This window comes from Homalodisca vitripennis, chromosome 8, assembly GCF_021130785.1.
Source record: "Homalodisca vitripennis isolate AUS2020 chromosome 8, UT_GWSS_2.1, whole genome shotgun sequence".
Lineage (NCBI taxonomy): Eukaryota > Metazoa > Arthropoda > Insecta > Hemiptera > Cicadellidae > Homalodisca > Homalodisca vitripennis.
Genome location: NC_060214.1, coordinates 116,163,093 through 116,224,040, shown reverse-complemented (window position 1 = coordinate 116,224,040; position 60,948 = coordinate 116,163,093). Strand labels below are relative to the sequence as shown.

The 60,948-nt window shown below is 33.5% G+C and overlaps 2 protein-coding genes and 1 non-coding gene across 3 annotated transcripts; 2 read left to right on the top strand and 1 right to left on the bottom strand.

Annotated features, from left to right (window-relative positions):
* The first annotated feature begins 3,465 nt into the window (after positions 1-3,465).
* Positions 3,466-26,708, top strand: LOC124367964 (RING finger protein 10-like). The gene is made up of 14 exons (XM_046825199.1): positions 3,466-3,590; positions 7,337-7,539; positions 9,592-9,682; positions 10,935-11,119; positions 14,182-14,380; positions 15,582-15,716; positions 15,837-15,932; positions 17,164-17,255; positions 17,770-17,897; positions 19,741-19,992; positions 23,325-23,514; positions 24,256-24,367; positions 25,579-25,771; positions 25,916-26,708. The coding sequence occupies exons 1-14, from the start codon at positions 3,531-3,533 to the stop codon at positions 25,999-26,001; spliced, it is 2,022 nt and encodes a 673-aa protein (XP_046681155.1). The 5' UTR covers positions 3,466-3,530; the 3' UTR covers positions 26,002-26,708.
* Positions 12,566-12,694, top strand: LOC124368401. Its single transcript, XR_006922943.1, has one exon. It is a non-coding gene; the product is annotated as a small nucleolar RNA SNORA36 family (small nucleolar RNA).
* A 10,773-nt stretch (positions 26,709-37,481) lies between the features above and the next one.
* On the bottom strand, positions 37,482-49,232 carry LOC124368338. The gene is made up of 4 exons (XM_046825613.1): positions 49,190-49,232; positions 42,066-42,382; positions 40,828-40,929; positions 37,482-37,575 (listed from the first exon to the last, which is right to left on the bottom strand). Exons 1-4 carry the CDS (start codon positions 49,230-49,232, stop codon positions 37,510-37,512), a joined length of 528 nt encoding a protein of 175 aa, XP_046681569.1. The 3' UTR covers positions 37,482-37,509.
* Between the last annotated feature and the right edge of the window lie 11,716 nt (positions 49,233-60,948).

Genomic DNA, 60,948 nt, shown 5'->3' with positions numbered 1-60,948 from the left:
CTGGTCTCGTACAGTCAACTTCATTGAACCAATATATAGTAAAATAATGAATATATATAATTATAGTTAATTAAAATGACAGAACGTGTGTAAGTTGAGGCGCCGCGTATTTTTACTGAGCGCGACCGGCAGAGCGAATTAATTTAGGTTAGAAGGACCGTTAGCGCCTGGAAACAATGCGAGCGGGAGAGGGTTAAGCACTGAAATATATATTCAAGTTATACACAGTCAAAATCTGGTTTTCAGCAAAAAGAGGCCTGTGAAATGGCTCTTGGGTAGGGTACGATAAGCGGACCCGGTTTTTTATATCGAAATTGGCAAACGATATTACTTAATCATAACTACCGATATAATCAATCGATACTGATTAATTATTTTGAACAAATAACTTTTAAATAATTTATATCAACAGCTGTAAACACTTTCAAATAATACATGTAAGGTAATATTTCAATTTTACATATAATAATTTGATTATTAAAAATGGCAGTCAATTTTAGAAAACTACACGACATTGCTTTGGAAGATAAGACATGTTTTACGTGGCTTCAACATGTTGGACTCATACAGAAAAATCCATCATGTGAAATTTGTGGGAAAGAAACAACTGTAACTGTGAAAGGAGCAAATATGGTCGTCTTCAGGTTTCCTAATTTTGCTTATATTAATTTGTTTCATCACTGTAAATATTAAATCCATATTTTAATTTAAAACATATGATTGTTATTGAGGACTATAGATACTTTTATATCGATTGATAGTCTAGAATTTGAGATGCGAATATTAGGTATTGATGATTACATTCTTCGAGTATAAAAAACCGGGTCCGCTTATCGTCAAACTGAATTATGTTTTAGGCCTTTAAAATTGTATTGTAGTTAAGCTGTACTTTTTATATATATATTTATATATATGAAAGAAATGTTATTATTTCTGATTATATAAAACAACTAAATTTTAAGTCATAGTTGTTTGATTTCAACTAAAATAGTACATGATGTTCGGTATATTCATATACCAAATTAAGAATGTTAAATAAAAGTCCTCTCAAGTGCCTTTTATGCAACTATGTGTTTGTTCTGACTTTTATTTGCAGAAACACTATTATTTAAATTCCACCTCTAATTATAGTTTTCATCTCCTCACTACAAGCTATTATTATTATCTTGTAAACATTTAAAAAAATTTAAAATGTTTGTATTAACATTTTTAAATACACTTTGAAACAATAATTGCATGTTTATTGCCATTAGTCTTGCCGATGTCACTAACCTACTTGGTACATAAATGAAATAAAAACAGCGGACAATGATTAATTATGAATATCTATAGGTCAAATGTGGTACTTAATAGTATCAATATTTATAATCAATAATCATGATTCAATTGTGATGGAGGCTACATATTATACTGCAGCTATAAATTGTTTGATAACGCATCTTATAGGGGGAATGGAGGAGTGCTAAATTTTTTAACCTTGGTAACATTGATCAATACTTGAGATTTGTATTTTACTGATAAGAATATTAGGCCTATTACCAGTGGCAGACATTTATACATCAAAAGCCAATGAGTTAATGGATAAATCTGGTACTTTGGTATTATCTGGAGGCCACTTATCTAGATATTGTGGCCAACTTGTTATAACGCGATGTAAGTACTGTAGGTCTAGATTAGGTTATCAAAATATGTTACAGTGCAATCTCGTTAAGTCTGACTAGCCGGAATTGCATCCGATCCGGCATAACAAAACTCTGGGTTACTGGAGAGTGTTGGAAAAAAATAAAGAATAACATATACAAAAATACAATATTTGTTTATTGGGGAAAAACACTAAAAATACACATCACTATAAAGTTTAATACAGTATATACAATTTAATTTTTCCTAAAGAATTTTCTTGTAAAAGCTAAGTTGTATTTGGATGCAAATAAATAAATTTTTTAAAAACTTCGTTTAAAAGACTTGACATGAGTCTTTTGGCAATAAGGGAACACACGAAGGACTCACGAGTCTTGAGCCAGTTCTATTATTAATGGAATTTGATGTGACTGATTTCGTTGAGTCTAAAATAAAAGTTTTTATATTATTATTTTCTTTTTAGTTTTGTTGTTAATTTAGAAGTACAAAATTTATACACTTTCTATATTAGCTAACTTCATGAAAAGGTAAAAAAAATTGGTAGAAAACGATAAGCGGATCCAGTTTTTTATATTGATATTGACAAACGATGTTACGTAATTATAACTAGTGATATAATGAACTGATACTAATTTTTGAATAACAATTAACTTGTACCAACTTTAAACACTTTTTCATACAATAAACATGTTGTCTTTTATGGGCACTAACACAGCCGAAAGCTGTTGAGGACCGTGAAACAAAGTTTTAAAAGTGGCATATCAGACGACCGGCTTAATGTAGTATTTGTACAAAAGAGAAGTACAGTTTTCTAGAGATAATGCTTCCAACAACTTCTTGAAAGCGGTTAATCATTGCTATTCAGGAGAAAACATAAATAGTTACACATATTTAAGTATTTTCTCTTATAAATGTCTGTGTTATTATTTCGTCATTATTTATATTTTTCTATTTCCAGTTCTAATTGTTTGTTTGATTGTTATAGCTCATTTATTATTTATAAGATTATATTACTATGTGTATTATATTAACTATTTTAATTTCAACTATGATTGTGGTTATGACTATGATAATAGACTCGTATTCGATACATGAATATTAAGGATCGATGAATATGCTAATCAATATAAAACCTGGGTCTGCTTATCGTACTCTGCCCTAAAAAACATAACATGCATGAAAGTAATTTTATTAAGCTTATCTCATTGTTTTGTGTAACTGAAAATGGTAAAATTTTCAAATTTTGCAATTTTCTTTTTAATCATAACAATCTTCTTTTCATACCCCATAACATTAAGTATATATTTTTGTGCTAAATAGAATTCTTTTTTACAATTTAGCTATTTTGAATTTTTAAAACAACATTAGTTTTTCATGTGAATAGGCTAGGTCTAATTTTATTAATATTTTTTTCACATGTCAAATAATAGTTACAATGTATGCTGCAAAATAAATATTTTTATTTTTATTTAAACTTAAGGAGTTGGTTTCATTATCCATTTTAACAAGAAAAACTGTGATATAATATCTCTTTATACATAGAGTGTGTATAAGTGATGTTTTATGAGATTTATAAGTGCACCCTGTAAAACCGACAAAGTCAAAGCACATTTTAGAATCTCTTATAGATCCTTTCAGGGTTAATTTTCAAACACAATTTTTGTATTTCCAATTACATTTTACAATCAGCAGTGCATACTGCATTTCTGGTTAAATCTGTAAATTATACTCAAATTAAGTTTTTAACCTTCAAATAGGTCTTAAGAAGTGATATTTTGCAGATGTCTCCAAACAGTTCAGCAAGACATCGCGGCGCAGGGGAACCAGCCAACAGCAATGGGTACCGATCAGACCAGAATCGAAAACCAGCTCCCCAAAAAGGAAAGACAATGGATAAGAGACCTCGACCTCGCGGTCAGCTTTATGGAGGTGGAAAGGAGAGTGCCCAGGTGATTAAATCCAACTTATAATTTGCTAGTTATAGATCTATAAATGCTTATTAAAAAGTGGGCCAATCTGCATATCAAATCGCAGATTCTTAATTCTTTTACAATGGGCAAAGTGAATTAAATTAGAACATTTTATTTAGTAGATAGTTTTAGCACTTTCTGAAAACAAAGTGAATAAGAATTTACAATGGTTAACTAGTGTATTCTAAGCCCATCTGGATTGCAATAGGATATTCTAAGAGGTTAGAACTAACCCCTAGTATTTTCCTTGTGCGTGGTATGTATTGTAAGTAAAAGTGCACGTGTACGGTGCTTCATTTGTTGTTGCTCTTCTCATAGTTTTATGTTCTTCAATGTCAATATGCTCATTTTCTTCTTGATTTTCAATATCTAACTTTCATTAAAATGTTCCATCACATTATGGAGTACCGAGCTAGAAATAATTACTATTAGTACGTTGTCTAATGCTACTCAAACACAGTTTCCAAGTTTTGAAAATTGTCTTTTCATCTGTCAAAATACACGTTCAATGTTCTTTTTTTATATACCAAGTTAAAATATCTCATATTCTTGTATCGGTTGAGAATAATGAGTCATCACCCAAGGACAAATCCCATAGCCCGAATCCCCCAATATACAATAAGCATCGTCTTAATGTGATAAAATACCTTTTACCTCACTCCTCTTCCAAATACTTGCATTGTGTAGAACCTTTGACTCTTCCACAGGAACACTTGTAATCCTTTGTGATCCATCGCGTGTATATTGTACATTTATGCCAGGACAACCCTTCCGGTTTATATACTTATCTTAACCCTTTTAACCCCGGCCATTCAATCAAGTGATGTGCCAGAAATCCCAAGCCATTTTCAGACAAAATGTAAGGGTTTTGTAAAAAATTCATAACTCAGTTATTTATTAAGATATTTAGGTAATTCTTTTTTTGTTTTACTTCTTTATACATGTAGCTTACAGAAATATACAAATAAAATTATTATTTTGAAAGAAAACTTTTTTACATACATATATATATATATATATATATATATATAAAATAAATAAAAATGAAAACATTTCAAGTTTGATCATGGAAACCATATAGATAAAAAAATATTTGACACAAAAATACCCATTTACTTTATGATATATTTAATCCTTAATAAAAGGAAACAAAAATTATAGGCCTACCTTATTTACAAGTGGAGTAACATCAATTTTTGTAAAGCCGTGTACATTTTTCTTTTTTCCATTTCTGGGCAAGGCAATGTAACAAGACTTTTGAAATTCACAGTACTTAAAATAAACATAAAACCAAAGTTATTTCTGACAAAATAACTAAAAATGTTCATAATCTAAATTTAAAAAGTTTTAAAACAATATTTACATTACTACAAAATGTTTTAGCACTTGTGGTCACCAAAACAATTGGGGTCACTAATCACATCCACACCATTTGCAACTAGGTTACTAATTAGTGTATTTTCACTTACGGGAGACTTTGAACGATGTCTTTTACTCATTTTGAAATCAAACAAATAATAAACTAAACTTTAACTGCCGTACTTTACACTGCTTTAACCTAAAACTGTTAAGAAAACGGAATATTCACAACCACGTGATATACAGCTGTCTGCAACAAGCTTGAGCAGTCAGTCGAGACGAACTGCAATTGCTCAGTCACAGACTGACAAAATACGAAGTCAAACCATTACAAACTAATATATTTCGATGCAAAATATCTTTGTGTACAAGTCTGTGAAATTTCAAAGCATTTGGTGAAATAGGTGGCCAGTAAAGTAATAAAAAGTGCACGTCCGCACTATACGGACGTCGGGAGTTGACGCCATTTTTACGACGTCCGTATAGTACGGACGTCGGGGTTAAAAGGGTTAAACATAGAAAACTCACAGTTCTAATTATTTCAATGTGAGTACAGTGTAAGTCTCCCACAACTTTAGGCAAACAAAAATGGGTTTGCCATAAAAGAGCAGTTTCGTTCATCTCATCTAAACTGGACGGAAACTCGTCTATTATTTTATTCAGTACATAATGTACAGTTTTGGTCACAGTGTTATAGTGAACACCAGCGTCATTAGCAACTCCAATTTGGAACACTGGAAAAGAATTATGCTTTGTTAATTTACCATTAGTAGTTATTTGGATAAGCATATTTGAGCAAGATAAAGGAGTTGTACAGTATTTGTTGTACCATTAAGGGGGATGTTACAAACTAATAAGCATTAGGATGCATATAAATACATAAATTGGGACATATACATACAGTGAAAGTTGGTTTAGTCTTACCTGGGTCAGCGAAATAACATAGTAGAATTACCACGTTCTGTCATGATGACATTGCCACTACTCGAGTCTCCATTCCATCTTCCGGCAAAAACTTTTATCAGCCAAAAAATCAATATTATGGTCATCAAAACTCGGTAATTGTTTGAAATTGCTAATTATCTTATGTTCGGAGTACGTTTTCCTTTTGTGAACTGCCATGAAAATCACCATCTTAGCGATTAAAGTATTAAGCTAGCATCTTTTTCACAGGCTAGATGAAAATTAAGAATATTCTCTCTAGTTCAAAACTAACGTTTATTCACCTGTTCTGCTTAGTAAATACTAGCCGTCCGGAAATCATAATAATTTACTAGGGGTAGTATTTTCTAACATTTTTATTCACCTAAAACCTAGAGTATACTGGGAAACCGGTTAGTTTTAGCAAATACTAGCTTTTATTTACTTCACCCACTTTTAAAAAAATTACAAATTTTAACTGAAACTACTGAAACAGTAAAGTTGCATTACTTATTTTTTTTTTTTTTTTTTTTTTTTAACTAACCATGCTTTAACTTTTTGAAGATTTTATTGTATCTTTATATATTGTTGTGATAATGACAACAGTAAGCTCTAAACTTTGGTGTAAATAAGGGGTAGTCTCCACTTATCTTTCTAATATAAAATATATTTCTATAAAAATTGGTACATTTTCTATTTTAATATGTTCTAATAATTTCACACTTTTCTTACAAAACTAATTTAGTAAAAACACTGTTTATGGTTGAAAATTTGTCCACAGAGAGTAGTATATCACTTTTGTGTTCAGTCGTTATGCTCAAGTTTCATTTAAAGGTATATTTCTGTTTATAAAAAATTATTTTGTATTGGACAATTAACTAAACTACATTACTTATTTATTGTAAAATATAAATAATACATTTAAAAGAATACAATGAATTATCTTTAAACAAATATATATTCAACTATAGTCCTAGGTCTGCCAAAGAATTGCATCACTTTTGTTGTAGATAAGCAATAAAAGATTTTTTTAAATGACACCAGATAGCTCTGCTCTACTTTTTCCATTAATTAGAGCTGACAACTTTGATTGAAAAGTTATTTGAACTTCAGTGTAATCAGTAAAAAAATTACTTGTGTTTTCTTATCTTAATAAATTTAAAAGTAAGCATTCATTAAATCTATTATGTTATGAGACATAATGATTAACAGTTTTAACATACACTTGTAACAAAACTTTGAATCTGTCAACCTCAGGTGTCAGGTGAACTGGAGCTAAACTCAACAATCCCTTTTTTAACCTTAAAATAAAATTTCATAATTTAAAATTTTCTTTAACTGAAAAATTGTGTACTTATGTGAAAAATGACTCATCTACTGTTGTGACCTAATTTAAATTGTTTTATATCCTCAGTTCTTTATTTTTTGAACATTTTGTGTTGCAGGTAGAAGAATGTGAGGCAGAATTGGGTTCTTTGTACTCGACTGGCAGCAAGAAACAGAATCTGAATCACTTGTTGAACTTTCACTACGCTCCGAGAGGGGAGACGGCCCGGCCCAGTCCCCGGCCGAGCCACCAGTATGGAGTCCGTTGGCTCATGTCCACACAAAAGCACAAGTACAACAAGGAACATTTCTTGCAAGCCAAGTAAGTACAACCAATATTCTTTGCCATACTGCTTCAAACAACAAATTATCATGTTCATTTAACCCTACAATTGGCACAAACTTGCTTTAGTGGGTACCTGTTAATGTATATTTCTAAAGCTTACATTATAAATTACTTTTCTCACAAAAGAACAGAAAAACATGTTTTGTTAATTTATTATTTTTTACTTTCATTATAATTTTTAACCCTTATAGCACTTAAGGTAATTAGGCTTGGGCTTTACTATTACCATGGGCTGTAGATTTATTTTCAGTTTATTGGGAGAAGAAATAACGGCCAGATTTTGTTAAAGCTGCCAGTAGTGGTTACACCGTTTTACATGTAGTAAAAGCGCTGTATAAGTAGGTTGGCCGTACAAATGTACCTGCATTTCGTGCCGTATATTGTTAGATGAGACGTCGATAAAAGAATAGCATTGGTTATTAATGAATTTTTCTCGTTAACACAGAATCTAATTTGATTCCCGAAAGTCATAAATCAATATATTTGGAATTTTGACACGTTTGCGACACTTTTGTGTAATGCTTTGTACACAATAAACCAATATAAGACAATACTGATATTCCTGTATGCCGTGCTTTAAGGTATATCGTCCTTACCAATATGTACATTTAATCCCATTATGTTGTTTTCAGAGATGTGTAGTTTATCGGGTTTTAACATGATATAATGTAATTTAATAAAAATTCGGGTGTCCTGACGGAAGAAATTAATCAATGCCAGCTGTTACTTTAGAAAATAATTTTTTATATTTTCAGTGCATGGGTTCGAATAAAAAACTTTTACTTACAACACAATGAACGTAAAATTAAATATAAATAATACATTGTTATGATGTAAATTTAGTATTTACCTAATATGCTACATTACATAACTAAATATTGGTTCAGTATAATTATGGAAGCTACATTCGAAAGTGTTAAAAACCAATCATTTGAGAAGGTGGGGTTTTCCTCTTTTCATGCATTTCAATGTAATCGTGATTGAATTATGTTTTAAACTTTAAAAGTTAAAGTAATATTAAAATATGTTAATGTACTGCATATGCATGTTGACACTTAGACAACGGCCTAATGCACTGTTTGTGTGATGCGTGCCACTTGTAGAATTAAATGGTTAGGGATTTAGGTGCACAATTATAATAAGACAACATTGAAACTACCAAAAGGGGAAAAATATCACTCAATGCAGCCTTCATATTTTGCCGACTTATATTAACAGAACATTCAATTGCGGTAGTTAAATTACAAAAACTCAATGAATGCAACACTCTTGTAAGAATACATTTTTGCTTTTCCATGATACAAGTATCAATTTAAATATAAGTGGTGGAGCTTCCAGATATGGAAGTATCTCTAGATAGGCTTGCACCTACTTCCCGTGAAGAAATTTGGATTTCAAACTTTTAGTTCAAAACTAAATGTAGACATCAGTCTAAATATTTATGTGGGCCTGAATCACAACCACTATGACTGAAAGAGATCTGTATAACACTGAACAAGGGGTGTACAGAAAGTATTAAATAATTTTATATTAAAAAAGCTTTATCGATCACGACCAAACTTAATCCCCTTCAAAACACTCTCCTTTGGACAGGTGTTGTACTTCGAGAATAAATTTACAAAGTCCGCCTTCAGGTTCACCATTAGCTTCATTGTCTCATTCGGTTTTAAATCTGGTTCCTTTGAGCAGAGATTTCAATTTTGGAAACAGCCAGTAATCAAGACTGGTGGTCATGGCTTCGTACAAGTCTTGCACAAAACACTGCTCCGTATGATCTATGGTGAGCAATTTCAGGATGAATTTTGTAACAATTTGTTTTTGATATGTGAACGTCCAAATCTTCCTCCTGTTACACACTCCTAAGTAATGATTGTCCATATTTTAAATTGTGTGCAGTATAAAAATTGTATTTCAGACGATTACTGGTATATTTATAGTTTTTTTAATACATTGAATTGAATTTTCAAGTTAAGTTACGTTATGTTGCCAAATGGAGAACTGTTAAATTGTCATGTTTGTTTGTTTCAGCTGCCAATTCGTTGTGAGAGCAAATGCTGATTACACTCCATATTTGGCAGACCCAGACCATTTGGTCGATTGGGATTTTATTGAACAAATTGTAAGTGAACCCTTATGGGATTCCAATCCTTTTTTTTTCAGAAAAGTTTTATACCTTCCATGATAGCCTAACCTATTTTTTAGAATCCCATTTTGTTTGAAAAATGTAATTAATTTTATTATAACTTCCATTGTATTTTATGATAGCCTAACCTATTTTTTAGAATCCCATTTTGTTTGAAAAATGTAATTAATTTTATTATAACTTCCATTGTATTTTATGATAGCTTCCATAATGTAACCTATTCTTTAGAATCATATTAAGTTTCAGTTTGTTAATTTTTTAGCAGTGTTTGTAGAAAGGGATGGATATTTCCCCTTTTGTCATTGTTTCTGCTGTCAGATGTGTATGAAAAAAATTATGGAAATGAAATATATTCTGGATACATTTTATAATTTTCTATTACTATTTCTATCAAGTAGAATGTATAGGATATGATTTGTAGTTTTAAAAAGATATCATTTTCCTTGAACCTCTTCAAATTCCTCTGAAATAGCATGGTAGTCGTAGGTTTTTTCTCTCAAAAGATAAACAAAGTTAAAAGGTTCAAATTAAAGTCTCTGTTTCTCTCTTCATCTTTTTTACTGTACCAAACCGACCTTGTGTACCGAAAAAATCGTGGTCTCGTACCGAAAGTTTGTGCACCACAGACCTCTGACCCACAGTGCTAGACTTCATTGTGCGCCATGGTAGCACTGAGTTTGTAATTGTTTGTTCTCTTTATTTTTCCAAATTGTATTGTACTTCCCTAACAGAAAAGAAAATTATTAGTTATACACAACGTTATGTGTATACTATTATGTACATATTATATATCTAATATTTTCAATCAGGAATGAAAATCAGCGTTAATTGAGGACTATTATTTGATAAATGTTGTAAGTCAACATTGGGGTCTGTTTTTTGTAATTGTTGTTAAAACATAATTTTATGTAAAAGGTAGCATTTTAAACAAGAATACCTTTATTCATTATTCAAAATGCTTAAAACCGAATACAAATGGAGATACATTGTCAGTTGGTCGATGTGTATATACATATAGTTTAAAGTTACATATACAGTTACATATAAATTTAAATAATGTAGGTAAATACATGTAGTAATAAAACCATATTTCTAGTTTATAGAAATGCTCATTGATTTAATTCCATTAAATTTATATTTAAAATGATTTAACTTTACACTAACATTAGAACACTTTCGTGTACCATCGTATTTTCTAATAAAAATGACAGATTTGAAATGTTAACAGAGAGTACCAAGTGTAGAGCCAGTCCACTGCCCGATCTGCTTGAGCACTCCGGTAGCTGCCAAGATGACCAGGTGCGGCCACATCTACTGCTACCCCTGCATCCTACACTATCTGGCCCTGTCCGACAAGACCTGGCACAAGTGTCCCATCTGCTTCGAGGCCATACACAAGCAGCATCTCAAGAGGTAAGTCCAGACTGTCTCAGATTTAAAATGCAGACTGTCAACAGTTTTTAGTCTCATCTTTTTCTCCATGTGTTCTTTCGCTAGCTTCTCATCTTTTTCTCCAACCTTCCATTGTCTTCATGCATGTTGCTATACTTTTGTAACTTACAAGATCATTACGAAGTTTGTGAAATCGCTACTTTCCGTCAAGAGAGTTCACTGAATCCAGTATTTGCTGTCTATTCTGTTGATGTTGTCTGGAATGAGTTCATTCTGACCAAGGGCTGAGTTAGATTTTGAAATTTCATTGTTTGTATGTATCAATAATTTTGTTTCGTGTAATGGTCTATATTATAATACTGCATTGCAAGGAATAAAAATAACCTGGCAATCTTTACATGTAAAAATGGCAAAGATTTTGTTAAGCTTTAAATTACAAAAATATTTTATGTGCACATTGTTAGTTGAAATATGAGATCTAAACATTAGCAGTTGAAGATGTGATCTCCACATAGAGTTGGAATTTGTGGTATGTGCACATTATCAGTTGAAGTATGTGATCTACACGTTATGAATTAAAATTCGTGATCTGCACATTATCAGTTAAAATGTGTGATCTGCACATTATGAGTTGAAATTTGTGATCTGCACATTATGAGTTGAAATGTGTGATCTGCACATTATGAGTTGAAATGTGTGATCTACACATTATGAGTTGAAATGTGTGATCTGCACATTATGAGTTGAAATTTGTGATCTGCACATTATCAGTTGAAATGTGTGATCTGCACATTATCAGTTGAAATTTGTGATCTGCACATTATGAGTTGAAATGTGTGATCTGCACATTATGAGTTGAAATGTGTGATCTGCACATTATGAGTTGAAATTTGTGATCTGCACATTATGAGTTGAAATGTGTGATCTGCACATTATGAGTTGAAATGTGTGATCTACACATTATCAGTTGAAATGTGTGATCTGCACATTATGAGTTGAAATTTGTGATCTGCACATTATCAGTTGAAATGTGTGATCTGCACATTATCAGTTGAAATTTGTGATCTGCACATTATGAGTTGAAATTTGTGATCTGCACATTATGAGTTGAAATGTGTGATCTGCACATTATGAGTTGAAATGTGTGATCTACACATTATCAGTTGAAATGTGTGATCTGCACATTATCAGTTGAAATTTGTGATCTGCACATTATCAGTTGAAATGTGTGATCTGCACATTATCAGTTGAAATTTGTGATCTGCACATTATCAGTTGAAATGTGTGATCTGCACATTATCAGTTGAAATGTGTGATCTACACATTATGAGTTGCAGACCTTGTGTATAATTCGTAGTATGTAGTTGTACTAAGTTTTTAATGTAATTTTTGTATAACCTTTTAATGTAATTATTTTCTCTTAATGATTCATAAAAGTATGTTTTCTGATACTGCATGTTTATATTAAGCCAAAGTGTTGAGTATGTACAGATGTGTTCATCTGTGCAATAATTAAACTTTGGCATATTAAAATCATGGATTCATTAATGAATAGCCGCATACATGTGGTGCTTCATTGAAGTACATGATACAATAAATAGCATCAAGTAGAATAGCAACTGTTGTTTGTGTACCAGTTTGTCTTGGATTGTTGGAGCGAACTTGTAACCTGAAGTGAATAACTACAATGTGTCCAAATTTTTACTCAACCCTCTTGAGTTTTATTTTAAAGTAAAGTTCAAATTGGTGACACAGAAAGAGTAAATAGGTATTTATCTCTGAAGTGTTTATCTGGGTTCAAAGTTTACAAACACTTCAGAGTTTGATCTGCAGTGGATCATGTTTTCTTTTAACATTTCAATATTAACTGTTATTTTTTACTAACCTTATGTAATAAGCATTTGTTTGGTCAAGTGCTTTTAGTTATTGGAGATTTTTTATCCATTTCTATTTGTGCATCTTTACTACAGAGCCACATTTTGTGAAAAAATATTTAAGTTGTTTTAAAATTTTACTATATTCTAACAATTTATTTGTTTACTTCCCTTGTTTTAGAAATATTTATATAAATCTTTTAATCATTATCAAAATGAAAGTATTAAGTGCATCTCGAAATGTGTTATGCCTTTTTTTGTACGTCTATACGTAAATAAAGGAAGTTGTGAATTTCTTACAAATTTGAGTGGCGACCAAATTGGATTGAAATATTTATTTTTAATAATATTTATAATAATTTAACTTGTAAATGAGATATTTATAAGCTCAATCTTTATACAGATTTTCAACTTGTTTAAGCTTTTTGTGGAATATTTATCGTTCTACAATCCGTGTTATATCATAGCATGTAGGCTCAACAAAAACTTATATTTGACCTTTTTTCAAAACTGGGTATTCTATTAAAACATAGATTTCAAAGAAGTTGTTATATCATTAAGGCATTAACAAAATATCCAAAGTGTTGAGTATGTGCAGTTGTAATAAACTGTACAATAATTAAGCTTTGGAACATAAGCATCATCAGTTTTTTATAAAAACTAATTGACTTGATTAGTTTTTAAAAAGTGGTGAAACATGAACAATATACAGTATTTTTTAAGTTTCCTTTGCTACCACTAATTTTACTGTAACATAGTTCATTAAATATCCACTAGGTTGCATAGAAGCGTGCATCAAGTCCACATGGTGTTGTTTATCTCTGAATAAAAGTGGACTGGGTGTTTTTGAAAATTAAGTAGCTTTCTGTTATTATTTTTAGACATTATGTTGTACACCTCTGGATAAAATAAAAAAATAAGTATATAATAATCATTAATTTTTTTAATGGACATAATATACAATTGGCAGTTATATAGTATACTATCGGTAATTCTGTACTCTTATTGGGTACTTTACTCTTAAAATTTGGCTTGTCTTTTTATACTTCGTTGATTTTTAGATACATTTCTATCTGTACTGTACGTATATAAATCTGTACTGAAATTAACAGTAAGAAATGGAATTCCATAACTAAGCGTAAACAGGGTTCTATTTTCAAAGGGAAATTATTGCTGCACGTATATTTTTATGAATATGTCATGTTGCAGTGTGAAAGTGGATGGCAAGAGAGGTTACAGTGTGGGGCAGTTGATCACGTTCCAGCTGATGGTGCGCGAGAGAGGTTCATTGATGGTGTGTCCAGTCTCACAGCTGGAGGTGCGCACTCAACACAAACCAGTGCTGGCTGTCAGTGAGACTCAACTGGACACAGCGTTCGCCAAGCTGCTGATTGCTGACAGAGCTGAGGTACAAATATGTGAAAATGTGATATTTTTCCATATAAAGAGCCCTTTAGAAAGTGGAGTGGAGGTAGAGGGGTGATTTAGTGGTGTTTGGTCCGGAAGTGTCCATATCAAATCAACATATGGACACTTGTGATTCAAATCAACATAGGGGATAAACATGACCACCTCAGAATTTGATGAAATGTGGTATAAAGGTAGTTCTCAGATGGATAAGAAAAATTGCCAATTCTCCTCCCCACTTTTTCAAACGGTTTTAAACTTACAGAGATGTAAAGTTTCCCAAAATGCACAAAAAACCGGAACCAACATACAAGTTGTAACAAAAAGGTTGGGCTGGCTGTGTATTTTCAAATTCTGTATTTGATTCTAAGCTAAGAATGAAGAACAACTGTTTTCCAATTTCTACTTTGTGTATTCGCTAGCCCCCATTTTGTATTTTTAATTTTAAAATTAATATCTCTAAATCTAGTACAGCTAAAGAAACCAAATTTGGCATATAGATTTGAATAGGTAAGAGGAAAATGAAAAAAAAAATTATTAACAAAACGGCAACTGTTGAAAAGTTTTGAAGTCAAATAACAACAAAAAAACCAGTAGTTATAAAAAATGTACTAGACTCAAACTTTTTGGACAATTTTATTACAATTGGTAACTGTATTTGTTTCAACGGAATCCGTCAATGCATAAGAGAGTATGATCACTTTTAAGGTACGCTTACACAAGTTGTGAGCAGCAAACCTTTTGTTTTTTGATAGGTATCAGCTGTTTTACATAGGTTATACAAATTTTAAAAGATACCTACTAACCATTTTGTAATTTTTATAATAATTCCTACGGTACTTTTTTTGTTGAAATCCATCAATGCAATGAAATCCATAAATGAGCATAATCACTTTAAAGATACGCTTGCACAAGCCGGTAGCACCAAATGTGTTAGTTGAAAGTTATCAGTTGTTTGTTGCTCCTGGCTTTTACAAGAGTATCTTTAAAGTGGTTGAGCTCGCTTATGCATTGACGGATTTCATTAAAATAAGTACCGTTGGAATTTTAATAACATAGTCAAAATAGTTGGTACCTCGTAAATTTGTTATAACTGGTTAAAAAAAACTATGTGGGCTCCAGGAAAATTTTAGAGCTCTTGTTCAATTATCCTATGGACATAAGTTTGCAACTAAAACTAGTATCTTGTTATGTTTTTTCAGGTACTTGCAATGATAGAACAGGAAGTGAAGGAGCTGAAAGTGGAGAAAAGTGAAAACGAAGGCTGCCCAGAGCTGTGTTTTGTTGAACAAGCCTTGGAGTTGTGCGAAGAACGAAGGTTGAATATCGATCAGAAGGTGATAACCTCACAATCATTTACGAAATTTCCTTGGTTTAAAAAGTGATAGTACATAACTTTTCTAATAATAATTTCAAAATTTTGTACCAGACCACTGAATGAGGCAATATTGTTACAGATTAAAGAAATTGTGGAGGAAAAGCCTATGGAAGAGGTGACGGAAAATGAAGAAGCTACCAATGCAAATGTATTGTCTTCCTCACCTGATGAAAGCGTGAGTACATACTACACACCTTTACGTTTATTAATTTTGTGTAGTGTTTTTTATGCAACTGTATTTATATGACTGTCTCCATTATACATTACAATGACCTTGCGCTTTTTTGAAAATTTGATAAATAAACTACAGTTTTTAATTGTGTTATCAAATTAATGGGATGTGTTATTCTCATGTTTCCATACATAGTACCCTCATCGCTGCTTTGTGCTTACAAGTTTTTTTTTACATATAGTTGGTTATTGTTGATTGTTAACAATGATCATTCACCGTTTCCTTTGCAACAAAAACTATTGCATGGTCTCATGTGTTGTAACCATGATTTAGGTAGCAGCTGATCACCAGTATGTAAATTAATGAACACTAAAACATGTTTTTCTTGTATTTAGTGTATGAAAAACAGTTATAGTTAACCGAATTACCAACAAATTATTGTAGTCTTGTTAATGATATTAATTTATCTTGTGGTTCATATTTTTCTATATTAATGTTGTGCGTCTGCTTAATTAGGTGTTCAATGGTAAATAAACTGACAGTCTTATGTTTGCTTACAGCATAAATTTGTTTACTGTTATAAATATCCCTTCTATAAAATAATGCGTGTGTTTATATCTTATTTTTGTGTCATTCATATATCTAGGTTTGGTTTAAAATATTATAAAATGTTAAAAAATATATATAAGTTAAAAAATATTGTACAAGCAATTTTAATAATTGTCCTTGTTTTTTGTAAATAAAATTTATATATTCTGAAAGCCCGTTTTAAGACTATCCACTAAAGGTAGAAAGTAAGGGATGAACACAAAGATGAGGTAAGGGAGTAGTAAGGGGAGTGTGGACACCCTGCAACACTGTCCTAAACGGAATTACTCAAGACTTTTTTTTGTTATACAATATCCAGTGGTGTAAGAGTATCAAAATTGGGTTTGATTATGAATTTTTCTTCAAATTTTGGGTATAGAACTGAAATTGGGTAAGACTCAAATTTTGAGAATTGGGGATCAATTTCTTTAAGATTCAGAATCAGATTCAAAATGTCTGGATTTGATCATTACTATTTGACTTATACTATGTGGAGAGGAAGCAACAAGTTGTGTGGTGTTGATCAAGTTGTACATTCATGTGAGGAAATATCATTGTGAAATAAACATGGATAGTCATGTAAAATTGAATATTTAATTTTTTCGCTTGCATTTTTGTATTTGCTATTTCCTTCATTATGTTTCAGGCTATTGTGTATGAGTCGGCTTTCGACAATATTCCTGTGGACAACATCAACTCAGAGGACAAGGGTGAAACTGTCTCGACCAACAACAACAGGTCAGGTTATTGTGGGTGTGGTTAGATCTGTGGATAGTGCGAAATTCCTTGTATTTCAACATGGGTTTGGGGGAATAGAATTTGTCCTACACCATCTAAAAGCTACACAAAGTAGATAATTAGAGTATTTTCTATAATATTGCTTTTAGAGCAATAAACGTATGAGTACAAATTCACCATTGACATTGATCTTGAAAGAGTCACAGAGGATTTGTTAAACCTTTTCTAGATTGTTGAGCCTTATAATTTATTCCATGAATAAATACATTTTTTTTACCAGAAAATCTTTTAACGTGTATGGAGTTAAAATGTTTATTGTGGACCCAGTTATAAATCAGAGGTAGAAAACAATAATTATTTAATAAACTACAGTACAAGCGGTATTGCCAAAATTTCCATGAGCATTGTAAAACCAAAAGCACGCTAAGACTTACTGAACTTCCTCTCTAGGTAATTGCTATTTACAAAATGCAAATTCTGAGATTCTAACTGACTGAAATGCGTTTTGCCGCAGAACTCGCTATGAGAGCTTGAGCAGTGAAGGAGAAGACCCATCTCTAACAGCCATCACACCTGAAGACCTGGAAGTTTTTCACGCCCATCAGCCACCTACACAATCCAAGAACTTCTACTTCTACCAAGGTTCTTAACTGTGTTTTTCTTTCAAATAACTGTGACAAAGTTGTTAACTATTAATTCATTATGGGGTGAGAGTATCGCATTCTTTAGTATGAATGTTTTTGTGTAGATCGATCAGGAAATTGGTATCTAAAACTTATAAGAGTGGCAGCTGTGAAAGTAAAGACGGATATCAAACTTTAAAAAAAGGAAAGTTGAAATGTGCGCAAACGTAATTGGTAGCTAATGGCATGTGCTTTGAGATAATAATACCTCACTTATGTGAAAGGGTGATCAGCTCTCCTAGAACAAAGTAAGGAGGATATACAATTAATATTAGGGATGTTGAGAGGTTATTATCTCCTGAGGAAACATCTGATGAAGGTGGGTCTAAGCAAGACTGATGAATGCACGCTCTGCGGAGAAGCAGAAGAATCAGCTGAACATATATGGCTAAACTGTCCTGCCTTGTTTGAAAATAGGAAAGAATTCCTAGGGGCGTATTTTCCTCAGCCCTAAAGATATTAGAAATCAAGAACCCTCAAATCTATAGATTATCTGAATTTATCAACCTTATGAGATTATGAGATCCTTTGCACGCCATAAGCGAGTTATTTCGTATGCATAAAAGTCCGTACAGCGCCCATAGCGAGTTATATTGCGAACTACATTTTACAACATTAGATAGTTTAATAGTTGTCGAATTTGTCGCTAGAGGGCAGAGAAAGTCACTTTTTGCTGCCTAGTGCAGTAGCTAACGTGCCAACTGAACGTTTGAGGACTATCGAGCGGTAACAGCTGTTTCTTTCTATTCATGTTTGTTTCCCGTACTTCTCGAAACGCCCAAAGCGATTATACTCGCCGCCATTTCGTGAAGTTCTATCTCTAGTGTTCCTGCTCACTGACAGTTTATGTTTTTAACAGTTTGTAATAGTTTATATTACGTTTAGTGCTTGTGAACTATTAAAATTATTACTAAAGTAATAACTATTATTTATTATTTTGACGTAACTTTTGAATATATTGCCATAATTATGGCTAACGCAGACGATCCGGACTTTGATGATTTCGTTCTTGGGGTTACATACTTTGGACGATTATTCGTGTTTTCCAAAATGTGTATTTATTTACTTATCACACATCATATCTACTTCATGTACCGGTATATGTTTGTAAAAATTATACAGTTTTATCAAAATAACGTTTTCATTCATTTCATACCTACTGGTCCTTAAAATAGAAAAATATCTATATTTCGTTTAAAAAATTGCCCATAAAAGCATTTCAAGGTTTTTAATTCTTTAAATCAATTACTTAAACAAATAAAAAAATGGCTTTACAGTTTTCAAAAAATTTAAATATTCAGTAATTTGGCGCTAGGGCAAAACATATACGTAATTACTTGGCGTGCAAAGGGTTAAAGTATGGGAGAATAAGTATATTTTCTCAAAACATCATTTCTTGGCGTAGGTTTTGCTTGTATGAACTCCCAGGATTTTAGCTATGCTGTAATACGTATAGCAAAGCAGATGAATGTAATTGGACTTCAGGGTTATAGGTTGAAAAAGGGTTCAAATTTTATTAGAACTAGTGCCATTGTTAAAGATACAACACAATATGATTGATATTCATTCATGAATTCAATTCTCAATCAGTGACTAAAGAAACTGAGAAAGATTCCCACGGAAGTTAATTACAGTTGGGGTTTTTTATGTTTCAAGTACTCAACTAGTAGCTACCTCACAGAGTGCCACGAGAATAGTACTGCCTTGTATATCCTCTCCCGTATGCACTTTGGTTTCTTTACTCTCCTCACTGCGAGTACATATTATGTGAACCGGTTGTGTCTAAACTTGGTTGATTGCAGCATGCGACGGACAGCAGATCTACTTGCATGCGGTGAACGTGCAGATGCTGGAGATGACGTACGGTAGTCTGCGAGAGAGTCCAGCGACCTTGACAGGCGTCATCGTGGAGAAGGAGGCAGGCAGCATGACAGTGGAGTTGAGGCGCAGGTTGAGATACCTGCAGCATTTGCCTGTCACCGCTCAGTTCGAGGTGGCCGAAATAGAGCTGCGGCCCCCTGTCATAACCGAGGAGACCTTCAGTGCTTTTGCAGGTTAGTCAACAAACACGACATGAGGGTTTTAAGTGTTTCTTAACATCAGTTTAGATAGTTAAGCACCCTATTATTTTGTAGAAATCTTGTCCTACCATCATTTCTAAAAATTTTATTTATTTATTAATTAATATGATGGCATCTTTTATTTTGTTTAATTGTTTTTTTAATTTACAATTTCTTTGTAGTCAAATTGTAAAATTGTCAGTGTCTTGGGTCGTCTGGATTAGCCACAATAATTTACACAAGTTTATTTGAAATGTTTTGTTTTATTATAAAAATATCTCATAAACTGATAATAAAACTGTAAACAGGATCAGTAAAGCTAAAGTGGAGCTGGGTGGTTGCAACTGGAACTGCCTCGTCACAGTGCTCCATAACTGAAACGTTTGGTTATGAAACCACGAAAATGTAAAAGTAGAAGGTTCCACTGGAACTGTCATGGTAACGTGATTGTTGCAATGAATGTCTGCCATTGCAATAGATTCTTGACTGGTTGGTACTGTTGCGAAAGCGATAAGATAACTGCAAAAATTTGAGCTGCAAAGAGTCCAGAGAGGCTATTTTCATTGCAATTGCGCTCTATATACCCTCCCCCAATTCTTCAACGCTGGAAGATTTATTATTCTTCTGCAATTTTTGATTTTGTAAAAATGTTTTTATAGTTTTTGTTTAACCCTTTGAGTGCCAAAGCGTCGCTAATTTTGACGGTACGAAAAGTGCATAAAGTGCCAGCGTCATCAATTTTGACGTTTCGTATTTCGATAATATTTTTATATAGTACAAGATTATTTTGGCCAAATAACCAGGCGGCTGTATTCAATAGGTTCCAAACTATCAATAAATACGAGTTTTTATGTTGTTTATCTACTATTTTATCTGTGAAACTTGTGTTCTTTTGGTACTTATCAAGAAGCCACTATTTTTGGATGAGTTTTCCTTATCGGGGACAAAACAAATTACAGTATTGAAAACAACTGACTTTTATTTAACCTATTTTGGAATTTACAAGTTATTACGACAATCAATAACATCAAATACTATAAGAACGTTTCATTATTCGAAAGAGTCAGGTCATTCGTGTGTCTATTTGGAGAAGATTTGGAGATAGGAAGTATGACTCGTCAAGTATTTTTCGATTCATTATGGAAGAAGGAACGTATAATGAAGTTTATTTTGATCTCTGATAAGGAAAACTCGTCCAAAAAATAGTGGGCTGTGATAATACCGATGTACCTGTGCAGTGATTCTGTCTTCCAGTCACGCGATGTAGCGGACGGAAGTACCGTGTTGCGTAACGGCCTTTCTTGTTCTTTATGTGCCGATAACCAAGCATTTGAGTAAATACAAAATAAAATAGTAACTTATACAGTATTTTACTGTATTTCTTTACAAAATGAATGTAGTGATTTGAGTTGTGTCGAAGCGAAAAACGTGAATTTTCAGTGTAAATATTTTTAGGGTTGTTATGTAGTAAATTTATACTTTTATGTAAATATGTTAACAATTATTTGTTTATACATTTACTTATCATATTTATTTGTTTTATATTGATGTTTTATTAGATTTATTGGGAAAACTACATCATTACTAAGTAATTTCTAAAACTCTGACAAATAAAGTACAGTTTATAAAATGTCGGTACCGGGCAGCATTTTGTTAATACTGTATAATGCCATATTTTAAAAATTCTAGAATAAAATATTACACATGGGTTTTATTTAGAATTATATGGCCTTTATCATGGTATAAAGAAACAAAATCTAAAAAATACTGTATATACTCAAATTAGGTCGAAACTTAATTTTTTTATACAAAAGTAAGAAACTTTTTTTATAAATAATAAAATTTTTATACTTTTATAAATCAAATTTTATTTTTAACAATATGTATCATATTCTGCATTTAATAAGAAAAAAAAACAACATCAAAATGATGGAAATCTGTTTAGTAGTTATTTTTACAACAGCCTTTTTCCCAAAAGCTTACAAATATGCGACAAAACAGCGTGGCACTTTATGCATATGCCTTCGGAAAATACCCGTGGCACTCAAAGGGTTAATCATAATTCTAATCCCTAGTATAGAAAAGATTTTTTCAGTTTGATTATGGTTTTTTAATTTTTTTGTTTCATTTTGATCTGAACGATTTGAGGACCTTAGTCTTTCACTTAGGTCTTTCGAACTTAGTGATCTTCTGTTGAGGACTACCGGGTCGATCTGTTGGCCTTTTGTGTTGTCCTACAACATATACAAACTGCTCATATTTATTGAACCTGTAATTTTATGGAATGCCCAGACTCCTGAAGAATGCAGACATTTTTGAAAAATTTAAATTATATCATTTTACAGAATCAATGTTGTTTATTCTAATGTATTATGCAGTCGTTTCTCTTGTTATCAAAGTTACAGCTGGTCATTTGTATTTTCGTCCATCAGGCTGATGGAATGGATCACCAAAATTTTTGCCTTTAGTATAATTGTACCTTTGTTGTTATACTAAGGTCCCCCCACCTGACTGTTAAAACTTGAAACCATGATTAAGCTGTGATTTTCGTTCACCACTAATAAACCTTGAATTTTAATTAAAAAAACATGAAAATCTTTACAACTTGTGATTAAATTAATCAACATACCTCCTCACCGAGTCTATCTTGTAAGGTCCGGTTTACACGTAAGCGAGAATTTAGCAAGCTTAATCGCGGCGATCCGAACCTTGGTGTGATTTGGTGATGTGCGTAATCAAATGGAGCGGTTCACACATGCGAGCGCAAGCTGGCCAATCAGGCATTATTAAATCACAGCCAATAATGGGGCATATTGCAACCCCGGTGACGTAGTAGTGTTTGGGGGAGCATTGGATGGTTGACACTGGCTACCAGTTGATGCAGTTGATCGCCTTTTACAACTCTTATAATCAACATCTACGTTTTCAGGTTACACCATGCCATAAACTATGTTAGCAATTTTTCCAACAGTGTGAACCAAAAAACATAAGTAGTCATCTCAATATGGATTTTATAGCAACGATTATACAAGTTAACTAGCTTAAAGGGTTAACCACTTTTCATTTTTCATAAATTTTGCACATCAATTTACGTACGAGTTACAGTATTGTATTTCAATAGTTAAAGTCAAGTTGGACGATGTTGATAAAATCAGATTTAATTTCATTACCATTACCTAAAATATCAGATTTGATGTGTGTAATATACTTAACTGTTAACAAAAGTAAATTTGTAAGTCAATAATTTTTTAAGTTGTTTTAATTTTGCTCAGTTGTCTGATTAACTTAATGTACTTGTGGTTTCTCATATATTTCATTGTCAACAGATCAGCTAGAACAACGTAGGAAGAGGCGACAGAAGCGAGCCCGGGAAGAGCGCAGGAGGGAGAAGAAGATTGCTGAAGTAGAACTGCGTCAGATGGGTCGACATCGTACTCCACGGCTCCGTCTAGATTCCCACCACCATTTCCCGCAGTGTGGAATAGCAGAGGATGAATTACCACCACCACCGCCTAGGTCAGTCTAGATCGGCCAGTGTGATACGTAAAATACTGAAGATATAAGTGCAAGGCTACTTTAGGATAACTTGTGGAAAATTGTAGTTAATGATTGTAGTTCTAATGCCGAACAGCTGTCATTCATTTTATAGCTATGAAATATTGATCCATTTGGTTATCTATTTACAGATTTTCACAAAAATTAATAAATACAGGTTTTGTAGTAAATTAAACTAATTTTTCTGCAACTTTCAGCGAATTAGAAGTTTGCCGTATTCGCTATTGCTACAAATTTCTGATGAACGTATAATGTGCCGTATGGTGTTCCACAGGGATCCATCTTTTCCTTTGTTATGTGAAAGTTTTACCAGGTGTGTTGCTGGGGGACTGTGACTTGTGAAATGAAATGAAAAATGTTTTCATTAGAGGCGAAGTTAGGACTATAAAGTCCTCTCTACCACTAACCTCATAAAAAATTAAATTGTGGTGAGCTAAACCTTTTAAACCCAGAAAAGTCAAATTTCATTCTCTAAGTACAAAACAATGAAGAACAAAGAAGTACACATAACTCTATCAGAAATTGCTGCTTTCATAATTATCACTTGTTCTGAGTTGGATGCTGCAACACTTAATTGTACTTATGCTGATTTCAGTAAAAGAAATTTATAAAACTGCATCAATCAATCAACTGGTGAAGTGAAGGCATCAAGTTGAGCAGGTTATAACAAAGAAATCATCTGAATCTCCCGTTTGTTCACAGAGCCCCGTCTGCAGAGTCAAGCCGAGCCAGTAGCCCCAGCTCCCGACGGTCTGTATCTCCTAATATGGCTGCCCTGACCTTGGACCAAGACTCTTCACCATCCTTTGCTCAAGTAAGTCAGATCACTTTTTCCTGTGATAATGTAGTTTTACATATTAATACCTAAGTGTCAATACTGACAGCCCAGACTAAGTTTCAAATGTGATTTTTTTTACACTAAGTTTTTTTAAAAGATAAGAAAAAATTACTGATATAAAACATTCATTGTGGCTGTTGTCTAGTGTCAAAACGTTCAGTAGGCACGCAGTATTAATGAGTCCCTTCTACTTTGCTCTCTGTTATGTGTTAAAATGTGGAATGCAATAGAAAATCCTCACATCTGTGAAATACATTCTGTCAACTTCCTGGTGTTACAGAAAAGGAATAGTGAGTGAAAGTAAAGTGAGGCAAAATAGACTTGATTTTAAGTACAGCTAAACCAATGCTCACATGATAAGGGTCTCATTGGTAGGCCAAGAGTTGTGACAGATGAATTCGTGGTGAAAATCAACAATAAATTCATTTCACGATTACAGAAATTTCTAAACTTATTTCCATAATGTCAAGGATTTTGTTCTATGAAATTTTGGAAAATATATATTACATTGTATTGCAATAGTCAATATTAATTATAATTTTTGACAGTATTTATCTTGCAAACTAAATCCAGTTTCTCGACTTACATACAATTGCACACATTCATACACTTAACAGAATTTGTGGGCTAAACCCCCAGGATTGCAACACCGCCGCGAATATCAATCCCAAGTGTGCTCCATGAGCTTACCAACTGAGTAAAAAGCACTGGGCACCAGGAAGTGTTTAATTTGATTTTACATTTTTGGATTGGTTTCTAAATTAGTGTTTCAGGGAGACTGTTAATGAGCTAAATCCCATCCTGAGAAGGGAGGCGGTCAAATACTGCTGTTCTATGCTGTCGGGCTCGAAAGCGCTCGGAGCTCTTTGTCTTTTATCTGTGTATATCACAGCCCTGTATCAATAAAGACTTAATTCTTTAAAATATACAAGCGGGGTGGAATAAAAAATGAGCTCCCTGTGAAAACTCTTTGAACGACTCCTTATTGTTCAATTTTGCAATAATTGAAACTGTTTTTTTGCGGCTTTCCAAGTTTCGTATGGCACAACTGCCCCCAGAAAAATTCTGTTGGACAGGTACTAATCCATAATAAATCATCATTAAAACATCAGACGTACAAAGCTTTAATTTCCCATAATAAAGGGAAGGTACTTCTGTTAAGTAGCGTGTTGTGTTGTGGTGTGCAGATGCTGCGAGGCAACCCCAACGTGAAGCCCCAAGGGTGGGGCTGGCCCCGTGTCAGTGAGGCCAGCAAGCCCCGGGCTCCATCACCCCCCCGCCGAGTGGACAGTGATGGAGAGTCAGCCCCGCCGCCGCACTACAATCTGAGTTTTTGTGACGTCATCACTGCCGCGATGCAGAAAGCTTCAATCAGTCAAGGTAACTGAAATTTGGTCAACCTCTTAGAACAAAACCATTACTAATATCATGACGAGATGATTGTCCAAAGATAGTGATTTTGTGAGATACTTTATTAACGTGCAACAAATCAGTTTGATATTTCAGAAATGTGCTTTGTTACAGATCAAACTGATACTCAAGGCGGGAAGAAAAAGAAGAAAAAACAAAAATTACTCTTTTCTACAGGAATGGCTTGCACTAGCAAATAATGAATTTTCTCCGTTCTCAAAAAGAATCCAGTCAGAATATTTTTACAGTTTAAGTTTATACCTTAAGTTTACTTATAAAATTGTTACATATTTTTCCAGTAGTTTGAAAAAACTGGGTTTACTAGGTTTTTATTGCCTAATTCTATTGTTGGGTTACATTTAAATAAATCACAGTTTTCACAGGCTTTTTAATTTTTGCCGTAATATTTGTAGAAATGTGTTTTTATGTCAAACGTCATCAGCTTAGAGTTATTGATCGATTACCTTCATTGTTATTTTTTTGGTACATAACAACATATAAACTTGTTATTACTTTCTTTTATTGGATCTTATACTGTTGTAAATGAGCGATTCATGTGTTGATTATAATTTTAAGTTTTAAAGCTATTTATTACTGTTTCATTTTCTGATTTTAAGTTCTTAAATTTTAATGTTTAGTTTTAATTTTGACGTGTTAGTAACCTTTAAATTCGTCCTGAATTATTTGGATAACTAATTACGATATTATAGTTCTAGAATATTTGGGCTCATAGGAATGAAAAAAAGAAAACACAAAAAAACCATACTGTTCTAACCCCTGTGTATTGAGGATTATCAACCCACCCGACACCTTTTGTTTTCTGTGTCGCCAAAGTCACAGATTCAGCATCAATGTTTTGGTGTTAACTCTGTCGTGGGCTGTGACAAAATAAATTTTAAAGCTGCAATTGCTTTGTGTTTATTTCTCTCCCTCTTTGAGATCTCAAATTTAGCCCTCCAAATGTTGACTGCAAAATAGATTACTTGAACCTTGTCAAATAGCTCCCTAAAGGAAGAGAAAGAAGAGTACCCAGTAGGGATCACTTCTGGCTGGTTTATACTTTCCAGTTGAACCTACCACTGGGCACAGCAAAAACCGATGTGTCACTTCAATCTGGGTAACCTTGTGATGTCCAGTAGCAGCACTTCACTAACCGCAAATGTTGAGATTCTGGTGTTCATGGGCAATTCGATAGGTCTAATCTACTGTGGGAGATGACTGTTGGAGTTGGTGGGGTTTGTTCCCTTACCTCAGAGGTTCTTGTTAACCTCAACAAGGGTGTGCCACCCCCTGCCTACTTTGACTGTAGAGGTTCGGTCAGAGCTGGCCTCCCCTTCTTCCAAGATGACTTTGAGACGTAGTGCCCTAATTCTTCCTCGTGGATTTTGATAGGAGGCGGCCCCTACTCCATAACCTTACCCATCCTGAATATCCTGTCATTCCGTAAGCAGCGCAAAGGTTCTTACAGGACTAAGTGCAATTTTGAAGCTTCTTGTCCTAAGAGAACAAAAAAAAAAAAGAGAATCCTAATTTGAGCTGCCTCGTTTGACACGTAGAAGCGTGGGTCCACCCAATAGTACTACACGTTTTTAGGAGTTTTGCCAACACATTTTAAAGTAAATTTAAAAGTAAATAATTAATACACAAAAATCTAGAAAGAGTATCCTATTGTACAGATTTTTCCAGCAAAAGCTACATATTAATAAAATAATAATTCAAATTACTTATCATTGTGTGTTAAATAATATTAACTGTTTTAGCAATTTAGAGAAAAATATGTGTTCACTTTTTTCCAATTTAGCACAGCAGAGAAAATGTTTATAAAATTACACAACATTAATTTTTCAAGGTAAGCAAACATTAGCATTCGTTTATTTTTGCCACTGAGCAGTTGATGTCCGTGCTTACAGACACAATGCGCTAACATAAGCATTGAAAATGCAAACGGTAAGCAAAATATTTACAAAACTACGATAATATGTTGGATTATCTATTTACGTTTTTCATTCATAAAGTGCATAAATAACAAATTTTCACAGATATTATTTTGCATACTGCAGATCAGCTGATAGTGACGCAGTGCAGCTTGGCCGATCCAGTTGTATATTTTTGTAAAATTCAGTGGATTAGAGATTTTTAAATCGGCTTCGACACATGAGTCTAAGTTGAAGTTCTCATGTTGCTGTTCTTCTCACCGTAAAACAGTAAGCCGACCATAAATGGTTTTACCTTTTGATAGATAGGTAAGAACAGGGATGCTACAGGTCAGGGATGTCAGGGGAAAAAACAGGACTGGAAATCAGGGAAAAGTCAGGGAATTTCGACGTTGGTCAGGGGAAAATATAAAATCCCTTTACACAAATAAACTTACTGCCGCCGCGCTGAGTCCAAGCCTGCAGACAACGCACTTTATTTTTTGCTTTTTTATATTTGCCACCCTGTTAGCCTCAACACCGCTTTTTTCCACCCATTAATTGCCAAAAACCCTGGGGATTGCGTCGAAAAAAGTCAGGGAAAAATGAAAAATTTGGTCTGAAAATCAGGGAAAAGTCAGGGAATTTCATTATTGGACTCCTGTAGCAACCCTGAAGAAGAAAATAAATCAAAAGTTTCTTGGGTCTACTTTAACACTGTTAATTTATTATAATATTTTGCATACTATTCGGAACATCTGTTAAAGGAATAATAAACTATGCTAGAAATTCAATAAGGAAGCATTATTCTTCATAAAATTAGAGTCCCTCTACTCCCTAATAACGTTGCAGATATTGTTGATGCAGGCAAGCTCCATGCCTACTACTACTATCAGTCAAAGGTAGGACATAAAGGAAGAAAGTGCGTGCTAAATTTGTTCAATACTGTTCTAGCAGTTACCCACAGCTTCACACAATTTTGTAGACTTTCCACGCGGATGAGCAAGAACTTAGCCAGGAAAACTTTTGGGAGGGTCCAGATACTTTTCCCATAGTGGGCATAGAGCAAGGCCCCATTTTTTTTGTTCCTCAAAAAATTCTTGGCCCGTTTCTTTCTTGAGAACGATCTTTTAGCAGTACTTGTCTGCAATACTAAATTGTTAAAATAATAATAATAGTTTGCTAAAAAAAAATAATTTAAAAAAATTGTAAATTCTGGTTTGAGTGAATTATATTTCTGACGCCAATGTTGAGTTTGCCTTGCTGCAACGATCATTAAAAGTTTGTTTATGGCCATTGTGATTTGGTCCAGTGTTTGTGCTATCGATTTTGGCTTGTTTCTCTGATCAAGGAAATATGAAGCCAACATCTGTCAAAAAAACAACTAAAATGGGGTTTACATCATTCTTTAATGAATAAAAGGTAGATAGTAACTATATCTTTGATATTTGCATAACAGAACTGACCTTGCACACATACTTAATATTTGCTAAAACAAAAGTATATTTTTACTACAATTTTCATATCTGAATGTTTTCTTACTGTGTTTAGCAGTGGTTACAGAAAAGGTTAAAATAAAGAAGTGTTGTCACTATCAAGCTTACTCCATGCTTTCACACTAAAAATGTAAATATTGAAAATAGTTTTTAAATAAGTTAGATAGTTGTGCTGCCATAAAAGAATGTTTACTCAGAACAGTTTGTTACATTTGACAGACTCTTTCAATTAATAACATTTGTGGTAATGCAACTTTAGAGACCAATGGGGTGTAGCCTGGAGAGATTTTTAAGTCCATTATGTTAACCAGAGACCAAGAATGTCCATATTCCAGTAGTTTTTACGTGGTTGAGTAATACAAACCCATAGACAGACACCATTAGATTTTTATATAATGTACATGCAGGGTCCACACCCTACCGTCATTAAGCCGTGAATTTCGTTCACCGTTAAAAAGACCTTAAATAAGACGGGAGTTTAATGTACAAACCGTGAATATCTCTACAACTTGTGGGTAAATGAATCAATATGCATCGTCGCCATGACTATGTCGTAAGGTCCAGTTCACACGTGAGCGAGAGTTAAGCAAGTCTAATCACGGTGATTCAAAGATGTAGGCAGTGAGGGGGTCGGACTCCCCCCTCCCAAATTTTCAATATTTTTAATTACTTTTTTAGCAAACTATTATTATTTTAACAATTCAGTATTGCAGACAGGTACTGCTGAAAGATCGTTCTCAACAAAGATACGGGTCAAGAACTTTTTGAGGAACAAAAAAAAGGGGCCTTGCTCTGTGTCCACTATGGGTAAAATATCAGTCGTATGGACTCTCCCAAATGTTTTCCTGGCTAAATTCTTGCGGTGATTGGTCTTGGCGCGATTTTACTCGAGCGAGCGTGAGCTGGCCGACTGCTGCGCATAGTAGCGACGATCGTAAACAATCGCAGCCTACAGCGGCGTGTCTCGGTCCCGGTGACGCAGTTGTGTTTGAGGGAGCATTAAACTGTTCACAGTGGCAGTTGTCGCAGTCGATCGTCGAACCTCATGGACATGCCAAACTTTCTCGAAATATGGATCTTGGTAGATTTGGTTGGAGAGGAGTCCATCCTATGCTTGACAACTCTTAAACATTAGCTTACTTTCTCTGCAAAATATGATGTAAATATTTCATAGTTTTTTATTTTCAATATAATGTGTTTTTTTTGTGAAAAAATATTACTGAAATATATATAAACTTCTTGCTTTATATTCTAGCTTAAATTAATAAGAAACAAATTACTTCTATTTAATTTGGTTAAATAAGTAATTTGATCTCTCCTACATTTAATCCGATTCATAATCTGATTTAAACACTACTAAAAAAAAAATTAATAATAAATGTTATTAACCCTTTGCACTCCGGCTCTGACGTCCGAAATGTCGGACCTTTGGTAAATCCTTTATAGTGGCTTTATAAACTATCCAAATGCGGTAAATTTACGATGTACGCAAGCTGAATAGTTGTTGATGCAAAACCTTTATACTCTTTGGCGGTAATTTTGTAGTTTTGCATTGTGTTGTAAAGTTTTGTCAACTTCCACCATTTTTCGTCAGCTGATTTGATCCCAACTTTAACAGCTTATCTCTTTATTGCTTTGTTTAGTCTGAAAAGATATTTCAGTAAATAAGGTTATTTTCCGAAATGTTTTCAAGCTAAATGTTGAAATTATTGGTTTGTAACTACGAGGTAAGGCCCGTTCACACGAGGCTGATATTCGCTGCTGATTTGCCAGCGCTAATAAATCAGCGCAATGTGAATGCTCCACCAGCGTCAAAGTCAACCAGCACGCTGGTATTTATTCGCGCGCTGGCAGCTTTAAACATGTTTAATATTACCAGCGCGAATGAGGGGGGATTAGGTCACGTGATCACTAGCGCTGGTAAATCAGCTCATCACCAGCGTCGTCTGAACGAAAAAAACGTGAGTGTTGCTCTCAGCTGGCGTGGTATATTTCGGTAAAGTAACTGCTACTACTTAATTTACTTTTCAGTTGTACGTATTAACTCGCAAAATGCCCGAGCTTAAGTGGAATGTTGATTCTGTTATTAAGTTTTTGAACATTTTTTAAAACCTACTCTAGTTTGTGGGACCCATCAGATGAAAATTACAATAAAAGAGACGCCAGGGACGTAGCGTTGAAGAAGTTAGGTTCCCACCTTGAATCCGAAGGTTTTGGTCATATCAATAAAGACCAGCTTAAAATTAAAATTAATTCTTTAAAAGACTCGTACAGAGTGGAGTTAAATCAAGTAAAAATATAATTAAAAAGTGGTGCTGGTGCTGAAGATATTTACAAACCAAAACTTGGTTGGTTCTCAGTTGCTGATAGTTTTTGGAGGACCGTTATGATGGGAAGAGACTCATCATCAAATTTGGTAAATGCTCACATTTTATTATTTATATGGTAATTTGTTTTAAAAAATATATTCCACCTAACCATTTAAAAAAAGTACAAATTATTGTGGAAACAGACTGACTCATTGATTTTTATAAATATTTTATTTTGAATAACATTAAACATAGTATACAATAAATCATACAATTTGGTGGTAGGCCTACCAGTTACTTGATCAAGCTATGCTTTCCAATGAATACTTTGTATTTGCCAAGGTACTGCACACTCATTCATAAACGCTTGTGCGTATCTATTCCGAACTCGTTTAACTTCTTGACTGTAATTCTTTGCCGGAGATATCACCTGAGCACTTAGCAATGGAGTAATTTCCTCTCGCCAGGAGCCAGGTATTAACTCACCGATGTTGCAATCTTCAACATCCACAGCAGACGGAGGAAAGTATGTCCTTCCAGCGGTACTTCTAAGCCAATTGTGCAGGGCGCATGCAGCTTTTACCAAAATGTCTGTATGTGTCACTGATATTCCTATCGATGTAGTAAGAACCCTAAATCTAGACGCTAATATTCCAAAAGCGTTTTCAGAAACCCTTCTTGCTCTTGACAGTCTGTAATTGAATATCCTTTCATTCAGCTGTAAATTTCTGTGGCTAAAAGGTGTTAGCAGATTGTGACGAACGGGAAAGGCATCATCACCAACACATAAACCATTGGACGGCCAATTCAGGAGATTTTGTTCTAACGCTATATTCAACTCCGACATTTCGAAAATGGAGCTATCATTGGCTCTGCCATCACGACCAACATCAATGAACTTGAAGTTATAATTAGCATCAACCATAGCAAACAGTACGATACTATAAAACTGTTTGTAATTGTAAAAAGTAGATGTAGAATTAGGTGGCCTTTTAACACGAACGTGTTTTCCATCAAGCGCCCCACAGCAATTGGGAAAATTGCCATAACGTTTTAATTATTGCAGACACCGTCTCAAATGACCACACTCGCGCTAATAACCAGCCAAGTGTGATTGGCATTTCCACGCTGATACATATCGCTGGTGGATAGTAGCTGATATCAGCAGCTGGCAAAATCAGCCTCGTGTGAACGGGCCTGTACTGTGTGTCAAAAATGAGTGACCAATCATCTGATGAAGGGCGGCCTACTCGCCGAGCTTCGCCTGTTAGCGTAAATACACTTTAGAAATGTTTGTGAAAGTGGTGTGGGTTATGTGGACGATGTGAGTGATAGATTTGTAAGTAACATATCAGATTCGGAATTAAAGTAAATATTCAATCATTTGACAAATAACACTATTTGGAGTTATCGTCGGAAATTAAAAAACTGCCTACTGCCTATAACAGTTTTGTTTATAAAGGTAAGTGTATGAAATTGTATGTACTTGTTTACAATTATGTAAGGAACTAATATTTTATTGTCAATGGATTTTTTTCAGTTATACCAGCTAAAAAGTTAACTTTTGTAAATAATTTTTTGTATAAGTGATAAAAGGTATTAAAAATAAGGTAATTACAACTATATACATTTTTACAATATAGAATTTTATGAGAAATAAAACAAAACAACAATTGAATCGGTGAGATGTAAAAGGATAACATTCCATTTTTGCTGAAATTAAACTGAGATAGCCATTGTTTTGGTCTAACAAAGGTCTATCAAGTGAGAACAATAATATTCCTCCAAAATAAAGGTTGCTATGGAATCATCTTTTTTCAACTTAGATTTAAAAGGATAACATTCCTGGAATGTTATCTTTTTAAATCTCACATGAGAAGCAGTTTCATTATTGAGATGTAAAAGGATAACATTGCAATGTAGGTGTGTTTTGCATTGTATAACATTCATTAGCATTGCGTTTAATTTTGTTGTAGGTCTTTGTTTAAATAATTGTATCAGCTGTTAGTAGCTGAACTGCAGATCACCTGTTTTATTTTGCCTCATTGGAGCTTGTGAGTTTACCAGCAAAGTAAGGTTAATGCTAAGTCGTTGGTTAGTTCTAGTGTTGTTTTTATTATTATTTGTTTTAATTTTGATAAGTGAACTTGGTGATATGGCTGACTCAGACTCTGAGGACTGAAGATAGTTCATTGAAAGGAAGAGGGAGTGGAAATATACGTAATGCAGAGAAAAAGGCAAGAAGGGAAGGACAAGAGTTTGTCACTTCTACAGGTAAACTGATAGAACAGAAGAAGACAGGACCTGATTGTAAATGTCGCAAACTGTGTACTGATGATTTTTCAGTTGAACACAAGTCCAACATACTAAAATTGGTGTATAGTGGGAAACCAAAAAATGAAAACTGACACTTTCTTAATGGGTTTAATTAACCGACATGATGTTCAACGACATAGACCAAAAAAATCATTCTTCAAAGCAAATTTTGTCTTCCTTTAGTTATTTTGTAATGAAAGGAAATACCAAAGTTGATGTATGCATAAAAGCTTTCATGAGTTTGCACAGCATTAGTAACAAGGCACTTCAACGTTTAACTAATCTACTTAATAAGGGTGAATTGCCCAACGACAAAAAAGGATTTCATGGTAATCAACCTAGAAACTCAGATGACATTCTAATGAAAATAAAACATCATATCGCATCGTATCCAAAGAAAATTTCACATTACTCGTCTAAGACGGTTTCCTATCTTGATGCAACTCTAACTGTAAAAAAACTCCATGATATGTTTCTTGATAAATATCCTAATTTGACAAATGAAGTAAAAGTATGAGTATTTTCTAAACATATACAAACAGGACTACGGTTATAGGTTTGGACGACCTCAAGTTGATGTGTGTTCAGAGTGTGAGGACTTAAACACAAAAATGAGATCTTCCTTGAATGATAACGCTAAGTTGGCAGCGGCAGCAGAAATGCTAGTTCACAAGAGACGGGCCAACAAGTTCTACAAAAACATGCAGAGCATTTCAGCAGTATGTGAAAAATAAAGAAGATGCAATGGCTTTTTCTTTTGATTTCATGCAAAATGTTCCATTGCCTGCTTTGCCAGTACAAGAAATGTTTTTACTTGAGAAAACTATGGTTGTATGTATTTTCTATGCACAACTTAACAACCAATGAAGCTGTTTTTTACACATACCATGAGGGTTCCGGTAAAAAAGGTCCAAATGAAGTGTGTAGTGTGATTCTTGATTACATAAACACTAAAGTGCCCCCAGAAGTAAAGGAACTTTATGTGTTTAGTGATGCTTGTGGTGGGCAGAACAGAAGCCACACACTTGTAAGAATGTTAATGACACTAACTATGACTGGCCGCTTTTTCAGCAATTCATCACTATTTCCCGGTTCGTGGACACAGCTTCCTACCTTGCGACCGTGACTTTGCTACAGTTAAACGTGCTATCCGTAAGTTTGACAGAGTGTACACACCAATACAGTACAATGAAATCATTGAAAGTGCTAAAGTGAAAAGATCCGAAGTTTGTCGTGAAGAGTTTACAATACAATGACTTTATTGAGTTCAAAAACTGGTGGCCTACAGTTTTCAAGAAAACCACAAAAAGTATTGACAAACTTGAAGACTTCTCCATCAGTAAGTACAAGTACTTTGAGTACAGCTCTGAAAGACCTGGATACGTTATATAGCTCGCCCTTTCATTGATTCAATAGCATCAGGCACCTTCCAGCTAAAAAAACCAGGATCAATAAACCTTCCAACCGCACAAGCATACCAAGGTATGTTACCAGTAAAGGCCAAAAAAGTATAGGATGTTCAAAAAATAGTTCGCTATGTTCCGAAAGACAATCTCACATTCTATCAGCAGATCTTGGCTTGGGACCAGTCCATACCTTTGGAGGGGAATGTGGAGGAAAACCACAATGAAAGTGACTACGATGAATAGGAAAACTTGACTATATCAAAAAATAAACTTTTTCAAGCATTTAAAAAATAGGTGAAACAAAAGTATTTTTAAAATAGATTTAAATGTAATATACTTGCTGTTTTAGTACACAACATAAAGTTTATTGTGAATTAAAGTGAAACAATGTTTTTTTTTAATTAAAAATATTTTTTTATTTCATTGATGTCTAAAAGGATAACATTCCAACCATAAAATACATAATAACTAGGTGACGATCTTCAAAATCAGACATTAGTATATGAAAAGTTAAATATGAGTTAAATATCTACATATTTCTAACTAAACATGTTTTCCTAATGTAAACAGAAAAAAATGTTATTCAGTTTAATTGACATACCCGAAAATGGACTAAATGGAATTTTATTCTTTTACATGTCACCGATTCAATTATAACTGTATCTACTTAAATCAAAATGTTATAATTTTTTAACAAAAATCTTTACAAAATTGATAAAAAGGGGTCCGAGGTTTTCGTCAATACTTGTTCATTAGAGGCCAGAGTTTGGTAGTGACCTAAAATTTTACTCTCGAGTGCAAAGGGTTTAATATTTAAAATATTTGGGACGTAAGTAAGAAAATAGTTGTATAGTCTACACGAATAATCCATCCATTCTCTAAGGCCCATTTTTTTGTTTTTATAAATATTTCTTATTTTAACATTCACCTTTATATATTTTTAGTAGTGGGATTACGATTATACTTAACTGCAGGAATAATTTTAGTATTTTCAGTTTTTAAAAATGTCAATTTTGTATATAGCAATTTTCTACATTTTAGTGTCGTTATCAGTTGTGATATATCATTATGCTTATATAAAAATAATATAAAACTAATGTTTATTTTAGGAATAATTAATAAATGTAATAATATTTATTGCTACGAAACATTATTAGTTGTGACGTCCAAGATGGTTTTCATAATTTCTAATACAAACAGATCTTACGGTCGAACACGCCAGCATTCATACTCCAAGGAAACAAGCGTCCGCTACTATCGGCGATCGACTGGCAGCACCTCTGGATCCTTTCAATGCTCCCACATATGCAGTATGTACGTTGGCTGCGATTCTAGTGCTGGGCGGTTGTTTCCGATCGTTGCGAATGCATGTTTGCGATCGGCCAACTATAAATATTGTCTTGCCACTCTTCTGCCTCGCCTTAAACCACGAAACGACCAAGCATTGTACAAAATAATCATTATTCTTAATTGATGTTGTTTCAGCAAGAGACTACTGCTTGAATGAGGTGGGGGGAAGGGGAACTTGAATCGCAGTAGAACGCCGAAACTTGGCGTTCCCTCATCGTTTTGAAACCGCTCTAAATCGCGCCAGGACCGACTATCGCGAGTTGCCGTGATTATTAGGCTTGCGCAATTCTCGCTCGTGTGAATCGCTCCTACGATTAATAGTAAGAGCTCTGATATGATACAAGCGGCAAATTTTGTTCATTTATTCCCCCTTAATGCTCATTATTTAACAATCCATGCCTTTGGACGCTAACGCCCCTTGCTGCTTGTGCCGTAGTCAAGACCAAAAATCAATTCGTATTTTTTAGTTTCATCTGTCCGTACATTCGTGCACAAATCGTCGATATCGTTTAGTGTTAAAAGGAAAAGTTTTAAATGGTTTCACCATTTCGCCGCGTCTGAGAAACGAAACACACCTGTATTCAAGCTGAGTTAGGCGAGGACCGGCAACAGACGCCAAAGTGCTGAGTCCTAGGGCACTACACTCGCCAGTGGCGTGTTTTAGCGCTAAACACTATAATCGATTTCCATGTAAAAAATAAAACACCAACGTTTTCTATTTTGATTCGTATGTTCGTCAACATTATCGACCTTGAAATCACTATTTTTGTACCGTAAGAGCCGTGAATTTGATGATTAAGATTGAGTGGGAACCCTGTATAGATACAAACTATCCTTGGTAAATGAAACAGTTAATAATTTTAATTTGTAGATATTTTTGATGCCATATTAAAATAACACATGGAGTAAAATGGCACTTTACTTCACTGCTTTGATAAACTCCTTAACTGCGCACTCACTTGCACTTAGCTCAGGGAAAAGAATCTGCAATCAAAACAGGATTGTTTTAATATATCAATATAAATATACAATACAGAAACTGATATTCAGTTTAAAAAAATAACCATTAGAGTATTAATTATGTAATAACTATTTGTCATGTATATTTATAAAATATTTTTAAAAAGGTTTAAGAAGGTTACTACCATTTGTTTATGTGATGAATTTAGTGTTTTATCGGTGTTATTTGGTAAATAATGCACTGATATAGTGATTTTTCGTTACTTTCTGCAAAAGTCACATGGCTTTTCATGATAACTAAAATTAAATTGATATAAGGAATATGCACAATTTGTTTGAAACGAAATTGTATTTAAATTTGTAAACACGTGAAAATATTAAATATTGTAAAGTGAATAATGGTTGAACTTCAATAAATTAGAGGAATGCCGTATTATCTATGTATATTTTTTCTCTAAAACCAAATCAGAATAAGTCACTAAGAAATATGCAATTATTGGTTTTTTCAAATGGTACAGTTATTAACATTTTTATTGTTTTATTAACTTTTTATTGAGAACTGTTAAGGTTGTCTGTACACCTTCGTAACAGCTGGGTTTTTACTACAGCAATATGTTAATAATGACAGCATTAACAGTGTATTGGAAACATATTAAACATTGTATTTAGTTAATTGTTTTGTGGTTATATACAGGGTGATTCATGAAGTTCTACAAGCACATTGTACTAGTAAAAATAATGAAAAAATGTTATATAAACATAGGTCCGAAAACGCTTCGTTAGCGAGTTACAGCTAGCGAAAGATTTCGCCTGAATTCCTGGGTAAAGAGTAAAATAAAGCCATACTGAACTTTTGGAAAGGTTAATTAAGTAAGAAATATCGTGGATTCTTATGTATTTTTACCTGATAAAGCTAATAAAATAGGTTTTCAGAACTGTACCTGTAGTAGTTTTTTGAGGGATTCAGGGTTAAATGCAAAAAATTGGGGCACGAAACAATGTTTTTTTAAGTTTGATGTACAATAACTTTGTTAAATTGGTAATGAATACACAAAATCATGAAACATTAATTGTAGAGAATTTAATTCTGAGAAAATTGATATAATCAAAGTCTAAAATAAAACAGAAATAAGTACCAAAAAAATCGATTTTATTCAGTATAATACATTACTAGTTTTAAGCAAAATTAATCAGGTTGGGCCAACCGTACGCACCTTTTTATAATAGATGTTCGAAAATGAGGCCATCATTATCAATACATTTTGCAGCACGTTTGTGTATTGCTTTTGTTGCGTTTCTTAATTTTTCAGGACTTCCCTGTATCTGCACAGCCGAATCCATAATACGGGCAATTAATTCATCACGAGAATTTCACTTTTGTCTTGTATACAATGTCTTTCATCCATCCCCAGATGCAATAATCCAATGGAGATAGATCTGGTGATCTTGGTGGCCAAGGGTGAGGCCCTCCACGACCAATCCAGTGTCCAGGAAATTGATGATTTAAGTAAGCAGAAACGGCACGTGAAAAAGTGGGGAGGTGCTCCGTCATGCTGGAAGTACAAATTTTGTCTGAGATGTAAAGGAACATTCTCTAACAGCTGCGGCAACTCTTCTTGAAGGAAATGCAAATAGAACTCAGCATTTAGGCGTCCAGGTAATATGAAAGGTCCAATCAGCCGATTGTGCAAAAGGCCACACCAGACAGTGACGCTAAATCGGTGTTGAAAGTTCTGTTCCACTACCTCATGTGGATTTTCTTCTGCCCATGAGTGTTCATTGTGCAAGTTTATTGACACCATCCCGAGTGAATTGTGCCTCATCCGTAAACAAAATACGCTTGTAGAGTTGATTATTAATATTCAAAAAGTTGCAAAAACTCCAAGCGAAGCGGACCATCCCCTAGCTGTAGATGTTGAACCTTTTGTTTATGAAACGGATAAAATTTGTTTCGATTAAGTGGACCTCCACACCGTTGACTGCGAAACTCCTATCCGCCTAGAAATACGTCGTGTACTTACACCTGGACTGCGATGAACAGCATTAATAACAATATCATCATCAAGTTGGACAGCTCGTTCATAATTGGTTATAGTACTTGGTAGTGATCCTGTTTCCCGAAGAGTACGAAAAGTTCCTGAAATTGTTTTGGTATCTGGAATCCTCCTATTAGGGTAACGTAGTTTCATATTCTTCTACAGCAGCTCTAGCATTACCATTACAGTAACCCAAAATAAAAACCATATCAGCGTATTCCTCTGATGTATATAAGTAAGAGCATTTTTTCGCTGAATAAACAATCGAATTATAACTCACAGAAAAATTGCATTTAATAACACGATTCACAGAGCCCGATCTCCTGCTGTAGCTTGCAAAACACCACTAATACACAGTTCTAACGTAACAGTACAGAATAACCATTGTTGATCAGCTGTTATTCGTGCGTTACCAACTTAGAGAAATTAATAAAACAAAAAACTGCATTTCGATTGATTACTAAACAATAATGGGAAAAATGTTTGCTTCATTTATTTTCGAACATTTGATGTAAATTTTTATTAAAAAAAAAATTCGGCGTAATAAAACATCATATTTTTATTTTACAAACAAATTTATTTAACAGTTAATCTTGTTTTTTTCAATTTTATCTCATCATTAAGGAACAAACATTTTGTTTTTGTTTTATTTTAACTAAATACCGTACGGTATTTCTTTACAGCTAGTAATGTATTATACTGAATAAAATCGATTTTTTGGTACTTATTTCTGTTTTATTTTAGACTTTGATTAAATCAATTTTCTCAGAATTAAATTTCTCTACAATTAATGTTTGTTGATTTTATGTATTTATTACCAATTTAACAAAGTTATTGTACATCAAACTTAAAAAAAACATTGTTTCGTGCCCCAATTTTTTTGCATTTAACCCTGAATCCCTCAAAAACTACTACAGGTTACAGTTCTGAAACCTATTTTATTAGCTTTATCAGGTAAAAATACATAAGAATCCACGATATTTCTTACTTAATTAAACCTTTTCCAAAAGTTCAGTATGGCTTTATTTTACTCTTTACCCAGGAATTCAGGCGAAATCTTTCGCTAGCTATAACTCGCTAACGAAGCGTTTTCGGACCTATGTTTATATAACATTTTTTTCATTATTTTTACTAGTAAAATGTGCTGTTAGAAGTGGGGGGAGAACTTCATGAATCACCCTGTATAAGGATTACTTGCCAGTTCTTAATCGAAATAAGAATTATTTATGATCGAACTTACCTCCTCTGTTTCATTCTCCAACTTGTATGTTTTTGTCAGATAAATGTTTGCTGATTCACGGGAAATGACAATTCGTGGCTTTCTTCTCACTTTTGTCATATTCTGGAATAACAGTACCGTTTCAAACAGAGTTGTTGAAATAATAGAACAATTTATTTTATTACACAACGAATGATTTCGTAGAATCATATAACAAGCAACTTGCTTTCAGCTAATTCTGAAGCTTATTGAAATTTATTGCACGGTATTTGTAGTAATTCCAGAATACAATAGAATGTTGTAAGTAGTACAGGGATTGTTCTTGTAATCTTTTAAGAAGCAGACCATTGAAAACATTGGATGGTGTTAGGGTTCTGGAGAATCTAATTGACCTAGGTCTCCAGAAGTGTCATCAAAATTGGATAAATTCATAGTTGTAATATTTTCTCATAGCTATACTGAACATATTGACATCTTTCACTTTCTGTGACATTCTCTATAGATCCAAACAAATATGATAAGTAGACAATTCTTTTGGTACGGGTAAAAAACCAAAATAATTGTAAAAAGTACATTTTTTAAAATTTTTGGCTGTAACTATATTGATAGTTTTAAACTGTCGCTGCATCCACAGTGTTTGTGGGGTACGTGTTTCAATTTTTGTTGAAATATTAAGGGGTTTTCTAATTATTTAGAAGGCACATAAATTAATTAGCTGCTGGCTACATATTTGAGGATACATTTTCAACGTGAACTTCAAGTTTAAAACTATGTTATAAATAGGAATTAGTCTCAAATCCATGAATATTGCTCTACAGAACCTCAGATTACAGTGTCTCAATGCTAATGAATTGTAAAAATTGTTAATACTAATTGTTTATAATTTATGTTTAGTATAGTTTTTTCATACATTCTATTTTGAATATACAGTAGGTTATAAATAGTTAGTATTTACAGATAACCGCATTTTTTTACTTACAATTCATTAGCATTGATGATATATGAATTTTTGAATGACCAATATATAGATTTTTCAACGACTTTCTATTTATAAACTTTATCCCCATGTTAAGAGTGGAGCTTCAGTAGCATGACCAGCAGCTAACCATCGTGCCATCTTAAATATGATTTAAATTATGTCACTAAATATTTTTTTTAAATATTCAAGCACATCTTTTTGTAATTTGAGATATGGTTTCACCTTGCACTTATTTTCAAATTAATTATTAAATTCTAGAGTACAGTTGTTGAGTACGCACCTGAAATAACGGTTCTTTTTTGCTTGGAATTTCCTGACACTTCGCTTTTCCTGTTTTAAATTTATCCTCGGTGATGTCGAACAGAGATTTCTTGGAGACAATCACAGTTCCGTTATCTGCTTGGTATATCTCGACTGTCGTAGTTCTTGTGCATGTTAGGACTAGTGTTGATAGAACGAATAAAATCCAAGAAATGCTTCCGATTGTAAACGTGTTATTGGAGCAGTTGCGATTTATGTATTTCATACGATTTTCCAACTTGGGCTGCAACATGGCTGCCGCCAGAATGAGCTGGGTCACTAGCCTCGTCAGGTTATCTACAGACAGATGTGTAAAGTGGTGTCACCAATATGTCCTTTTATATGAGCAGATAACACAATCATAAGTGGTGAAATGTTACCGACTGTATAGATTTTTCGTACTATGAAATCCACTTTCCCACTAAAACCTGACATGACTCTTCCATGTACTCGTTCTAAAACAATATGTGTTACTGAACTAATCCAATACGGTACTTAGAGTATTGAGCAAAATAATGTTTTAAACTAATTGGCTAGTTTAGTCAATTTATTCAGGAACATGGAGTAATTAATAAATAATTTTACAATTATTTATTGCGATTTCAATAATACACTTATTGGTTGGCTGAGCGTTAGCGAAGCCTATAATTCGAGAGGCTTTAATTTCTGTCTTTCTGTTCACACTATGTGTCTAGAACGAACTGACCTAATGTAATCGAAATTTGCTTGAAGGTTCATTTCTATATAAGCACATCTAGTTTGATGATGGTGCATGCCACTCCATTCCATTAGGCTGGGCGTTAGCGAACATTGTATATTGGTCTTATGGGTAACCATAGTGGCAATGATAAGAAACGCAGAATAATTAAATTTGTAAACAAACTGAGTACAATCTTTGATTGTATTGGGTATACAATAGATAAATCATCACATCCTATAAACTGAGGTACAGGAAAATGAGTTTTGGACTGCCATAGCTAAGTTTGTCTCATTGCCTTCATAAAAAAAGAAGTGGCCATCCGTAGAGTGAGAGGTCAGTTAACAAATATTTGCACAGTAACCATCAAAGTTACGTGTCCTCAGAACTAATCTAAATACTCCTCCCTACCATACCACACACATCTGTATTAATGCTCTTGTTTAACCAATACAACCAAACTTACAACCATATGGTATTTTACCTTATCACATAGTAACACATTGTAGCGTAATGGAATTAGTTATAGACAATTTTTTTCTCATTTAAGCCTCAGCGTCTTAGCTACCCGGCCTCGATGTTCACTGGTTTTTATTGTCAAAGTACATGATTGGACCTCCCCGGGATTTGAAACCCGTGATCTCTCGGTTAGAGACCCGAGTCTATAACCATTAGTCTATGGAGGAGGACATAACTTATAGGACAATAATTTGTATGCACCACAGTAAAGCCTATTAGACGACATGTGGCGTGGCGTACTCCTACCTTGTCTATAAATAAGAAGACCACATATTGGTACTTATTTATCTTAACTATAGAGGTGTGTTATACAGATTATAAATTGGAAACCATGCTTAATTTTTGAAGTCGATCGAAAGAAACGTATTTTTCTTTTTTAAGTTTCCCCTAAATCTTTTTCGTTATTAATTCAAAAATTAAAACTTTTGCAGTATTTTTCATTGTAAATTCATTTGTTTGAAAAGAAAAAAAAACTTCACATTATACACAACACTCATCTCTACCCCCGTAAAGACTGAAATATCTTAATTCACAAAATGTACAATGCATTGAAAAATAATACTACAAATTTTCGAAGACAGCCAACTAATAAAGAAATAGACAATTTTTTATTTTGAGAAGTAAATTTTTAGTTAAGTTTTTTGCTATATTTCAATAATATGAAATAATAATTTTACATACAATCCTAATGGCACTCCTTTAAACGTTGTGATACTGAAATTGGAGCCACGGTCTGTTCTAAAAACTTAAAGCAATTCATCTGGACAGACCGCTGTCTGTATACAACAAATATCATAAAACTAGAAAAGTTAGCGTCTTAATTAAATTTTACATTTCTTACGACACATTTGTATTTGTTTAAAGAACTTTTTTAGTACCGGTAGCTCATACAAATGTGCTAAAACAACCATGTATTTATAACACGAATGTCATAAGTATGTTTTAAGTACTCAAGAAAGACTATAAAAATTTTCATCTTTCCACATACATTATGGACAAACATAATCACTGAAATGAACGATAGATGTTTAGATTCTAAAATTGGAAACTTTTCTAAAGTAGGAGTTCTCTGAACCATCTTTTATAACTAAATATTTTTATACCTCTCCAATTCACTGTCACTGTTTTTATTTTCAGCATTTAACGTTGATTCCATACGTTAGCCATCCATCAGTTTATCAAATGAAATCAACTCATCTGTCACAGTTACTTAAACTGGGTTAAAGGTTTTTCCACCATTTTTAATTAGTAACACACCATTAAGTGACACCAATGAACATTGTAAAGATTTAAAGGAAACTTTGTGCAAGTACTTTCCAGATAACTTCAATGTTAATATGTGAATCAAAATCTATTTTGTGATATCACAAAAATAGTAATCAGTTTTTTCAACAACTGAAAAATAGAAATTGTTCTAAATTAATGATTTAGGTATGAAAAAAGATTTTAACCAAACTACTGTCATCGACTTTTGGATTCAAAGACTCCAAGACTACTGTGACCTCGCAGATAGAGCAGTAAAAAATTTGTGCTTCCTTTCACGACTTCGTATTTGTGTGAAGCTGGATTCTCCTTAATATATCTGAAAACAAGTACGGTTACATAAATAGATTGCCCTCTGCTGATAATGGCTTGAGTTTAAAACTGAGTCGCCCATTTCAATAGATATTACAAGTCTGAGTCGATGAATCACAGCGTCAGCCCACCACACCATCATCTCATTTCATCTGTTAAAATAAAACTGTTTTGTATTCGCAATATATGAAATTACGTTAAAAATAATAAAATTTGTTCTGATTTAATTTTCTTGTTGTTTAATGTTATCTCAATAATCCTGGATTTGTTTCTGCTGCTAGTCAACATATTTAGTTTTTACATTAGTAATACTTAATACAAATTTAATTTTTATTATATTAAATTTAAAAAATCTTCACAATGATATTCAAACTGTCCTTAACATTTTTAAAACAGCAACACTTTGCCTAAGAATAGTCTTTTTACATAAGAATCATAAACTTTAAGCATTCTTGTTATAGAATTTTTACATATACAGGGTGATTCGGTTAGTGTTACCGGCACTTTCTGAGCTGATTAGTACTATAAAAAATAAAGAAAAAAAGTTCATATAAACATGGGTCCCGGAAAAATGCTTCCTTACTGGGTTATGGCCAATTGAAGATTTCACCAAAAATTGTGTGCAGGAGGTCAAATGATGATTTGCCGCGTGTTTATGAAGAGATATTTATAGGCGAATGCAACTTTTTCTAACGGATTTTTAGATGAGAAATTTGAATAAAGTTCATCTCATAGCTGTAATCTCATTTAGGTTTTTTTGTTATATACTACAAAAAACAGAAATAAAATAATTTTGAAAACACTTTTTTAAGGTTTAACGGACAATTATTTTTGTTAAATAGGCATTGAAGACCCACATTTTTACAAAGAAAACTTGCAGAAAAAATTTAAATTCTGAATAAAAATTATGTGCCACACGGCTATTGACAGCGAAGTATTAGTTTCTGGAATTTAATTTTACAAACAAACATTCTACCCAAGCGAGAAATTCCAAAGCAAAGGAAACCGCATTTTAATGACATAGAGTAGCCTACCACATAAGATTTAATTAGGATGCAATTTAAATTAAGTTTTAAATAAATTATTGTTTTTCATCTAAAGCTTTATAATACTACGTACCACTTTCATAAACAGGTGTTTATCAAAAATCAGTCCTTTGTACTTCAATACACTTAGCAGCTCGCTTTCTGATTGATCGAGTTTATCCTCCTCCGCAACGCTGCACGATTGTTTTTGATTTGTAGCGGCCGCATCTCTAACAATTCGATTTATTAACTCTTCACGTGTATTTACTTTTTTCCTGGTACACCAGGTTCTTCATCCAACCCCATATACAGAAATCTAATGGAGTTTAGATCTGGTGATCTTGGTGGCCAAGTGTGGGGTCCACCGCGACCAATCCATCGCCCGGAAACTGCTCGTTTAAGTGCATTGTTACATTATGGGAAAAGTGGGCAGGGGCACCATCATGTTGATAAATAATATTGCACCTTGCTGCTAATGGAACATCTTCTAAATAATAGTGGTTAGTTGTTCTGTAAGGAATTCTAGGTACATGCGGGAATTTAGATGTCCTCGGAGAATGAATGGTCCTATTAATCGATCATGAATGAGTCCACACACCATACCAATTTACACTAAATCTGTGTTGAAAGTTGCGCACGATTGTACTATGTGGATTTCCCTCTGCCCAAGTGTGTTCATTGTAGTTTCGAAGGTTGTTGACGCCATCTCGGTAAATTGAGCTTCATCTCCAGTGAATAAAAATGGTTCTATGATGTTGACGGTTTTCTAATTAACCAGTTGCAACATTCCAATCGAAGAGGAGGATCTGTTGGTTGAATACTTTGAACTTGTTGTTTATGGTAAGGGAACATGCTATTTTTGCGCAAAGTTCTCCATACTTCAGACTGAGACACTGCGAATCGCCTAGAAAGACGCCGTGTACTGACACCAGGACTGCGTTCAGTAGCCATGATTATAGCCTCTTCCATATCTACATTATTCTGGGCAGGGGGCGATCCCGATAATTATTAATACTAGGAAGTTTACCTGTTACTCTTAGGGTACGAAATGATCCACTGATCGTTTTTGGGTTTGGAACTCTTGCGATTAGGAAAATCGTCTTCGGTAGTTCTGCAGTAGCAGCTGGTTGCATTTCCGTCACAAACGCCTAAGACAAATACCATGTCGGCATATTCTTCCGTTGTAAATAACAAAGGCATATTGCAATTGTGATAGTAAGTTACTTTAAAATACACTTCACACTAACAAACGAGTAGTAAATTAATTGTATTAAATTTGCACTCATTAAACTAGTACAGAATTGGTAACAAATAATTTGGATTCCTCAATAAATTGCAGTGTATTGTTGAACAGCTGATTTGTGATACCAACTTATTAAAAACATAATTTACCTTCTGTAAAGCTAACGTGACAAAGATATGTAGGTTACATGATGTAACCATTTGGATAGTCATATAAAAGTAATAGTATTATTGTTTTTTAGTTGAGCATTAATCTATTAAAATCGTATTTACAATTGTATGATCTAATCAATTATTTGTGTACCTTATATCATTACATTACGGTGTTTATTTACTAAATACGTATTTCTTGCTTGGTAGAATGTGTGTTGTAAAATTAAATTCCAGAAACTAATACTTCGCTGTTAATAGCCGTGTGGCACATAATTTTATTCAGAATTAAATTTTCTGCAAGTTTCTTTTGTAAAAATGTGGGTCTTCAATGGCCTATTTAACAAAATAATTGTCCGTTAAACCTTAAAAAAGTGTTTTCAAAATTATTTTATTTCTGTTTTTTGTGTAGTATAACAAAAAAACTAAAATGAGATACAGCTATGAGATGAAACTTTATTCAATTTCTCATCTAAAAATCCGTTAGAAAAAGTTGCATTCGCCCTATAAATATCTCTTCATAAACACGCGGCAAATCATCATTTGACCTCCTGCACACAATTTTTGGTGGTGAAATCTTCAATTGGCCATAACCCAGTAAGGAAGCATTTCCGGACCCATGTTTATATGAACTTTTTTCTTTATTTTTTATAGTACAATCAGCTCAGAAAGTGCCGGTAACACTAACAGAAATCACCCTGTATATGCGTCTTATTATTGTATGTACACTGTAAAACAGTGGTACATAAATCCTTTAGTACGAAGCCGTGGTATCCAGTGTTTTTCTTCTGTACACATTCTTTGACTTCCATCTCCCTGAAGGTCAACAACCGTGGATCTCGTTCTCAAACTTCGCCATGCTACTCAAGTCGTTTCCAATATGGCAGCAATGTATGAACTTTATCAGCTCAGCAATGTGACCAACGAACGTGGAATGATACTGGATCTGATCCAGTCTACCAATAGTTGAAGCCTTAGTCACACGCAACTACGATCCTCTCATATTGGAAGATGGTCACCATCCCTCATTAATATCCAGTTACACAGATGTTTCCGTTGTGGGGCCTAATGTCAGAAAATAACAATTCCCATATTGTTACCAGGAGAGCTTGTAAATATCGACCTTAAAGAGTTTATCGGTGTTGGTAACATAAACTCGCCTTTGAGGCGGTCTTAAACACTCTGAGCAGCTGTGTTTGTACGAAACTCTCCTACTAAAAATATTTGGACAATCTTTATTCCCCACTTGGTTTAGATCAATAGAGCTGAAACAATAGAAAATATTAAAGAAGATTTTACATAAACAATATAAGCTTTCCCATGATCAAATGGCTTACAGCCAATTTTGCTGTCGTCCTGGACAGAGTTGCACGCTATCTAGAGCTTGTTTTAAAAAAAACTATACTAGGCCTCTACAAGAAAACTATTTTCCTCGGCTGTCATCAAACATTATGATGACGCTCCTTGTTATTCTGCTTACGTATCTATTCAACATAGCTTTATTCTGACTGCGTTTTTCGTAACATATGGAAAAATTAGCTTTATCGCACACCCTTTAAAAAAGGGTTACGCGGGAGACAAACGGAACTATAAACCATGTCTGCATTTTATTTGTTTTTGGCAAATATCATTTGAAAAGCTGGTCCTTACAAGATCAATTTCAAGGTCAATAATCTCATTTGATAACAATGAACACGGTTTTATGAATGGTAAATCTTCCTCAATAAATCTAGCAATCTTCCAGACTCACATTTTTGACGCATTTGCGGATGGAGGGCCCCTAAAATTTCGATTTTTCAATGGCAATTGATCGAGTGCGTGCACCATCATCTTTCCTAGTCCTTGAGACATATGGGCTTTGCTGGTCCCGTGCTGCAGAGGTTGTCGCTCAGTTACCTCCAGGGTAAAAGACATCAAGTGCGGTTCCGTTCAGCTCCATTTTTGACCACCTCTAGGGTTTCCTCAGGGCTCCCATTTAGGACCAACGTTTGCAGTTCGACTAAACAACGCTACCATACATTTTGCTGATAACCTGAAGATCTACCCAAAAATTACTGATATTCAGGATTCACTTACTCTTCAAGAAGACCTAAACTCTGTGAACGAGTGGTGCAAGAGTAATAGTATGGCCCTAAATTGTCAATAAGAATAACCTTCCATAGGAAAATTACTCCACTATTGGTTATTAGACCAATGACTGCTCATTAGAGGGTAAGTGTAATTTTCAGAGAGTCTTCTGTCAAAGACCTAAGAGTGACCTTAACTTCTCTCATACTTGCGATGTCCAAGTCCGCAACATTTGCAATCAGGCTGTTTGGGTATTGGGTCTTATTTATGGACTCTCACTCACGCCGCCTTAATGACATCCAGCCTCTTAAACTTATCTTACTGTGCCCTCGGGCACCCACATCTCGAATATTGCTCTGTCATTTGGGTCGCCACCACCAGAAACTTTACCTGAAGACTGAAAGAAAAGCATCCAACAACCACTTTTTTGAGGTTGGCTGATTTTACTTGGCTACAGGGGAACGCGCCAACTTCCAGAGTACCTACTGGCACGAGATCTGTCACCCTGTTTGCCAAACATACAGCTTCTACCTCGTACATTATCAACTCTACCTTACTGAGGAATCACCATCATGGGAACATTATACCCTTTTAACATCGACTTCTACTCAATTTTTAGTAGTGAACAGTGTAACCCCCCTTACCTCCCTTTCTTTGGGTGGTGTTTTCAAAGGGCCACGTGTAGTGTAACACACACACAAGCGCGCGCGCGCGCGCGCGCACACACACACACACACACACACACACACACACACACACACAGACAGACAGACACAGGAAACGATCATACTGTTTCTCATATCTGTTACAATGCATTTGTTATTTTGTAATTATTGTTATTGTCTTAAAAGTTCTTCATAGTTAATTCTTTGTTATTTATAGTTATCGTTATCGTTACATCTGTTTTATTTGGTTATATTTTATTGTTATATATATCTTGATATTGTTATTGGTAATATATGTATTTTATTATAAATTTGTTAAACTCAGTAAAAAGTGTCTTTGTCGTTTAAAAATGAAATAAAATAATCGCAGTATTTTTGTTTGACTCTAGATATCACACACGATCCCAATGTTTGGAGCGGTTAAAGAGTTTGGTATTGGAATACAATTTCTTCTCTATGACTGATACATAATAAAAGGTGATATGAATAAAATTGATTGGTTTTTATGGTCACGTATACATTTGAATTCAGGATCTGTTTAATAGCAGACTAAAAAAAACCAATATAGTACTCTGAAGCAGCATGGAATACTGTAAAGCTCTGTCATACATGATGATAAGAAAAAAACATCTACCGGTTTCTGTCTTTAATTGTGACATTATTTTTTGTTTGTAAATGTTGGGCCTGCTATGTTGTTTATGTTAATTTTTGTTTATTTTAATTATAGTAATTCTGTGGTATGAAAATGGGGGGGGTGGGGGGGGGGGGGGGTGGGGGGGGGGGGGGGTGGGGGGGGGGGGGGGTGGGGGGGGGGGGGGGTGGGGGGGGGGGGGGGTGGGGGGGGGGACAACCTAACATTCGCTTTGAAACATACTCTTCGAAGTAGGAAGTAAAGCTTATGCGATTTACAGGGCACCAAACAAATATTATTTAGAAACCGGGCTGAGAATTCAGAGGTTTATTAAGCCAATGAATAATATATCTGTAAACAAGGCTGTTAGCTAGATAGCCTAAATTAAGTTCCCAGCCTATTCTGGCGTTGATCAATAACTTTGAGCTTAGGCTATTAGGCCTACACGACTTAAAGTAAGCAAAAATATATTATCATGAGCTATAGAAAGGTTTATATATGCTATATCTAGTAGATTGACCAAGTACATACACCTAACTTATCTTATGCACCAAACTATTAACTTTTAAGAATAGGATAACAAACCTATACAGCTTATAGGATGCAAAATATGCGTTTGCAAACTAGGACAGGTAGTGAAAGGTAATAGAACCTATATTTAATAGATACTCTACTGTCACTAGACGAGATAGCCTATAAGCTGGTCTTAACCTATCCTACGCACCAAATTATCAATTTTAGGAATAGGATCACAAACCTACGCGGCTTATAGGATGCAAAATACGCGTTTGCAAACTAGGATAGGTAGTGAAGGGTAGTGTAACCTATAATGAATAGATACGCTACTGGCGCTAACCGCAATAACCTATAAGCTGCTGTTAACCTATCCTACGCACTGAATTATTAATTTTAGGAATAGGATAACAAGCCTACGCGGCTTATAGGATGCAAAATACACGTTTGCAAACTAGGACAGGTAGTGAAAGGTAATAGAACCTATATTTGATAGATACACTACTGTCACCAAACGAGATAACCTATAAGCTGCTGTTAACCTATCCTACGCACCGAATTATTAATTTTAGGAATAGGATAACAAGCCTACGCGGCTTATAGGATGCAAAATACACGTTTGCAAACTAGGACAGGTAGTGAAAGGTAATAGAACCTATATTTGATAGATACACTACTGTCACCGAACGGGATAACCTATAAGCTGCTGTTAAACCTATCCTACGCACCGAATTATTAATTTTAGGAATAGGATAACAAGCCTACGCGGCTTATAGGATGCAAAATACACGTTTGCAAACTAGGACAGGTAAATGAAAGGTAATAGAACCTATATTTGATAGAAACACTACTGTCACCGAACGGGATAACCTATAAGCTGCTGTTAACCTATCCTACGCACCGAATTATTAATTTTAGGAATAGGATAACAAGCCTACGCGGCTTATAGGATGCAAAATACACGTTTGCAAACTAGGACAGGTAGTGAAAGGTAATAGAACCTATATTTGATAGATACACTACTGTCACCAAACGAGATAACCTATAAGCTGCTGTTAACCTATCCTACGCACCGAATTATTAATTTTAGGAATAGGATAACAAGCCTACGCGGCTTATAGGATGCAAAATACGCGTTTGCAAACTAGGATAGGTAGTGAAGGGTAGTGTAACCTATAATGAATAGATACGCTACTGGCGCTAACCGCAATAACCTATAAGCTGCTGTTAACCTATCCTACGCACTGAATTATTAATTTTTAGGAATAGGATAACAAGCCTACGCGGCTTATAGGATGCAAAATACACGTTTGCAAACTAGGACAGGTAGTGAAAGGTAATAGAACCTATATTTGATAGATACAACTACTGTCACCAAACGAGATAACCTATAAGCTGCTGTTAACCTATCCTACGCACCGAATTATTAATTTTAGGAATAGGATAACAAGCCTACGCGGCTTATAGGATGCAAAATACACGTTTGCAAACTAGGACAGGTAGTGAAAGGTAATAGAACCTATATTTGATAGAAAACACTACTGTCACCAAACGGGATAACCTATAAGCTGCTGTTAACCTATCCTACGCACCGAATTATTAATTTTAGGAATAGGATAACAAGCCTACGCGGCTTATAGGATGCAAAATTACACGTTTGCAAACTAGGACAGGTAGTGAAAGGTAATAGAACCTATATTTGATAGATACACTACTGTCACCAAACGAGATAACCTATAAGCTGCTGTTAACCTATCCTACGCACCGAATTATTAATTTTAGGAATAGGATAACAAGCCTACGCGGCTTATAGGATGCAAAATACACGTTTTGCAAACTAGGACAGGTAGTGAAAGGTAATAGAACCTATATTTAATAGATACTCTACTGTCACTAAACGAGATAACCTATAAGCTGGTCTTAACCTATCCTACGCACCGAATTATCAATTTTAGGAATAGGATTACAAACCTACGCGGCTTATAGGATGCAAAATACCCGTTTGCAAACTAGGATAGGTAGTGAAAGGTAATAGAACCTATATTTAATAGATACTCTACTGTCACTAAACGAGATAACCTATAAGCTGGTCTTAACCTATCCTACGCACCGAATTATCAATTTTAGGAATAGGATTACAAACCTACGCGGCTTATAGGATGCAAAATACACGTTTGCAAACTAGGACAGGTAGTGAAAGGTAATAGAACCTATATTTGATAGATACACTACTATCACCAAAACGAGATAACCTATAAGCTGCTGTTAACCTATCCTACGCACCGAATTATTAATTTTAGGAATAGGATAACAAGCCTACGCGGCTTATAGGATGCAAAATACACGTTTGCAAACTAGGACAGGTAGTGAAAGGTAATAGAACCTATATTTAATAGATACTCTACTGTCACTAAACGAGATAACCTATAAGCTGGTCTTAACCTATCCTACGCACCGAATTATCAATTTTAGGAATAGGATTACAAACCTACGCGGCTTATAGGATGCAAAATACCCGTTTGCAAACTAGGATAGGTAGTGAAAGGTAATGGAATCTATAATTGATAGATACACTACTGTCACCAAACGAGATAACCTATACTACGCACCGAATTATTAATTTTTTCAAAGATTCCGTAGAATTCAAGGTTAACGAATCAGCACTAGTTTTTATATTCAATATTCGTACTGTTTTTAAAATTCCCTTAATGATTACAATTCGGGGTGACTCACCAAAAGACGATATATGCCGACTGCGTATTCTCTCGTACAGGGCTCTCGTATTCCTCGACTCGACTTCAGACTTCATAAACCGACGTCCGCAAGCGAAAACTCTTCTCCTCGAATTGGCTTCACTCCACGACGTTAGCAAGCAAAACTCTCTGTCCCTTGTCGGATCGGCTGTATAAGTAGGCCGCCAGCCGGTCATGCGCAGAGACGCGTTTTCGTCAGTCGTCGCCAGACGCTGCAGCGGTCACATCGGAGCTCCGGCTAACTGCACTGCCCCGAGTAGAGAGGTTCCCTAACCTCAAATCGACTCCTTCTAATGGAATGACGACGACGACTATCGACGAAAAAAAAATAAATCGACACACCTACTTGTCAAAATAAACGTTTTCTCATTTAAGAAAAAAAAACAGGGTATAAAATTGAACCCTTACAATATATATATATATATATATATATATATATATATATATATATATATATATATATATATATAAGTAGATATGAATATGAGGGTTCTAGGACACTTTTGGGACAGTCAGAAAATCAATGTAAAATACTGTTTAAAGGACAATAAACGAATCTGTAACTCACGAATAAAAAATAACCGAATCTATAGCTGTTTGATTCTAATTTCTTAAGCTGTTTTAATGAAAAAATCCAGAAATCTTAATGAAAAATCTATAAACGGAAAAAACGGAAAAAATGAAATTTGCTAATAATCACTCGAGAAGTCGGGGAGAATGTGAGTAAAACCGCATTCTTTTCACGAGGTTCTTCATTTACTTTCTCCAAATGTACTATAAAATCATCAAAGATTTCAGGTTTAAAATCGTAGTCAAATTCAATGTCCAAATAGTGAAAGATTATAGGTAAAATCTTCTCATAATAAACGCGTGTATTTAAACCTACAAACCTAATGTATTCTTTGAAAAGGAAAATAATTTTTTCAACGGTTCCAAGAGATAAGTTAAAAATTTTTATTCTGTTTTCTAAATTCTGTAACAAATTTTTGTTTGTTTTTTACCTCCATATTGCAATTTTGTAAGCAGATTATTCAAATGTGTTAATTTATTTCGAAATTTCTTAGGTTTAGGTCTTTCGTACAAAATTAAATTACAATCTCTACAAACTAAATATCTTTTATCAATAATTTCTCCTCTATTAGAACACTTGTAACAGTTGGCATTATACTCTGCTTTCCATTTAAACAGAAAGATCTTTTGTTTAAATGGAGATTATGGAACTAACTCTGCCGAGATATAAATTTTTCAGCGCAAATGTTTATGTCTATATTTCAACTACCGAGATAAAAAGAAATGATTTTATTTTATTATTTAACTATTTAGGATATTTTGTCTATGATTACAAAGATTATTCCGGAAGAAATCGTGATTTTTCATCAGCGAAAGAGTATATTTTTAAAGTTTTAGAAGGAATGAAAGAGAACAATATGAACATCATTAACTACTGAATTTCTCTAATATCGTTCTTAATCACATCATAGGCTAAAAATTTCTCAGAAACCACAACCACCCACATAACAAAATCGCGTTTGTTAACAGCATTTTGAAAATCCATATTGATAATTATATCGTTCTTTGAACCAGAAATATTTGTCAAACTCTTTGTTGTATCAATGACATAAATAGGTCTATTCGCTAAAAATTCTTTAGGATTATAATACATTTCCATATTTTTGTAGTAAACTTTCTTAAAATCTTGATACATCTGATACATGATTCTGAAAAGACCTCCTGAAATGTTTAAATTTTGTAATTCATCTGGATAATAAGAACCGTTCAATTTTACTCTGATATTTTTTACATTCAAACTATCAAACTTTGAAGGATTTTTCTCTTGATTATTCTGTCTATCTGTTTGAAAACCTATAATAACAAACTTAGGATTGAAGATATTTCTATAAATATTTGTGATATCGAACGAATAAGTTGTTCCGGAAATACCTTTTTGCTCAATACATTGCCAATCTAGAAAATTAAACATAATGTTTTGAGATTTTGTAATTTCATCAATCAACTGAATTTTACTCGTGGTTTTGTAATAAATCATCGGAACTCTAATGAAAAACTCGTTAATTGTAATTTTGCCATCAACAGGCATAACATTTCCAGTTGCAGTCTTCAGAATCACATCATCGTCTTCAGCTCTTATGAAACTAATGTAAAATCCACCTTTATAGATTGGAAAATTTACATTTTCAAAGAATCCTAAGCCGAAATGTGCTAAATCAACGACCGCTTCAAATTGTCCAAATTTAAAAGTTGATTCAAAACTGTTTGAAAATACATCACTTTTGGAATAACAAATGGTTCCTTTAATAGTGCTTAATTGGCCACAGTTTTCGACTTCTTCTATCAATTTATTGTGTTTTCTTACTTCAATCTTAGAAAATAAAAACGGTATAAAATTATCGATTAATCTAACATTATCAGTTCCAAGATATGCTTGACCATCTTGTTTTGTTAAAGTTCCAGAAATATAAAACTGGAAGTTAGACGAGCAAAAGTTATCTCCAAAATCAATATTAAACTCAGTTCTTTTATTCGGTTTCATTCAAATGTTGTTTACTAATTGGATAGAAATTTTTAAACTCCGCCCTTTCAATATCACTAGCATATTTTCTGTAGTCCGCCATTTAATAAGAGAAAATTTAGAAATTTTAAACATCATGTATAAGAAAGATATCATTTTTTCATCGATCTAATGTACGTTTTATAAGAAAAGATATAAATTTTTAGTCATTTTTAATGATCTACTTCGTCATATTCGGGATTCTCTTCCTTAAATTTTGCGATCTCGGTCACATATTTCAATAAAATTTGCACAGGATAGTAACCGCTATCTATAATATTGTTCCAATCAACTGTATCTTTATTTTCATCCAAAAATTTTATACTCAAGTGTTGATAGAGACAAAGAACAGACATATGATCTTTTAATTGATAATGTATATTTTCTTGAATGAACTCTGGGGACAGATTTTGATATTTTGCAATGTTATACCAATTCAATTTGTTTACGTATAATCTCATCATATCTTCGGATAATTCATATTTTTGAGAAATGTCATCCCAATGTTCTTTTTTCAAATCTCTTTCGTGTTGCATTATAAAAAGATCGAAAGCACTGTAATGTCCCGCCATCTCTATTTATTAAGAAAAAATTTCAAGTTTTTATAAATTGGCTCTTTTTAGCGTTACATTCAGCACATTTTTCCAGAAATTCTTTTAACTCCATTGATATTTGCATAGTATTTTATATCATTTGTTTCAGTTTTTGCCTTACACCTCACACAGTATATGAGCGCCATTTATATAAGGAAATTTTATCATCCATAAAATCCTACATGAAGACCTATATCTTCCAAATCTTCCTCGAACTTATTAATTTTTTCTTCTAATTTTTGAAATTTGACAGCATAAGAATCATTGTATTCAACAAATTTATGACCAATATTCTCAAAAGTTTTCGTAGCATCTAAACTAAACTTATCAAAAGAATCTTTAAAATTAGTAAGTTTTTCATTAATTTCACCAACATCGTCTACTGATCTTCTATTTCTGGCTTCTAACTTTTCATAGACTTCTGTTGTAAAATCTTTAACATGCTGTTTATGATTCTCATAATTTTGTTTTAGTTCATTAAACATTTTAATAGGATCTTCTAATTGAATCATTACAACAACATCAAATGGATTAATTCCTTTACTAACACTGCTAATTCTTTTTCCTTTAATATCTAAGGCATTTTTAACATTCGGATCATGTAAATCAACAATATCGATGTTTTCTGATAATTTTAGAGGTTTTAAAATTTGTTCTTTAACAACAACATCATGTTTGTCAATACCAGGTCGAACACCGACAATTCTTTTTTTATTAGCCAAACTAACATAATTCTTTTCAACTTTGATCGCTTCAGTAATTTTATCAGCTTTTTCGATATGAGACATTAAATTGGTAAATATTTTTTTTGCACCATCTTCAAATTCTTTTTTCAATGTTTTTATTTTATCAGCAACTTCATTTGAACTCATGAAATTTGCAAGTTTGTTATCATATTCTGCTTTAAAATCTTCAATCTCGACAGCAAACATATCTGAATCTGGAAGGTTTTGTAATAAATTTTCTAACTTGTTATCAAACTCATTTCTCAAACTATCAAAATTCAAACTATTATCTACATTTTTAATAATTTGTGTACCAAATACGTCAAAAATATTTTGTGAATCCATATTTATTAAGCAATAATTTGTTAACAACTTCTTTAAAATCTTTACCATCACTCAGTTCATTCAAAACAAAAACACATAAATGACCACAAATTGGGGGATCTTTATAGTCTTGAATCTGAGAATCATTGTAGTAGACGCTTGATTTTTTCAAATATTTAATCAATTCTATAGGTGGTTTGTCCTCAATTCTTCCATACGAATCAAAATAACATGCATTCTTATCATTTTTTATAATAACAAATCCAATGCGTTCCACTTCCCATAATCGAGTCTAAATTCACAATTCCACATTCAAATTTCTTAACTTTTTCAGGTAATGTATCTCTCATGAAGATTCCTCTAAAATGTTTAATATTTTTGCAGATTTCTTCCAATTCCCCGAATGTTAAAGGTTTGATTTCAAATTTTTTTTAATGTTTGATTTCACGTAATTCAAAGTTTTTTCATCTAATCCAGATCCTGTAACATCTTCCAACTCTTTATCTAACCAATTTAAAATGTTTCGAACAATAGGAATCACATCCTTTTTAACGATTGGAGCAGCTTTACGAACATAAGGAACAACATTTTTAACAACTGGAATATTTTCTCCAAAATCTAATAAATCTTTCAAAAGTCCACCATTTTTAAGTTCTTTCAACTGATTATAAGAAAATTCTATTCTGGTTCCTTTATTGTTTTTCTTATGTTTTTCGAGTTTATTGTATTGTCTATTTGTTAAAAATATCTTATCTTCGCCATTTTTTAGTTGATCTGTTTTAAATTGAATACTAACGGGTATTTCTTCTTAAAAGCGGATTTTATTTTTTCTTTCTGATTTTTGCTGAAGTTTACGTTCACCTCCATTTATATAGTTAAAATTTCAAGTTCTCTTCGATTCCCATTCCTAGTTTTCTCTTCAAAAACATTGCTCCAGCTGTTGGAAGCGCAACAAATCTTTCACCTAAACTAGCATCTTTTGATAAAAATCTATCCATTGCTTTATCTTGCAAAACTTTATCTGCTATATGTCTGGAATTTGTGTGTCTCTATGTTTTGCATAAAAAATATCGTGTTCCATAGCAGCTTGATCTAATTTATTCACACCAGGATCTCCTCTTTTTAGTCTTTTTTTTTTTCGAGTTTTGTGCCAGGCCCCCAGATACTGATAAGTTGGTACGTGTAATTCAAAAGGTAAATTGTTGATAAAATCATTCAAAAGTCCACTACCCTCAATCATAGATGAACTTATTGCCGGCAAAATTCGTTTTAAATATTTAATTCCATCAGGTTTTTCAATCATTTCGTCAAGTTTGTTCGAAATAAAATCTTTAATTGCTTTCTTTTCGTTCAAAAAAATTGTTGTTTCCAGCCTTTTCTTGAGCATAAATATAATTAATAATTCCATCGAGTTTTGTCAAATCGTTGATATATCTGTACTCAATCTTATTATCACTGTATTTTCTTACACCTGATCCTTCGATTCGTTTTTTCTTCCCAAATTGGTTTAATCAAATTGAGATATTTTTTACCTTTACTTGACTTAGGCTTCTTAGTAGATGGATCATTATTTTTGTAAATTGAGTCAGATTCCCATAAAATTTTCTGTATACTTTTTCAAATCTTCTTCAGAATATAAATTATCTTTTGGAGCGTTATGGTCTGTTAATAATCTCCATAAACCTTGAGTTCCTTCATATGTTTTTTCATTAATAATGATATCATTATGTTCAAAATTCACTGGCAAATTTCCAATCATAAAACTTTTCTTTTTTTCTGTCCCAATACAAACCAAATTTATCATCCTTTGCTCTAGGAAGAAATTTTTTTTTACCAATTTCACCAATTATTATATCCGTTGTTCCAGGACTTATTGGTTCAACTATGGTAGAGTCTTCAATGATTCGAGGTCTAAATGGTGTTGAAGATGGTAATTTTGGCAATTCAAACTCAGATTCTGGAATTGAAATATCGGCAAACTGTCGTACAACTGGAACCAAATTCATTAAATTTTGATTATCGCTTAAAACATTTTCAATTTTGCCCTCAACATTTTTTATTGCAGAAGTTACAGGTTGATTAATTTTTTGAATAAATTCTTGTTCTTTTTCATCAATTCGAATCTGTTCTTTAAATTCTTTGATTAATTTCTTTTCGATTTGATCAAGTTTTTTCGCTTCTTCAGAAGTTACGTTCGCCATTTATTTAGGAAAATTTTGAAACGTGAACACGAAACGTAAAACATAAACGTGGAACGTAAAAACGTGAACACGAAACGTAAAACACGAACGTGAAACACGAACGTAAAACGTGAACACGAAGCGTGAAAACGTGAACGTGTAACGTAAAACGTGAACACGAAGCGTGAAAACGTGAACAGATTTACCGTTTTTCAGTTGTTTTTATAATGTAAATAAAAAGTAAAGATAACGTAAAAATAATTGTAACAAATATTTTATCGAGTAAATTTGTCAGACCACTAAGCAGCATTTATATTAGAAAATTTATTCAAATATTTACCATTTTTAGGCTTCAAAGTTAGATTAATAGTTAAAAATCCATAGTCTTCTTTCCAAATTTTATCACATAATTCATTAAAGTGGTTAAAACTCATATCAGATCCCACATAATTGTTGTAAATCTTTCTCGAATAGTGATCATCTTGCTTAAAAATACACAACATATTCAGGTTATTTCTTATAACTTGTTTATCAACCTTTGAAAAGCATTGAGAAAGATAGATACAAGAGATATTTTTGTGACGAGACATTACGAAATATTCCTTAATAACGTCCTGATTTTTCCAAAATACAAT

Coding starts and splice junctions, on each gene's coding strand:
- LOC124367964 (XM_046825199.1), top strand. CDS start 3,531: ATGGATAAGAGACCTCGACCTCGCGGTCAGCTTTATGGAGGTGGAAAG. Junction 7,540..9,591: donor GAACATTTCTTGCAAGCCAA/GTAAGTACAACC, acceptor TGTTTGTTTCAG/CTGCCAATTCGTTGTGAGAG. Junction 14,381..15,581: donor TGATTGCTGACAGAGCTGAG/GTACAAATATGT, acceptor ATGTTTTTTCAG/GTACTTGCAATGATAGAACA.
- LOC124368338 (XM_046825613.1), bottom strand. CDS start 49,232: ATGGAGCTGAACGGAACCGCACTTGATGTCTTTTACCCTGGAG. Junction 40,930..42,065: donor AAAAAGAACCGTTATTTCAG/GTGCGTACTCAA, acceptor CTGTTATTCCAG/AATATGACAAAAGTGAGAAG. Junction 37,576..40,827: donor TGGAGAATGAAACAGAGGAG/GTAAGTTCGATC, acceptor TTTTGATTGCAG/ATTCTTTTCCCTGAGCTAAG.